This window comes from Eublepharis macularius, chromosome 4 (genome assembly GCF_028583425.1).
Source record: "Eublepharis macularius isolate TG4126 chromosome 4, MPM_Emac_v1.0, whole genome shotgun sequence".
Lineage (NCBI taxonomy): Eukaryota > Metazoa > Chordata > Lepidosauria > Squamata > Eublepharidae > Eublepharis > Eublepharis macularius.
Genome location: NC_072793.1, coordinates 134,697,335 through 134,769,423, shown reverse-complemented (window position 1 = coordinate 134,769,423; position 72,089 = coordinate 134,697,335).

Sequence of the window (72,089 nt, the reverse complement as noted above, 5' to 3'; positions counted from 1 at the left end):
AAATTTTAATAAGAACAGAAATGCACATGGAGTTGGATCCCACCAGCTTTTCTTCTGGGCCCTATGTTGCATTCTTTAATTTTAGGAGTTGGAAATGGGGCTTCCTCCATCTTTTGTCAGTGTAAGGCTGGTAGGATCCAACTAATCAAAAACATGGGTCTGACTCCAAAAATGGTGGCATTTTCCATTCTCTTACATATATAATATATAGTACAATTTAATTCATGTCCCAACATCAGAGGTGTCGCTGGGTTGCCAGTCATAAAAAGAAGTTCAGAGTCAAGAAAGTTCCAACAACCCCTTTTTAGTCTCAGATTAGTTCAAAATAAAATTCGCCCAAGTGCTGGCTAGGAAGGGGGTCTCAGATGCTTTGCTAATGAGTTAAGGACCATAAACTTCACCACTATGTTGCCTTACATATTATCTGTTGCTTTAAATATGTACTCCAACCTGTGCTTCATGTTGTCTAATGTCAGTCCTAGAATTGATTATGTTCTGTTTCAGCGATTCTTCAACTCTGTATTGGATCCCTGCTAATGCTATGTCTAATCTCACACGATGTAATCCGCCTTGAGTCTCAGTGAGAAAGGCGGTCTATGGCTGATTCCGTACATGTTGGATAATGCACTTTCAATGCACTTTATCAATTGTTTGAGGTGGCTTTTTTGTTCTGCACAAAAAAAAATCCGTTCCAAATGATCTATAAAGAGGATTGGAAGTGCATTATCCAACGTGTGCAGAATCACTCTAAAAATGACATAAATGAAATAAAATCAACTATGCTAAAGTGGGAGGGAGGACCTGCTATGAGGCTGCCAGTTTTGGTGACAGCTTCATGTTTCTTGTAGTGTGTGTATTTCTGCCTTAAATAGTCTTCTGTAGAACAGATGAGACATTTCACATAGGTTTATGACACAGAGAGCAGCTGTCCAAATTTAGTTTGAAAAATACAAGAAAGAAATGCGATAATGGCTACCTGCTGATGTCAAACAGAATTGCATGAAGGAGCATGTAAAGGTACCTTCCTGTCCTAGTCTTTTCTTATTGCTGAATATCAAAAACTTGCTGTGAGCTATGGGAACTTTTGAGTTTCTTTTGAAAAGATGGAAGAATATTATTTTACCATGGCAAGCAACAGACAGTATAAATATAGTTATTACTGCTATGTCTCTCTGATAATGTATCTATGTGATAATTTATTTCCATGAGTTCCTGCTGGGAGAATCTGGCTTTTGTGCTTTAAAAGGACTGGGAATGATTTTTTTTTTAATTCTTTGGTGGATAAGTTCAGAAATATAGGGTTCATTGCTTACTTTTCTTGCAAGCTGAAACCCTGAAGAGTGACAACCATTCACCTATCTCTTCTCATCTACATATTTTACCGTGCCATCTTAAGCACAGTTATACCCATCTAAGCCAATTGACTTCAATGGACTTCAATGGAGAGTGTAACTCTCCTTAAGATGACACTAGTAGAGAGTAATATCCTTAGATTAAATCACATATTTATTTCCTTAAAAGAATCAGTCTACTTTGCAGAATCTAATAGTGTAAGAATTCTATCAGTAACCATTAAATTGGAAATCTATGGTGTGTGAGCATGAGTGATTGACTATTAAAGCCCACACTTAGCTCATGGATATATCTGCATAATTCTTAGGTTAGTAAAGGATTAATTTGTGCTTCTGAAGTACAGATACCCATCCAACCACCCTGATAACTCCTAAAGAACAGCTGCAGACCTGCTAATTCCATCCACATTATGCTGTTTCTAAAAACTATTGATTAGTTTCTATACTATTTGGTGTGGTACAGTGGTTAGAATTCTGTACTAACCAGGAAGATTTAAACCCTTGCTCGCCCTACAGTTCACTGGGTGACCATGACCAGTCATTCTCTCTCAGTCTAACTTACCTTGCAAAGTTGGTGTCAGGCTAAAATGTAAGAGGGAAAACCAGGTACATCACCATGACCTCCTTGAAAGTAGGCTGCGATAAAAATGTAATAAAATATCCACACTTACAGAGCTGCATAGTGCCACTAGTTTCTACAGTGTTCACAATAATAATTTTGGCATAATAGTGCTATGTATAGATATTATAGATTTTTTTAAAAAAAAATTACACTTTAACATATCTTGTAATACTTTCAGTTTGACACCCACAATGTAAGTATTTACAGCAAACACTATTGTAATTCTCATCACTTGATGTTATCAATTGGTATATTGTGGAAGCCATTCTACAACCCTTTCCCAAAACAATCCACCAGAACAATGTATGCCTTGCCTTGCATGCAGAACTACCATCCTCAACGGTATTATTTCAACCAAGCTTCTCCTGCGGACTCATGCAATAACAAGACAGCCTTGTTACTTCAAGAAGCAGTATGTCAGTACCAAGAGCCTTCCCTGCAACGCACAGCTGCTCTCATAGGGTCATTCACATGGAAGGTTTTCCCACAGTTTGGGTGCTGACCTGCACTGTTTTTTCCTGAGCTTCCTCATATCCCTGTGTTCTGTTATTTGTTGTCTTCTGTGCTTCTCTTTGCTTTGTCAAATCAGATAGAAGGTGGTTTGAGAAGTGTCTAGAGAAAATATGAGGAAAACACCGAAAAACAACAACAACAAAAAGGACATGAGGAAACTCAAAGAAAAACGTTGCAGGTTGGCACCCAAAGCACAGGAAAACATTTGTGTGAAAAGACCCACTTTCCGCTGACACTTTGTCCTTACTAGGGACAAAAAATTCAGGCCAAACAGTAGACTGATGTTTATTAACAAAAGCTGAACAAGCGTATCCAGGATTCACTAACCTGTGCCACAATGAGGCAGTATTCAGTTGGTTCCTCAGGAGATGCTTAAGAGGGGCTGTGACTGCAATCCCCAGAAATGGCACAAAGGGATCAACCTCCTGGAAAAAATATATCAAGGAGACCTCCACATACAACACAATTTTGTGTGTGTTTATCATAGTGAAGCACAATGCATAGGATTATGCTTCACTATGATAAGCTTGTTTAATTGAAGGGATGTCATCCCCAACTATCCCATTTATGGTTGCCACACTTCAGGTGAAGCCTAGAAATCTTCTAGAATTACAACTGATTTCCAGACTACAGAGATCAATCCCCCTGGAGAAAATTGCTGCTTTGGAAGGTGGATTCTATTGCATCATATCCCACTGAGATTCTGCCCCTCCCTCCCCAGGATCCACCCCCAAATCTCCAGAAATTTCCCAACTCACAGGATGTGGCATTCCACTTATAGTGGTTTATGAATAAAACCAGTGGGTATACAGTAACTGCTGTAAGTGTCTTGTATAAATTGCTTGGGAGAGTGTTTGGTGTAGTCAGCTGTGGGAGTGGATTGGTTGGTTGGTTAGAAATCAGCTTCAGGACAATTTTTCTGTTTTTTTATGAGGAAAAGATCCCCCCCCCAATCTCCTTAAAAGGGAGGCTGAACATGTCTAAGCAAGTTCTTGTTGTTCTGAGAGCAGTCAAAGATTTCCAAGTATTCCTTCCCTACCCTCAGATAATTAATGGTTGATGGTGAAGGAGCTGGTAAAACAGAAAGGCTTTGCTTATGAACTAATAAAGGGATTCTAGCCTTGTCTACCATATAAGAGTTGGGGGAAAGAGTAATGAAGCTGAAAACAGAAACTGGAGAGAGAAGCCAGGATCCAATAATAATTTACAAGCCCATTCCTATTATCACAAAATAATTAAAATACATGATTATGTCTGTTATGTATTGGGCTAGTTTCAGGTAAAGCTAGGCTCCTTAGGTCTGAAATCCTATTAGGTAGTAAATAGCAGCAGCCAATCGATTCTCCGGGATGCGGGCCAATTGCTGTTTGGTAAACAAGTTGTGTTGTATTCAGGACATGCAAATGAAGGATCCTAGTTGCATGTGTTCCTATTGGTGGGTCACTGAAAAGGGGCGTAGTTTGGGTGAATCTATCTGGCTCTTTCGGGAGCATGGTTGTTCATCGAATTTGCAATAAAGACATTCTCATGAGCTGATATCACTGCCTGGCTGAAATCACTATGGGCCGAAATCACGAACTTAATACTGGTGACAAAGGTGGGATCTAAGATGGGTATGCAGCCCTGCAGCCTGAGTGCTAAGAGCAGAAACACTTCAGGTAGTTAGGCAGCCCCGCGCCACAGAGCTGAAGCACGCACCGGGGAGGAATTGTCGCCTCACCCAGGTCAGCACTCACTCCCTCCTCCATCCAGAGCACGTGCGCTATGGCTGCCATGGGCCACTTTGAGCCATTTGACAGCCTCAGAGGACTGGGAGTCCTAAATAATAAGGTTCGAGTTCTGCCTCGAGGCAAACAAGCTAGTGGATGCAGAGTTGCAGAGAGCTACGTTCTTCAGCGTCTGTGGACGGTCCATGTTTGATATTGCCTGGGCACTGGTGGCACCCGCACAGCTCCAGGCAATGGCATTCAGCATGATTAAAGACTAGCTCTGAGATCACTTCTCACCACAACCGTCTGAAATCACCAGCCAGCATGTATTCTACAAGAGAGACCAAGCCCAAGGTGAGTTGGTGAATAACTTCGTCACAGCCCTCCAGAAAGTGGCGTGACAATGCAACTTCACAGACCTCAAGACGGGGCTCCGGGACTGGTTGGAATGTGGCCTGCGAGATGAGAAGCAACAGTGGTGGCTGTTCGCGAAGAAGAAACTCACGTTTAAAGATGCTTTTGAGGAAGCGCTAGCGACGGAAGCGGCCAACCTGTCCACAAAGGAAGTGTGACAATCGTGGAGCCCAGCCCTTCTCCAAAAGGCTGAACAAGTGCACCATGAGAGCCTCGAGAGTGACATCAATGAGGAAGAGGAGATCCACCAAATGCAAGCCACGCGGCCAAAATGCCCTGAACAACAGCTGTATAGGGGTCCCCCATGTGCCAGTTGTGGGGGATCCCACAAGAGAAGATACTGCACATTCCGAGATGCAGACTACCGGGCGTGCAGAAACAGGGGCCACATCACTGGAGCCTGTATGGCATCCAAGAAGGGAGGCTCCCCACCACACACACCCCACCCACCAGTGACCAGCGGAGAAGGATCCGCACCGGCCCGACGAATGCTATACCACGAATGAGTGTTCCAGCAGGACTATCGTACTGAACACCAAGGTGGCTGTCAAGCAAAAGAGCCACATCACGGTGCACATCGAGGGGACACCATGCAAAATGGAAGTAGACTCTGGGTCAGTGCTCTCCATCATCTCCATGGACACCTTCAACCGGGTGTGCCCCAGCAGGGGGAGCCGGTATTCAGGGCATGCAAATGAAGGATCCTAGTTGCATGTGTTCTTATTGGTGGGTCACTGAAAAGGGGCGTAGGTTGGATGCATATATCTGGCTTTTTCGGGAGCGTAGTTGTTAATTGAATTTGCAATAAAGATGTTCTCATGAGCTGAAATCACTGCCTGGCTATGGGCTGAAATCACGAACTTAATAATATCTGAACAGAGCCTATGTTGGTTTGCCTTTAAAACTATTTGGAAAATCAACAGGTTCAGAACACAGTGCTCACATCATTACTTGCCAATAATTATAATCAAAAATACTGGTGTTAAAAAAATTAATTGGCTTCTAGTTTGTTTCTGGGCACAATTCAAAGAACCAGTTTTGACCTAAGAAGTTCTAAACAGCTTGGAACCTGAGCTTCTGACACACTAGCTCCCATATGAATCTGCACATCCTTTAAGTATTGCATCTGAAGATCTGCTCCAGTAATTCCTGCTTTCAAGATTAGTCAAATACCTACTGGAGACAAAGCCATTTCTGGGGAATACTCTCCCCAGAGATGCTCATGTAGTGTCCAGTTTATTAGTCTTCAGGTGCCAGGTAGACTTTATTATTCTGCAGTTCTTTTAATGACCATTAGTCTGGCCCCATTTGCTATGCTTTTAGTGTATCTACTGTTTATTTATTTATTAACTATGATATTTTTATCCTACTTTTATTCTGTACAGAATCCCAGGAAGGCTCACAGCAAAGATTAAAAACAATACAATAACAACAAAATTGATGTTTTGTTTCCTAAAATTCCTTTCCACTAAGTGTGGAATCTTGCTCTGGAGGAAAAGTCTCTAGGAAGACTCTTTCAACAGAAGGAAGTCCCATGATCCAACCCAATAAAAATAAAGAAAACCAATTAGAGGGGAAACCAGAAATATTACAATGCAAAAAAATCCCCAAACCCTGCAGCATCAAAATCAATAAGAGATTAATAGGAAATGAACTGTAATGACTCCCCCTACTGCACCCCACCAAATGTTTATGTGTTTTGTTTTGGTTCTTATCAGGCAGAGGCTGTGCAGGCAGGTCAGGCACTGGGGGGAGCATCCAGAAGTATCTTGTTTTCCTTAATGGCAAGTCTGTCTGCATTCATCAATGATGCAACCAATTGGATCCAAAGAGCAGAAACAGAGCATTTAGCATTAACTCTGTTGACAGGAAGGGGATGTGCATGGTGTGTATGAGTGCATTTTTTCTTCAGCAATTCCTGGCATTGGCATTGGCATTAAGTGACTTGAAGGGATCAAATCACAAAAAGTTTGCTTTGCATCAGGCAGCAACAGATGGCCTGGTACCATTGGCGCCAGGATCACCATTGCCTTTTCTGTGCATGTATATGTACAATGCAAGGAAAGGCTGGCAACATCCACACAGGTGTGCTCATGTGGGTTTGAGGAGGGATTCATTTATTTATTTATTGAGTGTATAGTCTGTTCTCCCCACAGGCAGGCTTTGAGCGAATTACTTCAGCCTCCAAGTCCCCAGCTGCTGCAAAGGCTCATGTTATGCAGATCAGAGTGAAAATTGGAAAGAAAAAACAATTATTAAAGGAGAGTCACACTGAGGAGGTCCCAGGCACGTGGAGTTGGTTCATGCCCATTCAGTGGCCTTTTGCTGCTGCTGTTCTTTGCTTAGGTGACTTAGTGCTAATGCCACTACTGTGACTAAAGAAGTCCTCTAAAGACAGCGGGTCAAGGAGTACCAGGAGGAATTTCATCAGCCCCAGAAAGCCCCAGAAAGCCTTCTGGCAGGTTTTTGGGGCTTTTTTGATTAAAAATGCATTGCACACTTGCCCACACACACACACCCAAGTCTTTCCAGATCAGAATTCCACATGGAAGGACCACTCTGGTCAGATTTTTTTTCTTTCTGCTTTTCTACATGTGATTTTCTCCTTTTTTCTTTTTATTCAACTGTGGGTTAACAGTTTTAACAACAACAACAACAACATTCAATTTATACAGTGCCCTTCAGGACAACTTAAGACCCACTCAGAGCAGTTTACCAAGTATGTTATTATTGTATTGTCGAAGGCTTTCACGGACGGTGAACGATGGTTGTTGTGGATTTTCTGGGCTGTATAGCTGTGGTCTTGGCATTGTAGTTCCTGACGTTTCACCAGCAGCTGTGACTGGCATCTTCAGAGGTGTAGCACCAAAAGACAGAGATCTCTCAGTGTCACAGTCTGAAGATGCCAGTCACAGCTGCTGGCAAAACGTCAGGAACTACAATGCCAAGACCACGGCCATACAGCCTGGAAAATCCACAACAACCATATGTTATTATTATCCTCACAACAATCACTCTCTGAAGTGGGTGTTACTGAGAGAACTCTAGAGAGCTATGACTGACCCAAGGTCACCCAGCTGGCTTCAAGTGGAGGAATGGTGAATCAAACCCAGTTCTCCAGATTAGAGTCCCACCACTCTTAACCACTATATCACTGCACCAAACTGGCTCTCTAGTTGGAAAGGGAGACTGGCAGCCAGCAACCTGTTCAGTCTCTCACTTTTAATGGTAAAAACTTGAAACAAGGAGGTCCATCTTCCCTCTACTTCCCTTCCCAAAAAGGAAAAACCAACATCTAGCCATTCCTTTCTGTGAGCTTTTACGCACAGTGGAAGGACGGGATGGCAGCTGGTGGGTTTAAACAGGGAGTCCTGGGCTGTTGCAAAGGAAGGGGATTCACCCCTCACTGTGAAAACAAAACTACAAGGCACAGGGGAACAAGGAATAACAGCAGGACTCAAAGGTAAAAATTTATTGGCTTTGTCACTAAAGCAGGATTTTTTTTTAAATTTCACTGTGCTGTGCTGGTTAGCAATGGAATACTCTCCTGCTTGCAGGCTATGTTGACACACCGTGCTTGCACTGCTTTGCCAATAAGTTTTCCACCATTGTGTGCCCGCCAACACTCAGCTTCTTTGGGTCCATTGTTGTTTGAGTTTTAATGAGCTTGAGGAGAAAAACATTGGATTGATGGATTTTTGGATGATGCAGTTTTTGGTTAAGTGTGAATACAGCTTTGTTTCCCCACCTCCCCCTGGAAAGAACAGAGTATGTGTGGGGTGGGTGGGTGGGTGGGTAGGTGCGTGTGCACACACACACACACACACAGAGAGAGAGAGAGAGAGAGAGAGAGAGAGAGAGAGAGAGAGAGAGAGAGAGAGCAACTGCCCAACACTTGCCTTAACAAGTGCCATTCTCAAGCATTCCTCAGGATCCATAAATACAGAACCCTATTTTTGTGTACTTTCAAACTTGGTAGGCCAATGGTTATGGGGTAAGACTGTGTTCTTGTGGTTTTGATGCTGTTAACTGAATAAACAGCTGCCTCAGAGTCTCATTTCCGCACCCCACCTCTGAAAAGAATAGCATGCATCTGTGCATGTGAGGCCAAAGAGTGTGCAGCAGGCTGAAACTCATGAAAATGGAGAGGGGGAATCAGTTCTGAGTTGGCACTGGCCCATCCATAACAAACAGTAAGGGAATGGAATTATTCCAGAATCCCCAGAACTGAATCTGAAACAGAAAATTTCTCGGTGCACACCCTTAGTAATAGCCAACATTAAAATACAATTGTTCCTCTAATAATCAAAAGTATGCCAAAATAACAAAAGTCTGTCAAGGAAGTACAACTGTGACGCCACTTACAAAAAGGCCTTTTCTTGTATGACCACATACCATTATCTGTGAATGTTAACACAAGAGAGAAGGATTTGTAACCGGTGATCTCAGTATCTGGGCAGGCCTATATGGGAAGTTAGGCCTTCAAAGATTTATAAGGTTTTATTGTGATGTGACTGTTTTATTATGATGGAAGATGTAAGCTAACTTAGAGGTTTTAATAGAAAGTAGAGATGTAAATGTTTAAAATAAAATAAAGGATTTTTCAAAAAAATTCCTAGTTGTATGTATTCACAAAAAAAGTAATTCAAATATAATAAGCTTCATAAGGATTCAGGATTGTATAGTATCTCTCTCATAATACCAACATTCTAAAATTACCTCAGAAGGTTAAACTTCTGCACAAAAATGAATCTCTGAAGAATTACAAGACTGTATTGGAGGAGTTTGCCTTTAGTTTGAAGCAATTATGTCTTGCCAAAGGTGAAGTAAATAAAAAACTATCTTGTTTTAAAGTTTTGTTAGGTACTAGTATGGCCCTGACATAGATAGTCAAGGTAGCCTGATCTTGTCAAATCTCATCTGATAAGCATGGTTGGCGATCAGTATTTGGATGAGAGACCACCAAGGAAGCCTAGGGTTGCTGTACAGAGGCAGGCAATGGCAAACTGCCTCTGAATGTCTCTTGCCTTGAAAACCCTATGGGGTTACCATAAGTCAGGTACAATTTGATGGCACACACACAAAAAAGTGTAGCATAATGTTGAGCTATGAACCTAGAAATCTTTGGTTAGAATCCATAGAAGGTAGTTTACTTATTCTGCACATGCAGGTGGGAGGGCCTTTTGGCAGCAGGACCTCCTGTCTTATAGGGTGCTTCTCTGGAGGACATGATACTTCAACTCTGGCTGGGTTCTGGGGCAACTAGAGGAAAGGAGAACATGAAAAGTCATGTGGGCCTGAAAGACTTTTGGCCCCAGCCCAGCATGCACTCAGTAGTAGAGATGGGCACGAACAGCAATACGAACAAAAAAAAAGCCATGAACAGCCCAATCTGCTGTTCAAGAACAAGCTGTTCGTGGGGCCCCATTCTAAATGAACAGGTGGTCATTGCAAGCCTCGTTCGTTTATTTATTTATTTAAAATTTGTATTCCGCCCTCCCCGCAAGCGGGCTCAGGGCAGATAACAACACATTAAAATACAATTAAAATACAGTTAAAAATTCATATTAATTAAAAACAGCACATTTAAAACAAGATGGTGGACAGCCTTCGCAGGGAGGGTTTTATACACCCCTTTTTCCCAGGCCGGTGGAGGCCCAGCCTCCACCATATGCCTGGCGGAACAACTCTGTCTTGCAGGCCTGGCGAAAAGATAGTAAGTCCTGCCGGGCCCTGATTTCAGCAGACAGAGCATTCCACCAGGTGGGAGCCAGGACCGAAAAGGCCCTGGCTCTAGTCGAGGCTAGGCGGGCATCCTTGGGGCCAGGGGCCACCAACAGCTGTTTGTCCCCTGATCGGAGTGTCCTCTGGGGAATATATGGGGAGAGACAGTCCCATAGATACGCTGGTCCCAGTCCGCACAGGGCCTTATAGGTTAATACCAGAACCTTGCATCTGATCCGGTACTCCTCTGGCAACCAATGAAGCTCGCGTAAGAACGGTGTTATATGTGCCTCATTGCTGTTCATCAAGCCAGACAGTCTGGCACCTGCAATCAATTCCCTTGGCAACGTACACAGGGATTGTCTGAACTCTGTCTGAACTTCTGCTGTTGCCCTGGAAACCCCAATCTAAGCCCAATTTAGCTTGATAGGCAGGTCTTCCTTCCAAGTGTGGCTCTCCAAATTTGTTACAAGGGAGCAAAGACCATGGAGGGGGGGGTGTCCCAGCTATGGCTAGTCTTTGCAGACAGTGGAGAGGGAGAGATAGCTGCTGTTGGCATTTTGATATACAGGGAGAGTGCATTGGAGCTTGAATTTCCTTTGTGTGTGGTGGGATATGGATCTACCCCTTCAGGTTCCAGGGCTGCTGCCAGGCTCTGGGGCCAAGCTATTATTTATTATTGGTACCTTTCCTGGTGCCTGCTCAGGTCAGGTTTCTGGGAGTGGTACAGTAGGGATCTTGACCAAACTTGGATGATGGCTGGAGGAGAGCCCGCTGGCCCCTATGCAGAGCCAACCATGAACATGTTCATGAACAGGGTCATGTTCGTGGTTGTTCATGAATCCCTGTTCATGGATGGCAACGAACAACGAACATCATGTTAATTTTTTTTCTGTTCATGCCCATCTCTACTCAGTAGACAGCATTAGGTAAGCCACTATTTTTTCAAGCTCAGATAATGAAGGTATTTGAGCATACTGAAGCACTGTGTGAATGCTAGAGGAGCAACTCAGTCCATCCCCTCCCACCTCAGTGTGCCCTACTTAATACGAATGAATCCCTTATCACCTCCCTGTTGACAATTCTCTCATGTATAGAAAGTTGTATTTGAAGGAGGATGTTGTAGCTGTTGGTCTTAATTTTAACCATGAATATCATATGAGGTATGTGGGAGTAACTTGTAATGTAACATATTGTAGGTTAGGACACATAGAAAACTCAGTGCTAGAATAGTCAGATAGAGGAGTAAGAAAGTCTTGCTCAAGACTTATATTTTTAGAAAAGAAACTTTTAGGATAGTAAGAAGCCTGCATGAAAATTCCATGGGGGCTTCCATAGTCATGCATTGCTTAACCCACATGCAGCACAAGGTGATTTCAAAGCTTTCAAATGAGATCTTCCTCATAGAGGAGAAAGAAACACTTACACATATGTGCCATGAAACAACTTCAATAAGGTGGTTACCAATCTACATCTTCTATAGCTAAAAATACCACACAGGAGGCGAGACAATGACAAAACATTCTGCACAGCTACACCGATCGCACAGCGGTGCTGATGCTGCAGCTGCTAAACATTCAGACAAGAGCTCCCAATAGGTAAATAATCGTACAGCCAAGAATTGCATTATCATCTTCATAAACTGCTCTTCATTTGCGTCTACTCGTGTGACTTAGTTTTTGCAGTATTTTTTTTATATGCAGCACATAGTGTTGGACCCAGCCAGCTGTTCAGCTGGTGAAAAAGGAATGAGCCACACACAAGAATAAATGCTATGCTAGAGATCATGGGACTGACATGGACAAAAGTGGTTTGGTAAGGAGGAAATCTGCCTTCAATGGATGACTGGATTGTAAAAATGATGGAGTTAGCGGAGATGGCTAAACTTACAGCTCTGATCAGAGATAAAACATTGTCTACTTTTATAGTAAATTGGAAAGCCCTTATTGACTTTCTGCTTGATATGAGAAAAAATAAACTGATGATTTGTGGATTTAATTTCTAATAAGATAAATTTGGGGAAACTAAATAAAAGGGGGTTGTTATTTTTCTTTGTTCTTTAATTTCTGTTCTTTTCTCTCTCTTAATTATTTCTTTTTCTTTTCTTTCTCTTTTCTCTTCCCTTTTTGGGATTTTAAACTTATGAATAAAATAAAAAGTATTTTTAAAAAGGAGGGGGTCTGGGCATGATTGAATGAAAAACTTGGCTGGATCCAACACATAGACCTGGGGGGAAATACACAATAAAATGGAAAGCATATATTCCAGGACGAATAAGGGCAATATAGACTTATGCCACATTTTCAGCTAGCTAGCTTGATGCTAATCCTGGATATTTTAAGCAAGATAACTTGCACAAGTTTTGCAGCAAACACACTGACAGCACCATCTGAAGCAAAATCCCACCCTTCTACGTCCGTTGAAGCCAGTGGTCTTAAAAAGGGTATAACTCTTTGTCTGGGATCTGAGGCTCAGCCCCCGGACTTACCAAGAGGAGGGGACAGGAGGCAGTTGGGGGACAGCCACCCAGTCACCCCAACGGGCACCCAGGACCAGAACAGACTAACAACTGAAGCGGGGAAGGAGGCATCCCAGCCACAGGAGGGCAGAGAAGCACCCAAGCCTCAGAGAGTCAGGCAAGGCAGGTGGAAGCCAGCTAGCCTCACCCTCTGGTGGGAGACCAGGGGGGCAGGCAGGGTGAGGACTCCCAGAAGGAGAGTAGACCTGAGGGAGGAGGCTCAGGAAACAAGGGCAGTCAGCCAGCAGCCTTACTAGCCAGGGAGGAGAGGCAGCCAAAGCAGCACAGAGCCACACCCCAGCCTGCAGGCCAGATAAAAGGCAATAGCATGGTGCAGGTGAAGCTGGGAGCAAAACAACCCCAGGTGGGGCTGCCTGAGGCACTCTACAGGAAATGCTTGGCAGCCAGCCAAGGAGGCACAGGTATGCCTGCCCCAAGCAGCCAGCTCAGTAGAGAAAGTTTGGCAGCCAGCCAAGGAGGCACTGGTGTGGTTGCCCAGGGCAGCCAACAGAGCAAACCTAGGGGTGGCTGCCTGAGTCAGCCAGTGCCGTGGCTAGAGTGCGGGAGGGGTGTGTGGCTGACAGGTGGAGCAGAGAATGGGTGAAGGGATAAAAGGGAAGTCTACCCACAGAGTGGGGTGCATTGTGGAGGAGTGTGCAGGAGTTTAGGCGGGAGGGAGAGGGGGGACAGAGAGAAAAACTGAGTGGAAGGAAGATGAAGGGGAGAAGGAAGAGTAAGTCTGGAGGAGGAAGGGGCCAGCTGTCCTGGAAGGCAGCCAGGACTCTGTCAGGTTGAGCGGGCCAGCAAGCGGATTGAGAGGGGCGAGGGTGAGATATAACCCCCTCCTTCCACAGAGTGGGAGCCTGCATAATCCCTGATGGTACCCCTTGTCCAAAGTCAGGCCTGCCTGTACCTCACAAGGCAATACCCACAGCAGAACCTGACACTACATACGATGGCACTGTAATTGAATGGTATAGCTGAATAAAGTGTTGTGTCAAATCCTGATTATTTCTTTTTTTATTTACAATACAAAAATTGCAGTTTCTAAGAGTGTAAAAAGGTCTCCAAGAACCCCCCAAATCTTACTTTTCTGCAAATTGTTTCACACCTGTTTGCAGATGTTGTCATGGTCTGCTGCTGCCTCAGTGCCTTTTTTAAAAAATTACATTTTCCCCACTTTTTTCAAGTCCTGTTTTTATGAGCTAATATGCAGCTACACACATTTAAAAACTTGTTTAAAACCCACTTGGCATGCACTAACACACACCTGACAAAATCAGTTGCAGAATTAAAATACTATTTGTAAAGCGTGTTGCTGTATTTCTAATGCATCTCAAGACTATCTTCAATATAGAAATTATCTTACAGGGTTCCACAAATCACAATCTTATACACCATGATATTCAAACTCTATGTAAGGTCTTTAGGAGAAATAATCTGTAGGTTTGCAATTGGATGTCATCGATATGCAGATTATATTCAACTCTATTTCTCACTATCCAAACCCCTGGTGATGCAGCAGAGGTCTTGAGTCACTGCCTGACTGCTGCGGTCAAACACCTGAAAGTGAACAAATTGAAACTGAACCCAGACAAGATCGAAGTGATGCTGGTTCAGAAGACACAAATCCTGAGGGAAATTGTGCTCCTTAATATTGATGGGTATCAATTGACACTTGCAGACTTGGGTAAGAGCTGAGTGTACAGCTTTGGGAAAGTAAGCTGTTGGTAGGGTTGCCAGGTCCCCCTACCCCCCAGGCCGGAAGGAGGAGGGATGGCACTTACCATTGTGGTCTCTGCACACAAAGCATGAGTGTGTGCTCCTGGCCTCTGTGATGATGTCATTTCCAGGAAGTGATATCATCACTCAGGGCACATGCCACCCTGGAAGCATTCCCGTGCTCTGCAGGGGGCCAATCTGGGCCTTGATTGGGCCACTGCAGAGCATGGAAGTGCTGCTGCGCTCTGTAGCAGCCCTATTTGGGCCGATTCAGCCCTGATTTGGGACTGATCCAAGCCAATTTGGCTCCAATATGTGCCAATTCAGCCCAGATCAGTCTGCTGTGGAGCATGGGAGCACTGCTGCACTCTGCAGTGGCCCAATTTGGCCTTGATCAGACCCTATTTGCACCAAATCAGCCCAGATCAGGGTGCTGCAGAGTGTGGAAGTGCTGCTGTGGTGCACGGGAGAGCGCTCAGCTGCCCAGGGTCGCACCTTGCCAACTTCTGGGAGCTTGCCACCTCCTGCCAACCACTGGCAGGACGGCGGACAAGGTGGCAAACCTCCGGGAGGGGGAGATCTGCCAAGTAGCTTTCCAAAAGACTCCACTGGGTTAATAGAGCTTTATTGAAAGGTTGCTAGTATCAGGATCTTACAAGGTTCATTGTCAGGAATGAAGCACAACCAAATAGCAAGAACACGTATCATTCACAGACTAACATCCCCCCCCTTCCTAGAGGCTGGCTAATTCTGTTGGGAACTATCTGCAAAGGAGAAAACAAAGGGTTCAAGGCTATGTGGGCTCCTTTCCCAGTGGCTAGGAGCAAGCATAGTTTATGAGAGAAGAATTCACATCCTGGGAGAGTGAAGAAACATAGCTGCAACCGATAATCATAACCTCCAGCCCCAACCCCCGACCCCAGTATGGGTATGGCAGATGCTGCCAGCATCTTGACAATTTGCCCGTCATCAGCGGGCACCTGGGAACCCTAGCTGTTGGGTGGAACAAAATAACTACTTAACTTGCATGATGGTAGGAGTGTATGGATGAAAATACTTTTTAATATTTTAAAATTAGATTTATATTCTGCTCTCCCCGCAACTTTAACTGCAACTCCTTTGCAACTGTGGTGGGTTGCTGAGCATGAGGGCTGTTTCTTTTGAAGTGGGAAAGGAGAGCTTGGGAAGCTCTTGTGCTTGCTGTCAAGCAACTGCGATATTACTGGGGGTAGTCCTTGTGCTTGTGCTCTCAAGCAACTGTGATACTGCTGGAAATGCCTCAGCTGAGGAAGCTACAGGCAGGACCTATGACAAGAGCAAGTTCTACTGGACTGTTCTTCAGGGCTTTGCTGTTGAACTCACTTATTGTGGTGCAGGCCTTTTCTCCAGGTCTGTCTTTGCTGAATTCAGTTCCTAGATAGGCGGTTGAATTCCAGACTATCTTTTTGGATTAGATCTGATTGAGTCTGCTGTTGGTCCTTCTAGTCTGAATTTGCTCTCTGGGAAGAAACTGGCCCTGCAGTGCACTTCAGATTCTGCAAGGAGACTTGCACTCTTAGAGTAAGGTCATGGTTTGATAGACCTTTCATCCTGGAACTCTGGGCCTTTGGTGGGGAGAGGAGTTTCATATCCAGCATTATATGATCTGTTTATCTCTGCCAGAACAAATATGGTTGTACTTATACAAGGTGTGAGAGCACAAAGCAGAGTATTTTAAGAAATGAGACTCTAGACCTTGAATGCACCCTTGATAACAGCAACTGGGTTCCTTTAGAGGTTATACTGGATCCAGTATTGCTGCTAGAGAAGCAAGGTAATACAGCTGCAAAAAATGCCTTCTTCCACCTCAGTCTAGCCAGGAAGATGACTGCTTTCCTTGACTTGATCAATGTGGCCCCCAGGAATCATGCCAGGGTAATACTGAGACTAGATGACTTTAATCTCTCCTCAAAGTCAACTTGGAGACTCCAGTTGGTGCAGAATGCTGCAGCTTGATTATTATCAAGAGCTAAGCAGAGCATGCATAATAATCTCATTTTGCAGCCACTCCATCAGCTGTCCATCAGTTACCAAGATCAATTCACAGTTTTGGCTATCACATGAAAAGCCCTTCATGGCCTTGTTACTTCATATCTCCAGGACTGCCTCTCCCCCTATGCTCCATCATGGCAACTTTACTTATCTGAGTAGGACTTTCTGAAGGTGAAATCAGTAGCTGCCCCTACATACACATTCTCTGTGGAGGCCCCAACATTGTGGAATGGACTGCCTGAGAAAGTCAGGAAAGCTCCCATTCTCCTGGCTTTCTCTAAACTGTGCAAAACCAAATTATTCAGGAGGTCTTTTTTTACACAGATAATAAGGCTGTACTATAAGGAAACAGCCCCTTCACTATTCAGTTACCCACATACATGGCAAGTTTTTTAAAAAAAGAAGGAACTCTGGAAATAGTCTCATGAAAAATTTCACACCTCTTTGTCCTTTAAAAAGTAATAACCAAAAATGGGAGGCCATTTTCAATTACTATAAAAACATTTTAAAAACCTGCCCAATTTGTCTCAAATCTATCTTACTAGCAATTGAAAGAGTTAAATTTGGTCTATGATACTATGGTCCTGCATTTTCAAAAATACTGTTCTGGATCAGGATGGATATATTGATAAAATGTCTTCAGGCAGCAACCCACAAATTGTCCATGAGGGACCAAGTGACAAGAAATTCTCTTGGGTGGAGAGGATTATTAGGCCGAGAAATCTGAGTTGCTTTGTTTCCCATGTCTCTTTTGCAGACATATATCAAGCTGAAGAAAATGATTTTACTGTGTATTGTTTATCTTATAGTTGGTGAATGTGCACCATGGGGATGCTGCCATAAATATCCTCTCCATGTGAAATGATCCATGTCTTGGTCATAACACCTAGAATGAAAATTACCACCATGACGTTGTGCTTCTGCACACCCCTACCAGATGTTCCTGGCAGGTGCTTGGAGACATGGAGATTCCTCAGCATAAAGATAATGAGATGTCAATCTGTGTCAGCAGATTTTCTGAACATGTGGTTGAATTTCCCCCAAATTCAAATATTTGGATTAAAAATCTTAAAAGAAAGTAAATGGATAAATAATTAGCTTACTTTTTAAAATTTAACATTCTACTGTTGTGATGTTTTATTTGTTTTAAATCTAATTCATTGTCTGATATTCATTGTCTGATATCAGATGCATTGATGGCAGCAGAAATAATAATAGCAAAGATTAGCATAGCTCTAGAATTCCCACTATTAATGACTAGATAAACAAAGTTTGGGTATATTATCTAATGTGTGAGATTTTATGGTAGACACAATAGCTTGCTAAGCTGGAGTTCATTTACTGAATATTAGAAACAAAAAACCCAATACGTTTTATTATTATTATTGCTAATAGAAATTCATATTATTAGGCTAGTTTGTATAGCATTATTTGCATTTTTCACATTACATAAGGAAAAAGTATTTTAAAAGGAGAAATTCTTTATGTATCTCAGGATTTTTGATGCAGAGGACTATGATCTTATGAATTCATTGGAGAGATCCACAGCAGTGGATGATGACCTTGAATTCCCCATGGAAGATGAGCAACATCAATTTGAGCATCCCATAATGACTACCTTTAACAATAGCAGTAGAATAGTGTCTTCTGACTTCATTCAGCACAGGATGCCAATGAATACCTATTCACAAAAGCTCCTGGCTTTCAGTGCCAATGAACTGAGAAACTCTTTCATATCTTTCAAGGAGTACACTAGAGGCAGAGTCTCCTTTCCTTCAGCTGCATAGTACAGGCTCATAAGTCCTGGAACAACGTATTTTCTGCCCTAATGTCTGATCCTTGCCCATGCCTGGATTGTTGCTGTCTTTACCTGGTCTCTGGCTCAAAGTTCATCTGACATTTTGGCGGTAATGTTAGATCCTGGCTTGTATCTGTGTTCTTTTGGTGCAGACAGTTTTGGGTAGTGTTTAGAATGTTAAACTGGGATCTAGAAGACTAGGCTTCAACATCTCCACACTGTCATGAATTTCATTGACTGACCAGTCAGACTATCTCAGCCTAATCTTCCTCAAAGGGCTGGTGTGAGGATATAAAGGGGAGTCATAGCAGTGCTCTCAGCTCATTGGCACAGAAGGGCAGGATAAAAATGTACTAAATAGATAACACTTACATTGTTACAAGTTACGGAGAAGCTTCCCCATGTTCAGTTTGAAACTGCTCACACTTATATAAGCATCCTTGCTGAAGACTCAAAAATTATTTATGGACTTGTACAAATGTTCAATAGTACAGTCACAAATTTGCACAATCATGTGTGTGTGTGTGTGTGTGTGTGTGTGTACTCACATATTCAGTGAACATCCTTTCCTATCCTGTCACTTCTCCCTGTCCAATCTACAGCACTTACTTGTCCAAAGCTTCCTGGACTTATCCACAGTGGTTTCTTGCTGAGATTGACAGGAACTGTAGTTTCTGCAATCTCCCAAATTGAATTGCAGAGTCATTAAAACTACAGTTCCCATCCATCCCTTCAATCCAGCTCGCTGACTGTGGGAAAATGATTGGCATTAACCTCAATAATCAAATACAAATACTGTTTCTTTCACATTGCAAACATATCAAGAATTCAAGAATATGCGATTCTCAGTCCAAGAACAAATGGACACTGAAGTGGCTAAGTTCAGTTTTTGAACATGTCATTTGCAAGGTTTGCAGCATCCCTGGCAACCTACTACTCCACTCAATGAAGTCTGAAGATGTCCTCCAGCCCAAGGCAACTTCCTCTGAGTTAAGTAACTCTTCCTCTAGCAGACAGATCAGTTAAGACTGAGAGATGCTTCTTAGGCTGGAGGAAGACTTTAAATGTCGCTGAGCACAGTATAGTATTTATGCCGGAATGTGCCATCAGCACTTAATGAGTTGATACATTTTATTTAGTTACTCCTTTTATATCCCACATTTCCCTTCAATGGGACCCCAAAGCAAATATATTTATATATGCAGGTGTATCATATACACCACTTTATCTTTTAGAGGACTACATCACTTTATTTTTTAGAGGACTAAATTCAATCTGAGCTATTTACTATGTTAATCGACTATTGTTCTTTGTATTTAAGTTTGTCTTAACTTCATTCTCTGATTTGATAAAAATATGTCACCTACATTTAACTCTTTTTAACATGCATCATCTTAATTTATAGGAGTAAAGTGTGTGTGTATGTGCTTAAATTGCCTTCATTTATTTACTATATTTATAGACTTGCTTTTCAGACATAAACAGGTCTCAAAGTGATTTACAACAACAACAACAAAAAACAATGCAATTCACAATTTCTAATACTTAAGATAATAAAAAATGCATCCATTGAGTTAGCAGAAGAAGTTGCTGGTTGGACCTCTCCTTAGCTTGATGTTCCAGTGCTGCTGTTTTATTGCTTCATGCGCTCCATAATAAGTCTAGGAGAAATAGTTTCCCTTCCCCCAAAATAATATGCGCTGCATAGAAAAGAATGAAGCAGCAATTGATCCTACAAGAGGCAGGGGGCTTTTCTCACCCATTTCCAATGGGTTTGTTAAAAGTTTGTTAAAAGAGTTTGTTAAAAGCTATTCTTGCTGTTGATCTGTGGCTGGAACCTAGAACAGCAATTATAAAAAGAAACTATTTGCATACCAATAAGAATGGATGGTTTGCTAACTAAAAGACAGTACTGATTGTATTTCTGAATACAGGGTTGGATTCTTCTGTTGTGTGATTGGAAGAAACTTGCGACAAAGTACGTTTCTCACCTTCCCTCATCAGCCTCTTGCAAATGCTAAAAATTCTCTCCTGAGCGGCAAGAGGTCCTCAGAAAGCAGACTGCCAGAGAAGCTGCAGTGAGGAGGCAAAACTGTGCCATCTTCACTCTCCCACTGTGAGCTAAAGGAAACGAATTACACAAAGCTACTCACATGAAGGGAGTTGCAATGTTAGCTGGGAAGCTGAGTTTTAAAAGACAGGTCAGAAGGCTTTGTCAATTTCCCCTCTCTACAGAGCCAGCAAAGATCACTTCTCAGAGGGTTTGTTTATTTCCTCTTCACATCCAGAAGGCCCTGTCAGTTTCACCTCCCCTTCTAGGACAAACCCTCTGAGGAGCAATCTTTGCTGCTCTGTAGAGAGAGGAAATTGACAGAGCCTTCCAATCTGTCTTTTAAAACTCGGCATCCAGGTAACATTGTGACTCCCTTCACATAAACGTCCTCATGCAATTCGTCTCTTGTAGTTTAGCTCTGAGAGAGACCATTGGCAGAACAGGGAGCAATTTTGTCTGATTTTTTTTTCTCATGGCAGCCTGTGCCACAGTGTAATTTGCTTACAAGACTGTTTCAGCTCTCCACAGAGGATTTTCAAGGTATATAGGGGGCTCTTGGGGAAGAGGGAGACAGGAAAGATTGATGACTATGATCTCCTATGACTATGGTTATGTAGGATCGACTTCACAATATTTGAATAGACCTGGAGTTTATGATACAGTACCTATATGGTTCTATGTTTCTTCAGGATCTACCAAAGTAATTAGAATTATACTCTGCCCCCAGCTGGTTCTTATTTTTGTCAAAATCGCTTTCACGTAGCAAAGCTGTGCAGCACTAAGGAAGGAAGAATTCCTTTATAGCTTCTACACTTTAAACACCTTCCCTTTCAGTGAGCTAAATTTGTACCTGTTCTTTCTTCACAAAGTATTTCCTTTACAACCTCCCAGCTGTATGTTTCTTCTCTTCTCCTTTATAAGAATAAAATATCATCTGGTTCATACACTGATTCAATGAGCACCATAAACCTGGTGGATTGCAGAGGACTAGAGTGCAGTGCCTTCTTTGTTTAGACATCAACAAAATTAAAAACACTGCTCCTTCCAAGTGCTGCAAGAAGACTTTAATACTTGTTTTTGGACACCAAGTATCTTTAAATCCTTTAGATTGTTAAGGGAAAACCTCTCTGCTAAAGAATCCATCCTTGCTTACATAAACTACTAGAGGAGGGTAATCTTGGGGAACATCTCTGTCAGCTATTAACATCTATTTTCAGAGCCAGTTTGGGGGTGTGGTTAAGAGGGGCAGGACACTAATCTGGAGAACTGAGTTTGATTCCCCTCCAATTGAAGCCAGCTGGGCAACCTTGGGTCGCTCACAGCTCTTTCAGAGCTCTCTCAGCCCCACCCACCTTACAGGGTGATTGTTGTGAGGGTAATAATAACACTTTGTAAAGCATTCTGAGTGGGCATTAAGTTGTCCTGAAGAGTGGTATAAAATGAACTTTGTTGTTGTTATATTCACAAAGGACACAAATGGGGTTTGGTGTCTCCACCCTGCATAAATCAGATGTGAGGTGTGGGTTCTCATCAGTTCCCAAGTGCACAGGGCTCAATTGGCATTGGGACTATAACTTATATGAAGGAGCTTCAGTTGCCTCCCACAACCACCACCATTTTTCTGATCTGAAATGGTCCTGAAGGCTGCTATTTGGCCCATTCTAGTTTGCCAGTGGTCTCGTTGTAAATACAAGTTAGTATCCTATAACAACAACACATAGCTGATGTTTGATTGCTGCTATAATATAGTGGTTAACTGGTTGGGTTGCAAATCAGCACTCTGCCGGTTCAAATCTCACTACTGCCATGAGCTTAGTAGGTGGCCTTGGATAAGCCACTAATCTCAGACCCGGTTCCCCAACTGTATTGTGGGGATAACTTGTTCACACTAACTTGTTCACTGCTCTGGGTAGGGCACTAATCTGTCTAGAAGAGAGGAATATAAATGCAGTTGTTGTTGTTATTTGGATCCAGGTTGCTCTAGCATTAAGCTTAACTGTAATGTTTTGCCATATAAATAGTTTGTGTTTTGTTTCCGTTGGTGAATGTGGAAGTTTTGAATATTGTTTACTGTAGTTAAAAATGCAGGCCTCTGAAGTAAGGAGAGAGGCTGGATGAGTGAATGAAGCAAGCTGTTGAATGGATGGTAGCTATACCCTAGGGGGCAGAGTAAACTGCAGTTTTTAGGATGAATGCAGAAGTAAAGTTGAGAGTTGAGTTCAGTCTGTCAGAGAGTCTAGTTCAAAGAGTCTGTCAGGTTCAGTGAGTCAGTGTGGAAAAACCCTGTGTAAAGTTGCATCTGTCTGGTTCAGCTAGTGTTATTATGTTTGTGAAGAACTGAGGCAAATAAGTTGTTGTAACTGAGCCTGCTTATTGTTTCTAGCCTAAGTGATAACTGAGTTGAAAATTAGTCTTTGTGACTGGCCTGTAAATAAACATTTAAAGACTTGTACCAGATCTCACACCACCAAGTTTATGAACCTATTCTGAAACCAATATGCTTATAAATACTCTGCTGCAACCATTATGCAAATGTACCTATAAATTCTATTTCTAGTTAATCAAAGCACCTGGCATATAAGCAAAACATATAGAATATAGGATCCCCTTTTTTACCTCACAGCTACTCCCACACACATTGACTGTTCTGTCATTCTACCATCTATAACTAAGCTTTCCTATAATACAAGACAAACTTAGAGAGACCTAAGACAAAAGCCTTTGGTGACAGCAAAAACCAATCTGAAATACTAAGAAATACAGGGAGGCAGCCTAAAACAGGCCATTTCAGAGCCTTATAGCGATGGACCATTATAGACGTTACAGCATACAGGTCACACAAAGGGAGCAAAATGCCACATTAACTATCAGAAAAATTATGTTGCATAAAATACAAATGGCAATCATGTGGTAAGAAGATTTAGCCATCGTTTTATAAACATTCTTTACCACTTGCCATTGCTCAACCCCAGTCTTAACATACAGGTTTAGTTCAATTATCACAATACCATCAGTCTGGGGCTGACAATGCCAGTTGTGCCTCTGTTTGCCTTCTATCTTTTTCATTTAACTCGCTGCAGCATGTCATAGATACTATCTCTTGGTGTAGATTTCTACAGGATATAGCAAAAACAGGGTTTAATGATGACACAAGCAGTAATTTTCCTTTTCCTTTTCATCATTGTTCAGATAAAACAGCTCCAGAAAAGCACATATATGATGTTTCCAAACTTATTTTAATTTTACTTGTATTTATGTGCCAAGTAATACTTCAAAGATAGTAGACTCTCTCCTTATTTTAACTAGGGAAAGGGAATGGTGAACAAATAGAATGTGAAAGGTGTGTGTGTATTTGTATATATATATGTATCATAAAATGAAGCTAATGCATTCTAGAATAGTAAACCCTGAGACAGTGTACTAAATTGATTTTTATTGACATATAATAATTGTTAATAACTTGGTTTATAATCTTGGGAAAGAATTATATCTCTGAGTTTCCTTTTTGAGCAGCAAATGGATATCTTTAACTTTAATACTGAGAGGCCTTCAACTGTAACCTATCATTACCTGAACACAGTTTATCTCTTACTCATATGCTGCAAAGGGATATTTTCACCAACTCCTTTAAGGTTATATTGTCGAATCCTTTAAAGTTGTCATTTTCTTTCTCCTATCCTTATTGCAACGGCTTCTTAGAAACAGAATGTTCTTTCTTTGCACATTTTTGTTATCTTTTCCAATTGAAAATATATATTGTTCTTTGTTTTAGAGAGAGTTAATTTAATTTTTTGTTTTTGAAATAATATCTGATATTCAATCATCTGTGCACAGAACACAGTTTGTTTGTCTATATTCCTCTGCATCCTAATCCCTGGAAAGATCCCCAGGATTTTTGGATTCTACTTCTCCCTGTTACACAAACATAGTTCTGCTGAAGGGGAGCACAGATATTATTCCCCTGTCCCATTTTATTCCAGCAAGCTAGAAATGGTCAGGGTCTTCAGAAATAAAGAGAAAGATAAGAAAACTGTGTGCCCTCTGTTCACTGATAGCTAGGTATAAACCAGTGACATGGCTGTGAGACATTCGCGGGAGAGTGGGACAAGGTGGTCAAAGGAATATTTTGTATTTCTCAGAGCTGTAATTTGTTGATGATAGTAGGTAAAAGGCATAACATCATCTCTCTTTACAAACACTTGTCATAAGTGTTTGCATAGACAAACCTTGGAGTAGTTATTCTGTTGCTCATAAAATATCAGTTACATGACAAAAAGTGATCATACACACTAAAGAGCCAGTTTGGTGTAGTGGTTAAGAGCAGCAGGACTCTAATCTGGAGAGCTGGGTTTGATTCCCCACTCCTCTGCTTGAAGCCAGCTGGGTGGCCTTGGGTCAGACACAGCTCTTTCAGCCCCATCCACCTCAACGGTGATTATCGTGAGGATAATAACATACTTCGTAAACTGGTCTGAGTTGGTGTTAACTTGTCCTGAAGGGCAATAAATAAATTGAATTTTATTGTTACTAAAACTAAAAGAATCCCAACAACTAGCAAGTTACAGAATAACTACTATTGTCTCATAAGTGGTATAATATTATGTATTGGGAAACTGTATGAGAAAAAGTAAGGGTCAGTAGAGGGGGGATTGGAAACACAAAAAAGAAGGGGGTATCATGAAGAGTAGCAGGAAAGAAAAAATCAGAAGAGTGAAGAGGAATACAAGTGAACACAAATGATATAAATGATACAAGAGATATAGTCTCTGGCCTACCGGGCACATGAAGGTTCCTTTTTTGTACTCCATCCTTTTCAACATCTATGTAAAACCACTGGGAGATTTGGGCTGAGCTGTCACCAATATGTGGATGACAATCAGCTCTATCATGCATTGCCAACAGATCCCAGGGAGGCTGTGGAAACTGTGAGCTGGTGCTTGGAGGCAATTTTGGAGTGGATGAGAGGTAACAAGCTGAAACTTAATCTCAACGAGATGGAAGTACTATTGGTGGGAGAATGTCCTTATTCAGGAAATGGATTATCTCCTGAACTAGATGGGGTTGCAACACCCCTAAAGAAGCAGATTCATAGCTTCAGATATTTTGTTGGATAAACAGATGGCAGCAATTGCCAGGGGTCCCTTTCACCAGCTTTAGCTGGCAAGCCAGCTGCAGCCCTTCCTGGGAAGGAAAGATCTTGCCACTGTACTGTATGCCATGGTAACATCTAGATTAGACTGCTGTGATGCTCTTTACGTGGGCTGCCCTTGAAGACTGCCTGGAAGCTTCAGTTGGTACAGAACATTGCACCCAGAATGCTGACTGGAGTGCATCATAGAGACCATACCACTCCAGTCTTGTTTCATCTGCAATGGTTCCCAATTTGCTTCCGGGCCCAATTTAAGGTGCTGATATTAACCTTTAAAGCCCTATATGGCTTGGGACCAGCATAGTTTAAGGACCACCTTCTCCAATATGAACCTACCAGTTCACTTAAGTTATCTTCAGAGCTCCTGCTTCAGGTGCTTCTACCCTCTGAGGCTAGATGACTAGCAACCTAAGAAAGGGCCTTCCCAGTTATGGGACCAAACTTTGGAATACCCTCCTTAGAGAGATTTGTCTACCCCCCCCATTGCTGTCTTCTACCAGCAGGTGAAGACTTTTTTTAGTATAGCATACCTCTAGTAACTATTATTGGTGTTCTTCCCCGGGTTTTTTGTGTTTATGAAATTGTTTTATACTATGCGTATTAAACAATATGCTGAGAGATGCATGATTGGATGCCCCCAGCATTTTTAAAATCAGTATCCACATAGGTGCCCCAAGTTTAAAGAGAAATTGTTAAATAGTGATATGTACCTCATCTTGCTAAAATAAGTATACGGAACAGTTATTTTTTAAGCAATCGTTTTGACAGGGCTGAAAATTTCTTGGCAAACATGCTTGGTAGGTGAACATTGCCGCAGTTGTGAGCCTCAGATTGTCTTCCTTTACTGCCATCTGAGCTGCTGCCAAATAGCTTGGTGGCTGTGAAATAGTTGTGGTGGTGCAGTTTCATTTCTTTCTGCCATGGCCACTTTTACATCTACATAGGTGAAACAGATTCTCCCTCGGGGTGATGGTGATTAGGGGAAATAATTAAATTATGTGCACAGGAGTTGGGAGGATTACTACTCTCATAAGGCTGTGCAAAAACACACATATCCAAAATATCATTGACAACACAGACTTAGAAGAACACTATACATTAAGACTGAAAAAAAACCATTAGTGTTTATTTATAAATGACTCATTTGCTTGTTCTTTATTTGAACAATTTTTAGTGGAGAGGTCACAGTGATGACAATCGCATTGTGCCATACTGTTTGAATACATGGAAAATAACCTGTGAAACAGGTCTGAACTGTTCAAAAAATTTCCAATGAAAAACTGGCTTCCTTCTTGTGACGGACGAGCAGAATATGAGCCGAACCGGCAGGAGCTATAGCTTTCATACTCATTTATTGCTTAGAGGTACATTGATCAGTCTATACAAACAAGCAATCATAATACATGGACTGTTTCTTTTAGAAACCAGAAGCATAATAGACAGCCATTCTTGTGTTTTACTTTTTAAAGGATTTATAGGAAACAAGTTCCCCTTCGGTATTATGTTCTATATTTATTAGTCAACAGTTAATAGGCCTTATTTTGAAATCACTGTCACTTTTTCTCATGCTAATCACATGACATTTATAAATGTCAATACATTATCAGGCCAATACAGCCCTGAGTTTTTGTTGCTTCCTGGAACCATATTTATATATTTTTTTTCTTAAGAGCCTGGGAAAAAAATCTTTATTTGGTTTATTAACAAGAAGTTCAATGACATTTAGAGTTCAACACAAAAAGGGAAGGTTTTTTCAATTTAATAATGAACTGAATGTGAAAAAAAATAATCTCAAACATTCATAATAAAAAGTTATGTTTTAACATGGTACTTCAAATACTAGAACACTGAGGAAGATGTCTCTTTGGAATCTTAATCATTTCCGAAAATAATTTACAGCCATTGAACTATAGAACTTCAGGCCTTTCCTGTGCTCTTTTTTAACATTAATTTTTTTCTTTAGCTTTCTAACCCAAGGTGTTAATTTACAATTATAATTATAAGAGCGCCATTTGTGAATTACCTCATTATTTCCATTTTAAACCCTCCTAATTTCAGAGTTTGGTAACTCAGTAATGTTAAAAAATGCTGTAGGCTCAAACATTATGTTGAGGGCTTAACCCCCAAGCATTTTTTCCTCCAAGGAGGGGAGGAGTTCAGCTGCCTTTAGCATATGAGCTAAAAACAAATTACTTGTTTAAGATGCCATTTCACACTTTTCAGAACGTGCAAAAGAAAATTTAGTTCTTAACCTTTAGTTCATGGTCAAATCTTACAGTCTTTAATTCCGGCAGATCTCCTGCTGATTTCAACCACAGTTGTGCTAAGATAATGAACAGAGGCTCACAGGAATGCTCACAGAGCACTTGGGGGCAATATCATTTGGCCAAATTCCCACCTAGAGTAAATGGGTGAAAATATTCTGATTTCCATAGAAATATATAGAGTCAACCAGATACGATCAACAACATGGACTGCTTTTCAGGCCAAAACCTATTGACCTACTTAATAGGACTGTTGCTGTACAGACAAATTAAGATAAGAGCTCGAATCCTATACAGCAAGACCAGAGGTGCACACAGCATAAATGGCAATTTTCCTGTTTCTGCTGTGGACTTTGGTGCCCCATCCAAGTTGCAATCCCATGGATCATTGAAACCTGAGGACATAATGGAAGCTGAAGTGGGAGGAATGCTACACCGAGAGAATGAAAAGTTGTGCTTTCAAACATTTTCCTGCAAATCTTTTCCTAGTGCTTTCTTCAAGTGGAAAAGGAAATTCGGATACAAATCACTCCTTGTAATGCAATTTGAATATTAATCGTATCACGGATCAACATACTTCCTTTCTCTGATTCAAATCTTAGTTCAGCCATGAAGCATGCAGTGCAAGCCTGAGCACATTTACTCAGAAGTAAGTCACACAAATTCCATGGGATTTGCTCCTGTTAGTGTACATTGGATTACAAACTTTGTGGATTAATCTGGGCAAGTTGAAAGCTCTGTCAAAAATTTCTTACTCAGTTACCACCTTTTTGTAGAAAAATGAGGGACACCTCCATTCTGTGTGATGAGCGTAGAATAGGGAAGCAATAAATTATTTTAGTTTCCTGCAGCAAAAATAGCATATTTGCAGAAGTAGATAAGTGTTCCAATACAGCAGCAACTAGTTTTCTGGATAAAGAGCGTAATAAAGCATGTTTCAAAGAACTAGAAATGATTCAAGGTTTTGGCTATAACATGGCCTTAGTCCCTCATATCTGCTAGATTGTCTCTTTTGTCATAGCAGCTTCACTCATCTGAACAGATCCTTCTGCAGGCACCACCTAGGCTTGCCATTCTCCCGCCTGGAGAGGGGATCCCCTGCTCTCACCTCCAACTCCCCCCCCTGTGCCCACTTACCAGGCTAGTGGGGGATGCGCCCCCCAGGGTGCCCTCCAGCAGCACAGCCACCCTTGGCGGCACGGCCCACTCCCACACCCTGCAGTGGCATGCTCCCATGTCCTGTAGCAGGTCCATTTTGGGCCAAATCGGACCCTGCGGAGGGGGGCGATTCAGTCCTTTGGTGAGCGTGGGAGTGCTCCTGGGCTGCCCTTTGACCTGCATGATGATGTCACTTCCCAGAAGTATCATCATCACACCAGCCAGGAGTGTGCGCACTGTGTGTACACAAGATGAACATGAGGAGAAACAGCAGAGGTAAGAGCCAGTGTCCCAATCTCCCGCCAGGAGAATGAAGGGACCTGGCAACCCTCGTACCACCCTACAAATGGCCAAAATGAAAAACGGCCCATATATGTGCATTCTCTGTTGTGACCTGGAATGGCCTGCCTGATGAACTTAGGAGGACTCCCACTCTCCTGGGTTTTTCTGCAAACTACAAAACTAAATTATTCAGGATGGCTTTTTTTTACACAGGTCTCAAATTTCTGCAAATTTGCATTTGCTTACCCTATTGCATTGTTTATTGCGTATCCCAGCTATTGACATACACTGTAATTCATCTTGAGTCTCAGTGAGAAAAGCAGACTATAAATAATGTAAATAAAATCAAGTAAAAATAGAAAGGTCCATTTATCCCAGCTCCATTTCTTACAGTGGTAAACCCAGTGCCTCTTGAAAACCCACCAGCAAGATACAAAGATATGCTTTTGTCCTTTCTAGAGCCTGCAGTATTCAAAAGTATTCTATGTACAAACATGGAGGTTTCATTCAGTTACTTGGGTGCATCACTCCTCCTCTCTTATAAGGGTAGGTGAGGAATAATGATTTGGAAATGTGACTTAACCATCCTGGCAACAGAGGTATGATTCTCACATTTTCTTTACTGTATAGCAGGACTCGTGTACTTTTAACTGCTGCAGGTCTGGCAAAAATTCAACACCTGTAGCTTTCTTCACCAAAGGCACTTCTGATTAAACACTGCAAGGCACAGTAGCTGACAAGAGGGTAAAAGAGCAGCCTTAAATAGAGTACACAGGAAACTCCTTGCTGCATTATGATGGGAAAAGAAGGAGAAATTGATTTCTTCTCTTTCTTTTCTTTTTCTTTTTACTGTGTTGATTCTTTTCCAGGGCCCAGTTTGAGGTTGCTCACTTTACCACTTGGGTCTTGCTGCAGCTTCAAATCTCCAGCTGGATCAAAATTATATTAGAACCTTATAATAAAATTATATGAGTGAAAAAGAAGCAAAGGTAAGCGCTGATAGCTGAAGACATATGTAAGCAAAGTGGAATGTGAAGATTATAGCAAGAGCATGAGCTGTGGAGTTTTTTTGGAAGGGAATGAAAACTATCAATTTCTTTCAGTTTATACCCTATACAGTCTACAGTGACCATTTAACATATTAAACCATGTAAAGCACCTTCTGAGGATGGCCTAAGGGTCGAGAGTATCATCTAGAGGAGCCTTTACTGTAAGGTTAGATTCTCCACTCCTAAATCAACTCTTCTGTAGACTACAAAGAAGCAAGGGGAAACATGATGCTAATAGGTAGGATCTGCTGATGAAAAAGCCAACTCCAGAGGAAAAAACTCTGAAAACAGCTGCTGTAGCTTATTCATGCACTGTAAATATTATCTTTCTCAAGGCACTGTTTTCAAAATACTACAATAATCACTTTTTATGTAATTTTTGCAAATAATGAATTAAAGGCTAAGATTTATTTGAGACAGGCTTCTATCCATTTAGCCTTTTAAGTAAAATAATACCACAAGATGTATATGACAGCTAACTATACATATTTTGTTTGGTCATATGCTGTCTTTCCACTTAGAAAAATCTCCCAAGTGGCATCACACAACAAAATGCAGTAAGAAGGATTAGGGTAACACCCTCCCCCCCAAATAAACAGCTGAGATTAAACAAGGAATGTTATCCATCAGCTATTACTGACCAGCAATTTGAACTCTATGAAAAATAATGGTATAGATTTGTCTAAGTTTTGCTTCCAAGCTGTAAAGCTCTCAGGATTTCCCACCCTCATCTGGAGCATGCTGAATGTCTGGGACACCTAACCTATCAACATATTCATCTTCTTGTTCTAAACTGCATTTATTTGCTGTCAACCAGGCTGTAATTTATTTCAGACATCCCTTCAGAGCATCAACGACCACACCTGGACAAGATGAAAAGGCAAAATCAGAATTGGGTTTAATCAGTAAACTTATGAACTCTTAATTCTCCGGATGACCTCATGCAGTAGAGCATGGGAGAAAAGATGGAAATTCATGGAGTGGTCCTACCACCACCACTTCCTCCTCCACCAAGAACCATCCTTCCTTGTCCCTTTCTCATATAGAGGCATTCACCACTGTCATCACACTTCAGGCCAGTCCTCCCACTGTTGCTTTAATTAATTAATTAATTAATTAAGATTTCTATTCCGCCCTCCCCACAAAGGGCTCAGGGAGGATCACAGCATATTAAAACACATTAAAGTTAATTTATACAGTTAAAACCATAATAGATTGATAAAAATATAATATAATATAATATAATATAATATAATATAATATAATATAATATAATATAATATAATATAATATAATATAATATTCAGATGGCGGCAATCAATAGCAGCACACACAGCTTGATCAGATATAGAAAAGAGTCTGTAGAAAAGAGGGGACGGGTAACATCTCTAAGCACTCAGTCCACATGAGGTTTTTTTACCTCAGTTGGTAAAAAAACTAGATAATGTCACCTCTTTGTACTAAACAGTATATTTTGTACTAATTTTATTAATGATGATTATGTCAACAATAAGTAATTTTGCTGTTAGTTTTCTGAATTTCGTTATTTAAATAAGTAATTGAGGTGATTTAAAGCTCCAGTCGAAAGGGAAGCTATGTAACTACAATGTTTATATGAAACTGTTTAAAATAATTGTAACTTGATTTCTTAGTTGTGATTTTTTTTTTTAGCTCAGTAGTTATCTAGAACTTAAACTCATACAGTGCTGATCCATAAGGATCAAAATAGCAGGGATGAAAATATCCAAATCCCTCTTCATAGAAAGCATAAATACATACACATAGCCTTAATTTTTAAACAATCCCCCAAGGGATCAGCAAATAACCTTCTCCTAGTAAAGATGGTTTTGGTATTTAATAAAAGGTCAAACAAAATTGTACTAAATACCCTGGGGATAATTTAGCTTAGTAACTTAAGACAGGGTCACCTAATGAAGATTTCATTGTATTTGTAGTTGAAAAGTGGCTTAAGTTTATTCCATGAGTCCAGCACAGATATAAGGAAGATCTGAAAGAAAAGTTAATGGCATTGTGGGAATGGCTGTATCTAACACTTGTATTTGGACCACCCTAGAACAGGAACAAATAGTTCCAGCTGTTATACCTGGTGCTCTTGAATAGACCTTACAAGGCTCCAGTGGTGAGCCAAAAAGAAAAGTGCTATTGTTTCCTATTATGTAACTTCACATGTCGGGTAGGGGCATGGGGACATAATACCATGCTGGCCATACTGCATTTTGCAGCCATAGAAAGCCATGGAAATTGGAGCAAAATGTGCTGTTATTTGGACTAACACTGATAGTAAAAATTTTGGTCTATTATAGCATAGCACACAAATTGTGGTGGTGGAAAATGCCATCAAGTCATAACTGACTATGGCAACCCCTGCTGGGGTATTCAGTGCAAGAGACTAACATAGGTGGTTTGCCATTGGCTGCCTCTGCAACCCTGGTCTTTCTTGGGGGGTCTCTCATCCAATTACTAACCAAGGCTGGCCCTTTTTAGTTTCTGAGATCTGGTGAGATTAGGCTTGCATGGACTATCTAGGTCATGATGCAAAAATTAAAAGCAGACAAAAACTTTTTGAAAGAGGTCATCTCTATTCATTAGCTTTATGAACTTATTTTCCTTGGACTGATTGCAACTGTTCTTCTCTGTAGTTCTAATTATAACCATTTTATATTGTAACAACAATAATATATACCACTAGCAACAAAGCCTGTTATGGGGAAAAAATACAATGGACTCTAGAAAGGGGAGGGTGGGCAGTGGGCATCCCCTCTTTCTCCATCACTGATAACAGCCGGATGAAGGCAGGGGGTTGGCATTGCCACTTCTTCTGCGCCTGATCACGGCCGGGTGAAGGGGCGTGCATTGCTGTCTGCTCTGTGCCTGATCCCAGTCGAGTAAAGGGGGGTGGGCGGGCATTACCACCTGCTCTGTGTCTGGTGAAGTGGGGTGGGACATTGCCGTCTGCTCCGCGCCTGATTCTGGCAGGTTGAACAGGGGTGGGCACTGCCTCCTCCTCCGTGCCTGATCCCAGCCGGGTGAAGGGGAGTGGGCATTACCTCCTGCTCTGTGCATAATCCAGGCTGGGTGAAGGGCGGCAGACATTGCTTCATGCTCCACTTCTGATCCCAGCCAGGTGAAGGGACGGGAATTGTCACCTGCTTCTCGCCTGATGCTGCCCGGGTTAAGGGGTTAGGCATTACATCCTACTCCACGCCTGATCCCAGCTGGATGAAGGTGAGGGGGCAGGCATTGCCACATGCTCCCCTCCTGATCCCAGCTGGGTGAAGGTGGGGAATGGGCATTGCCACCTGCTTCGCTTGTCATCCCAGCTGGATGAAGGCGGAGGGTGGGCATTGCCACCTGCTCTGCTCCTGATCCCAGCTGTGTGAGGGCAGGGGGTGGGCATCACCTCCTCTCTGCTCCTGATCCCAGGTGGGTGAAAGTGGGGGGGGGCAGGCATTGCCACCTGCTCCGCGCCTGATGAAACAAGCCTAATCAGCTGGCCACTTGTCAGGTTCTTCACAGGACTTATTTCTGATATTTTTGGATCCTTATTCCTGGTATTTTTGGATCCGCCTACATGAAAGAAAAACAAAAGAACATGCATTATTGAGTGATGCCTTAAAGTGGTCCTATACTTACCTGCTGGATTCATATATTCCTCTGGGAGCACCTTGTCCACACACCTTCAAGAGAACAGAAACAAGTATTTATTTAGGGTGTGGATGGATTATTTCGTTTGGACTTCCTGGCCGCTGGTTGCACTAAAGAAGATTCTTAGATAGAAATATATTTTTGAATTGGGATATTCCCTATTTATTGTTGTAAATTACTATTTATTATTACTATCTATTATTGTATTTTGCACTTGAACACTTTACACTTATATTATATAAATATTATATAAAAATTATTTATAGACAATAGTTGCTATACTATACCTGGACCTTGGATTTCCATTTTGGTTATAGGTTTTTGTTCAGGGTGGCTTTGTTGTGTTAGGCCATGCCTGATCCCAGCTAGGTAAAGGTGGGGACTGGGCATTGCTACCTGCTTTGCTCATGATCCCAGCTCGATGAAGCAGAGGGTGGGCATTTCCACCTGCTTTGCTCCTGATTCCTGCTGTGTGAAGGCAAGGTGAGGGCATTGCCACCAGCTCTGCTCCTGATCCCAGCTGGGTGAAGTTGGAGGGTGGGCATTAACGCCTGCTCTGCTCCTGATCCCAGCTGGGTGAAGGCGAAGGGCGGGCATTGCCACCTGCTCCGCTTCTGATCCTAGCTGGGTGAAGGCAGGGGATGAGCATTGCCACCAGCTCTGTTCCTGATCCCAGCTGGGTGAAGGCGGGGGGCAGGCATTGCCACCTGCTGTGCGCCTGATCCTGGCCTGGGCTTCCCACTGTGGTGCGCTCTCTGGAGGTCTGGCTGCCTCATCTGGGCTTCCCTTCACAGCAGCACCCTCTGGAGGCACACAAGCATAGCTAGTGAGTTGTCTTGAATACACTTAGTCTTTTATCTAGTAGGATTGTAATATACCCTATAGTGAATTACAGGCCTGAGTAACCCAAATAGGAAGTGTCCTTAATTGGTTGGGGGGGAATTAGTATTAAAGGAGACTAGTGAGACGGAGTAACTGGGATTCTCCACCTATGTACACAGGGATTATTCCTGTATACATTTATTCAAATTTATTTATTCAAATAAATCAGACAAAGGTTCAGCAGAAAAGGCTTTTTTAATTAAAGGAAAATAAAATGCAAATTTACAGAAAATCAAACACAACACGCATACAAAGCCAACTAGGAAAAACAGGGAGGAAATGGGAAAATAGGAAGTGTCCTTAATTGGTTGGGGGGGGGATTAGTATTAAAGGAGACTAGTGAGAGGGAGTAAGTGGGATTCTCCACCTATGTATACAGGGATTATTCCTGTATACATTTATTCAAATTTATTTATTCAAATAAATCAGACAGAGGTTCAGCAGAAAAGGCTTTTTAATTAAAGGAAAATAAAATGCAAATTTACAGAAAATCACACACAACACGCATACAAAGCTAACTAGGAAAAACAGGGAGGAAATGGGAAAAATAATTTATGATAGGGTGATAATTACCAGTGAGGAAGTGGGAGGGGTCTGTGGGAACAGCAGCAAAAAGACTAGTGTTTCACGAGAAGGCTCAAGCAAACTTGACAGTGGGTGTATGGAACCAAAACACACACACACACACACACACTGAGCACATGACTGAGGAACCGAATTATAGGGCAAAGCTGACATCTTACTCACCAAAACAATGGCTTAATGGCTGTCTCCAGTGGTGGACATTAAGTTGGGAAAGATTTGATATATCTGTAATGGACTATAGGTCAAAATATTGCTTGATGACCTGGTAAGTACTGGATGGGGAAGCTACCAGGCTTGCTGAATAGCTTTTATTAGGTTAAGCAGGAGAGAGGAGGTAGAGGAAGCTGTTGATGAGATTAGTCAGGGAATTTTCTCAGGAAGCCTCGTTATCTCTGCTTCTCTCTAGGGCATGGAGGGCAGTCACTCAATCACCCTCCTATGACTCATGGCTTGATAACTTTCCAGTCTCCAAGCTGGCTGGCATCCACTCTGCCCGGGGCCAGACAGTGTCTAGGGCTTATGGTAAAGGGTTTATGATAGTCTATATCTATAAACTGCCCTTTTAGTGTGAGGTGTGTCTATTGCATTTGTTTAGGCTGTTCTTCTTCCAAGGAGCTCAAGGGCTACTTTGCCTTGAAGTTTGGTGAGTGACTATGGGCTAGTTCATCTCACTCTCAGTCTGTCCCACACAGCATACAGCTGTTGTTAGGATAAAAGGATGTGCAGGCCTTCATCACAACCAGTCCTACTTGCAAGAGGGCCCACTAGGCCTCAGTGTCTTTTCTTTCTTCACTGATTTCTACTACCCCAGCTCTCTGAGCAAGATGAGTGACAGCATCCCTAGCCTGCTTCTGAGCTCTCTTTAAACCACCACTGGCCACTCCACCCATGTGATCTGGAGGAAAGCTCACATTGGTCTAGACAGAATCTTCCCACTCCCCATTTTTCTGGAGAATGCCAAATGTCTTTCCACACCACCTGTCTGCACAGCTGCCTCTTGCTTATGCCGTACCCCTGATAAAGCCTGCTAGATTGCTTCTTTTCTTATGAACCCACCTGCTGCCCTATCTCCCATATGCCCACCCTGGTTGTTTCATAGCTGGGGGCGGGGGAAACATCAGGCCAGCCTCACACACAGCCCAAAGAGCACTTACTGGTCATTAGCATGGGGTGTGTGTGTCCTGGTTGCCAACATTGTGTAGGAGCAAAGGGAACTTGCTTCACTTCCAGAGCCGAGCTTTCCAGCTGGCAAGTTTGAGTCACCTGTCACGGGAGGAAGGGAGACTTAGGTGTGCTGCCTCGAGCTCCTTGAAGGAAAGACAGGATAAAAATGTACTGAATAAGTAAAGATGGCACACAGGATTCTTTTCACCTCCACTGTGGCCTCACCACAGTGCCCTGAAGGAGGTAGACTGAGAGTTTGACTGATGCAAGGCCATCTAGCGAGTTATATGGGGAGTAAGCATTTGTTCTTTGGGTTGTAGCCCGGCACCACACTGGCATTCAGATAAACAGTTGTACATGTACTTCCATAACAAGAATTCCAAAACTAGGCTGCTTAGCAAGTCTCTGCAACATCCTCATAATATATAGTCTTCATATTTACTGTGCTTGTTTTTTTGCTAGATTTTACAACCTATAGGACAACTTAACAGTATCGGTGAATATAATTAATGTTCTTATACAAGGTAATACCAGTATATTTTCTTAAAGCGGATATCTCAGTTGTCAGCATGTAGTACAATTACATAGAACACACACATTTGAAGGTCAGTATGTAGGTAGACCTTGTCCAAAGTGTCAGCTTTATTATTACAGCTGATCTTAAAACAGTCTGCAAGACAATTTTGGAGCTGGATTTATCATTCTGACTGTGAATTATTTTAAGTTCTATCCTGCCCCCCTCCATGGGCCAGTGCCAATTTATTTTTATCTGGAAACCTTGATTTCTGTCTTTTTCTTGCCTTGCTTTTTGATGGAACTACCAATGGGTATATTTAGAACAAAAGAAGGTGGGCTTGTTGAATGGGGAAAAAAATCCTGCACGCATGTTATATTGTTCATTGGGTGATGGACTATGGAATGAGATACACTGTCGAAAGTAATACAGCTCAAGCCCTAGCCTGAAAAATTTCTTTCATGGAAATTCTCATGGAGAGGTGTCCTTGTCTTTTTGCCTCGCAAATCCACTCAGTGCTCTTGATTGGTTTCTGAGACCTTTACCCATTCATGTTATAGTTGCTAGGATTCCTTAGGAGCAGCCACTCTAACCTATAATCTAAAGCACTGTGAATACTGCCTATGAATTTTGCATTGAACATACCTCTCAGTTCACACAATGATTTCCTAGTTTTGAACACAGTTTCTCTTGTTACAGAAATAGGAATTGTTGTAGTATAAACTGAAACTTGGCCACTTCTCAAAAATTCTCAACATTGCAATCCTTAGATATGGAACAGCTATATAGGAAAAAATGGCAGAAATCACATTTTTCTTCAAAAGGTTTTGCATTGTAGACACAGGAAACTCAGCACCCTATTTCTGAAGAAGTGCATGTTAAAACAGGATTCCAGCAAACGTTCCTTTTTTTATTACTGGTGGCATGGCACAGAATACTAATTGGTTTCCAGGCACTTGGGACACACGTTGAGAAACAGCTAACTCCACTGTAGGAGGTGGCTTGGCACGCAACTTCATGGTGGACGTTTTGTGACAGGCCCCAGCTCCCTCTGCAGACCGTTTGTGCTGGTGCCACTTCCCAAAGCTCCCAGGTTTCCACAGATTTAACAAGAATGGGAAGCCCTTTTCTAATTAATCTATTCTTGCTCTTTTATGCATGTAGATCTAAAGTTGTGGAAACAACTGCCCCTTTCTCCTGCATGTTTTTTCTTTGTGCTTACTATAAGCAACAATGATAGACATTCACATTATATATAAGCCTGCTATTTCTGTTTCTATTTTGCCATGATCAGAACAGAAACCTTAGGCTAGTTCTCTGCCTCCCCTTCCATTCTCCTGACCGATCAGGTTTAATCAGGTAGACAGCCTTTTTTAGTGTTTTTCTTCTATAAGACCTGTCTGCTGCATTAAGCTGTCTTTTTTCCACTGAGCTTGTGTCTCAGTTCTATGGCATCCCTCCAATCCTAACCAGCATTCATCATTTAATTGCCACCATCTGGAATACAGCTTGCCTCAAGTCAGATGGTTAGGCTAGCACTTATGCAACAGTCCTCTTGACGTTGTTGGAGAAGATCTCTTCCACAGATTCATTTCCCATGAGCCTATCAGAGATAGTTGTCAGTCTTCTAACATACTTGGTTATAAGCACAATCTGAGGGAACGTTCTAGTTGGAAGTAAAATCTCTGTGTTGATGTCAAGTAGGTATTTATGGCTGTCACCTCAATAAGCACTGGATTAGGGCCGAATGTACATTATTCTGGGTTTACCAGTTTAATGATCCCCCCGCCCAATTGGGATGCTGAGAATTTGATCAGAGACCCTTAGCTCACCGCTTAAACCTTCAATTCTCCAGGCTTCCTAGGAAAAGGAAATAAATCAGTTTGAATCTGTGGAATCTATAATGAATATAAACAGGATTAGAATTGGGAACTGGGATGTCTTTCAAAGGTACGGGCAGGGATTCAGACGTTCAGAACTTCTTGTGCCACAGTTACCAATGACCTATTTCGAAGAGTATTTCTCAAGTCCATGCACATTAGCTTCATATGGATGGTGATATCTTCAATAATCAAGTTAACTGAACAATCACCATCCTAGTATGAATATCATGAAAAATCCAAGTATTGAAAAATGTAATAAGAAACTAATTACCACACACGATTCCTGTTTCACACAATAAACCCCTCCACATATCCCAGTGCTCCTCCTACAAGAGTTTCATTGGTGAATCCTTCAGAGATCCAGTCGCCATTCAAGGGTGTGTGTGATTTAAACTTTGCCCTTTTAATTCTCCTTGGAAAGCTATATAGTGTGTTTTTCTCCCTCCGAAGAGACTACACTGTTGTCAGGATGCATTATCTTTTTTATTTGCTGTTTGGGGAAAAGGCATTGATTTGTTCCTAACGCCAGGAGCTGCTCTAATAAGGAGGTGCTGATATGTGAAATGAAACCATAGAGTGCAAGCACGTGGAGTGCAAACCTGTGAGTCACATTAAATGCGAACTCAACCTGCACTAATGTTAATTGTCATTCAGTTTATATCAACATGAAGCTTATTAAACCATAAAGAGCTGCATCTAGCACCAAGAGCAGCACTAGAAACAATTAAGAGAAATAAGTGTTTCTCTTAATCCCTCCAAACCCAGGAGATACACAAGTTACAGATGAACATCCTGTTTGCATTAAAGGCAATGCTTGCATGGCTACTGAGCACACACACTGAGCTGAGAGATCTCTACTCAGATATAAAGGCAATTCTTCCCTGAAGCTTGAAATCCAAATTCCTTTCCCTGTGTAAGTGTGGCTTATTCAGTCACCCTTCCTTTCCTTGTTCAGAACTTTAATTTTTTAAGGCAGCTGTTACTAACCACTATTTGTTATTTATTTGGATTAGTGCTGACTTTTCAAGATTGAGATCCCTGATTCCCATGGTGTGGCAAAATGAAGGACCCATGGGGAAGGTAAAACTTATTATAGCTACCTAGCTTCCTGGCCTTTCCATACTGCTATGAACATGAAAATATGCATTGGAATTCAGAATGATGGAAGGACTGGAATAGATTAATGTGGGCAGCAAAGTGCAGTGATAGCTGTTTCTGACACATTTTTGTGGATTGTGCTGGAGACAGCCATCCTGGAGACGAGTTGCACGACCCTCTGAATATATATATTTATTTTATATATATATATAAAAAATCTCCAAACCATATATTTCTCTCAGGCAGAAATTCATATTTTGCACTTAGGTATCATGACAACACCACGACGAGTGCTGACAGCTGTCAACTTGAAGATCTTGAATGTCCCTCCAAAAGCTCTGATGCGCTGAGAGATGATGCAGCTGGTGCATTTCCCTTCTGCTCCTTCTCCAAGCTTTCTCCTCCATCTGCAACTGCAAGTAGGACTTTAGTAAGTGGACAGGAGAGAAGGGTGGGCAGAGGAATTTCTTGAAGAACATGGCAAGAAGTGCAACAACTGAATCCTTTTTTGCTGCTTCAGTGCTCCCAAAGGAACAGGTGGGATCTCTGGGTTGGCAACTGTCAACCTGAGCCACAAAACATCTCATTTCTCAATATTAAAACATTCAGCGTCAAAACTGGCCACATCACGGCAAAGCTGTGAAATCTGGTTCCTACACAAGTCAAACAGTATTTTGTAGTACTGTGCCACTCAAAATGAGTAAATTTGACAGGTTATTCTTCATGTAGGTACAAATGCAGGATACAATAGCAATCTGTACGTATCTGTAAAAACGTGCTGGCTTTTTGTGTGCGCGCGCACGCGCGCGCACACACACACACACACACACAGGACATTTTATTTATTCTAAAGCTAGTAGGCTAAATGTGAAGGAAGAAGGCCACAAGTAAACCATGCACCACCACCAGCCCGCTGCTGTAGTATAGTGGTTAAGTGGATAGTACACAAATCAGCACTCTGCTTGTTTGAATCCTACTACTACCATGAACCTTTGTTGAGCCACTCTTTTCACCTCCAACTCCCCAGTTGTATTATGGGGATAATAATAACATCGTTGACTTTGTTTGGGGCACTAATGTTTCTAGAAGAGCAGTATATGTGCCCTGCTCGGGCAGGGCAGGGCTGCAGCAGGTGGGGCAGCCTCCTCTTCCCTAGGCTGGAAACTGATAGAAAGGCAGCCCCCGGTTGGAAAAGGGGAGGACAGACTGCAAAGAAGGCTGCCAAAGGCAGGGAAAGGGAAGACTACCTTGCAGGTAGCTTGCTCCAGGGGAATACAACGAAATGCAAAAGGTGACTAGGAGCCCTTCTGCACTGAGGACATAACTGCTCACTTTCTCTGTAGACTGAAAGGCATGGAATCGGCCATTTACGCCTCTCATAGGAGCAGCGCTGGCAAAGCTCCATTCCTGCTTCTTTCGGTGTTACCCCCAAACATCTGTTTCCATGGGATAAAAAGAATCTAAAACTCGATTATTTCCCAGATATTTAGGTCCTTATACAATATTCCCACCAGTGTCAAAGCAAAAAGAATAAAAAGAGAACTTCCCCTTGCCTGCTTCAAATCAGGGATTCATTAATCTTGCACTGGACTTAAAATTGTTTTTTAAAAAGTGGGGAGGGGGAAAGAATGAAAAGGAGGGGAGAGGGAATGGCTGACTATATGAGAGTAGCCAGTCGCAATGCAGTGGGTTGGCAGGGGACAGGGGGGAGGAGAGGGTGGAACACCAAAAATGGTATAAAGAGAGTGCACAGGGCAAAGCAGATTTTTAAGCACTCCCAGGAAAGCCGGGGAAAAGCCACATAGTGGTTGGAGTAACTAATTGGTGGCAGCAAACCTGGGGCAGATGATCATGAAAGAAACACTGCAGTATGGGAATTGAACTGTTGAAATAGACCTGTGAAGACGTGGTTAATGATTCAGGAAAGGAAGCATTCTTTAGTGGCAGAACAGACCTTTTGCAATGTATGGTGTCTCAGGTCATGCTGGCATTACCTAGACTATGAAACACCTCCACCTGAGACCAGAAAAGTATTACTTATTTAGGCTAGGTAACACTGGGCCACATGAACCACTGATCTAACTTTATATCAGTGTAATACAGTTACTCCAAGAAGTAACCAAAACGTTCTGTGACTGGTTGCTAATAGGGAAGTTGTTCTTTGACAACTCCAAATAAAGAAAAGAAACCTGCAGCCTCCAGCTGTTTGCTTACTCAGAATTAAAATTAACTTCAATGAAGCTTTTTCCCAAGCAACTATACACAGGATTGCTGTTTCAGGGCAGGTGCCATATCATATTACTGTTGTAATAGTCCTGTTGGTGCACGAAATACTCTGGTCACTTTCCTTATCACTTACCAAGTTTGCAATAGCAAAGTGAGTGATTTCCAGGCAAATGTCAGCGATGGCTCCTTTTGAAACTGCACTGGTTGCCACAGGTCTTAGTGAAATGTCTGCACTCTGGCCTCACCAGGGTTTAGCTTCAGACACTCGCATTCAATGCAAGAGTCCTGCAAACAGGTGAAATAATAATGTATGTAAGTTCCCTTGAGAACGCGCAGTGTGCTTTTCTCTCATCACTGGCTACTTACTACCTCTGCAAAGCAGTTAGGAGTACAGGGCTACTAAGGCAAACGGCTCCGCTTCCCAGCAAGCCTTTTCCGTGCTGGTCATCCCACAGAACCGAACTTCCTCAGTCAACCGTCCATCACAGGCAGCAACCGGCGTCCTAAAACAAGCGAGCGCCTGCCGGCCTCTTCCTTGCCTAACAGACTCCCGGCGTGGCCACAAACCTGAGGGGAAATCGATGGTCCCCTCTGTGCCGAGGCCGGCCTTTCCCCCAAATGGCACCCGAGGGCCGCAGCCGGGCGCTCGCACGTGCCTAGGCACACTCCAGGCCCCGCCCCGAGGCATCCCTCCGGGCTAAAAAGAACCTGTGCGGCTTTCCCCCTCTCCCTTCGCCCAAATCCTTATTGCAGGGCTGGTGGAGGAGAAAAAGAGAGGAGGCGGAGGAAGGCTTCACACACCGAAGCAGCGTAGCTAGCGACGCTTCTCCTTCCCCATTCTTTTAATTGACTCTTTGCCTCTCCGCCCCACCGGCAGCCGAGACGTCGATTTGAGAGGGTGGGGTTTGCTCGGCGACCACCGCGCCGTCCCCAAATCTCTCAGACGCTCGGCTTCGCGCACACAGCCCTCAAGGCTAACAACACACGCCGCGAAGGCAGGACTCGCGATCGGGTGGGCTTTTCTTTTGGGAGGGGGGTTAAAGAAGAGCAGCTGAGGCGCCTCAGCAAAGGCAAAGCTGCGGCTGCCTGCCTACCTCGCCTGGTTCCCGGGAATCTGCCTGAACCAGCTCGGAGGAAGGAGCCTCTCTCCCTCGCTGGCGTCTCCTGCCACGGTAAGGCTCGGCTTTACTTGCAAGTCCCGGGGGGGGGGGGGTTGTTAAAAGAAAAGAGCGGGAAAAATAAAGGCGGCTTGTGTGTGTGTGAGGGGCTTACGGGGGTCGCTGCTGCCCTTGCAAGGAGAAGGAGCAATGTTCTCTGGAATGAGAGGGCAGGGAGAAGCTGCCTGCGAGGCAATTGAAAGCAGCCCCTGCTCCAACTCGATCCCATCCAGCTGTACAGCTCGGCATCTCTATCTAGCAGTCCCCCTTTTTGTATGCCTCTCGAATTGTGGATTCCGTCGCCTGAGTCGGTAGGTGGCAAGACGACGCGGGCGGTTCTTCGGTTGGGCTCTCGGTGTTTGCAAACTCTCCAGTGTCGTGCAATTCTGCTGCCTGCGGCGCTTTTGCTGTAGTCCCTCGCGTTCCCTAGTCCGAATGGTTTCGGGGATTCATCTTCTGCGGAAAGGTGCAAACTTCCCACGTGCTTACTCCGGATTAACTACTTTTCTTTGCCAAACCGTAGTTTTGGAGGGAGCTTTAGAGCACACTTGCTGGGGCATTAGCCCCACTGAACTCAAGGGGACTTACTTTGGAGTCAAACGTGTAGGATCACATGGAGGGTGGGATGGTGGAATTAGCAGAGAGTGAGGACGCTTTGATAAGGTGCATAGAGCTAGTCCCAAACAGGTTTTTTTGCGTGGAGGGGGCTGTGATGTGTAAAATTGCTGTCTCTTTCCCCCGCCCCATAAAAATGGAAGAGGCTGTGAACAATCTGAGACTTCTGACTCGGTGCTTCTTCCTATGCTACTCTATCTTCTCTACAATTCCCACTCAAGCTATACCCAGAGGAGTACAGATTTCGAGATTAATTTAGTGAGATAGCAGTTATCTTTTCCAGTCACCTTTGCAATAAAGCCAAGACGGCAGGAGAAAGGCGATATGTATCAACCTTTCTCATCTTTTCTTATAACGAATGGGATGAGAGGAAAGGAGAGGCTAGACAGCCCTATGGTGGATATATGATATAAACAGACGTTTGGTTGATAAACCCCGAAGGAGTATTGCATGATCTCTTATTAATACTTCAGGGCTTGGTCCACAGATGTTCGTCTCTGTACCTTGAAGCAAAAATGCTCACTGACATTTGCAGCACTGTTAAAGGAAAACTGTGCTGTAAGGGGTGTGTGTGTGTGTGTGTGTGTGGTTTTTTTTTTAAATCCTTAATGGCAGGGGCAAGGAGTTTGCATCCTTTCCCTTTAACTTTGTCATTTTTATTTGTGAAGCTAAGTCATACCACTGTTTTACACTGGTTCTTGTTGAAGCTAGCCAGGAAGAAGGGGAAGAAAACCAGTCATACAGATTGCTTGATGTCTCTGTGTAGGGGAGAGAGAAGGAAGCTTTTTGGTTATCTAGTACAAATATCTGGACAACTTTTGTTGTATGCAAACAAGTGTGCATGTGTTTTTCTTTTGTTATTAAAAATAGTGTTTTCCAGAGGAGGTGGTGTTTAGATGTGTTGCAAACAACATAATGCAGCATATTGTGTCACTTATCCCAGACAGGAATGGCTTGCTCACTAAACTACAAATGAAATGGTGCTGCTTGCATAACAAGTGGGCATAGTTAGCATCTTACATACTGATTTTCATGTATGCCAAATGAAAGCAGGCTTGCGGTTACTGCAGTTCATTAGATAAAGGAGGCAAGGATATATTACAGTCATCATGATGCTTCCTTCTACAATGATATGAAAGAGTATTTCCTTTGGAGTGGCACCTTATTTTTTAAAAGGATCATAAAACTAAACGTGTTTTGAGAGCATATTATGTGCAAGTTATGTAAAAACTACTGCAATACTTAGTGAAATTAGTACTTTTTGTAATACAAACTCTGTTTTCCTATCTGGAGTGTGCAGGATTCTTAACCTAAACACGCCTGCTGGTCCCATTGCTATTAAAGAGACATACTTTCAAGTAGGAGTGAGAATCAATATACATTCTAAAAAAGTGATAAAAGAGGTTCTGATATTGCACTGTGTGGCATTTGTTGTTTCCACCACAGTTAAAATGTGTGTCTTCATCCTGAGTTTATTTAGCATCTCAATATTAATTTGGGGAGTAACATTGATTGGACCTGCATACCTAGGATCTCTCTGCTCTTGTAAATGTAAATGTTTTGGTCAAGGGTTGAATAGTTCCTGCCATGCTACCACTGATTATTAACTATTGTCACGAGAGTTTACATGATCAACCATTGCCTTGGGGTTTAGAAAAACATGTTTGTGCTTCAGTAACAACTACTATGGTGCATTAAAAGGCATTTCAATGACTGAAGCTGGTTGCTCACAGGTTCTGATAAGCACCCCATGGACAATGTACTTAGCAGAAGAATTGTTGCTCTGAAACAGGCTGCCATACTAAGTGCTGATGCTACTTCAAATGACTCTGTTTCCCCTTGCTGTTCCTTATGCTTCTGTCTCCTTCAAACCCATTCTCAAAACATTACCGTGAAGCTTCGATGCAACCCTGGAGTCTACTTCCTATGCTGAAACGATTCCCAAGAATTTGCATTGTAATGAAGTTATATCTTTCCTGTTACTTGTCCTAATTCCACCTTTTCCTCTCTTTGTGTCTCATGCCAGTTATTAGATTGTAAGCTCCTTGAGGCAGGGATCTATCTTGCTTATACCCTGTAAAGCACTATGCACATTGATACTATATAAATGTGTGTGGTGCCCTCAAGCCAGAGTTACAGCATATTAGTTACAGCCACTTGTGGAAGCAGAAAATAACTTCAGTATAGCTGTGTTTCACCAAGACATAGGGGATGGAATTAATTCAGGTGTAAACTGAAACTGTGTGGTTGCAGGGCTAGGATATAAGCTGTTAAAACAGTTTAAATGATTAAGAAATAAAGTTGCCAGGAGCATGGGTAGCAGACAAATGGGCCATGTAGCGTGCTGTCAGAACTGTGCCATCAAACTTCTGCATTAGGCATATGTTCACTTCTTATTAAAAACAGCAGTACTTGGTAATGTCTCTCATCTAGAATCTGGTCTCTTGACTTTGTCCACATTAAGGAGCTTCTCTGAAGGTGGCATTAACATCACAGGTCATTAGTAGAGTACTGGTGCAATCCAGTACACACTTACCTAGGATTAAACCTCACTGAGTACAGTGGAACTTGCTTTTGGCCAAGTCTTCATAGGAATGCACTATAATTGGCTGTCTTACAGTTTCTCAATGCAGACATTTTAAACATTAATCAGAATGGCTGGAACCATCTTACTCCCCCCCTCCCCAATTTTTCCTTACTTGTATAACGTTATAATATATTGCCCTGGAGAAAAGTGTATTCCTTATTTATCAGCATTTTTCTTCTCAGTACAGGTTGTTTCAGTTGTTCATAATATACATAGCATCCTGCAGTCCTCGGTTACAGCAGTTTCCTTCAGGAGACAATAATCCTGTTCTTTCCTTATGTGGCGTCTGTCTGTGAATGTGCTAATATTCTACCTGTGCTCTTTAAGCATTTTATAGGGTAATGGAAGGCCTGATCCTAAGCCAATTAAAAGGCTCCCATTGACTCTGCAGTGGCCTGAGTACTGAAGAACTATTCACATGAAGCCCTCTTGTACAACTTTTGCAAGATGGACAGAATTATGTTCTAGTTAGCTTGATGTTGGTAAATAATGCATTGCTGATGCCTTAAAATAGTCTAAATGGAAGAAGTGCTTGCTCTAGTGCTCGCCAGCCTTTTCAGGCTTGTGGCCAACTATATTGAACATGGCCCTTTAGACCCTTTGGCAAGGATATTGAGCAGAATTCCCTGGCAGCAGCAGTAGTCTGTTAGTTTGTTTACAAGATCAGTCAAACCGTTTTATTTCTGGAAGGCAAAGAAAAGTGAAGTCACCAAAAGAAAATGTAAGTTCCAAAGGCTTTTTTTTCCCCCTCACAAGCCCAGATGGTAAAAAAACAAAACAAACCAAAGCAAAAAAAAAATTACTTTCTGCAAGGGATTGGGTACTCTTTGCTTAATTCAACTTTTTGAATTCAAATTTTAATTCAAAATAACTATTGCTGGTACATCATGATGCTACCCGCAGTTTACTGTTGTATCTGTGCAGGGTTTTACATTAGGAAGTTTCATTCTGTTGGCTAGCTTGCATTTCCTCTATAGGAGTCAAATGTATTTTGGGGGTTGAGTCCAGTGACTTTAAACCCCTCATTCATCATCCCTGGTGTTAGACTTAATTTACTAGTTCATCCTAAGACATTACATCCTGCAATTATTGAATACTCTTATCTTCTAAGAGCAAATTGATTCTAGCACATCAGTCTGAGTTTTAAATCTGTTTTCAGTGAGTGAAAACACCCAATAGTATATAAGAAGTGGGTAACTATGAAGTTAAAAGTGCATCAGGAACAGAGCTAGCACTCTTCTGATGACTACAGTTGTTACATTTATGAATGTTATTTTGTGAATGTTATTTATAAATTAACATAACATGATAACATTCAATTTATATACCACCCTTCACTCAGAACGGTTTACAATGTATGTTATTATCCCCACAACAATCCTGTGAGGTGGGTGGGGCTGAGAGAGCTCTGGATGAGCTATAACTGAACCAAGGTCACCCAAGGTCTGTAGCAGTAGAAAAGAGCAAGCGTCTAGTAGTACCTATAAGACTAACAAAATTGATGGTGGGGTATGAGCTTTCGTAAGTCACAGCTCACTTCTTCAGATACATGTAGAATGTGAGTCATCTGTCCTTATATCTTGGAGAGTAGAGTGATTTTAGATATAAGGCAGATGGCTTGAAACATACCCCCTCTTTCGTTCCCCACTGTTTGTTTTGTATTTGGGCTTGCAAGCCTGGTTAAGAACTTGAGGAGGGAGGCAGTGGGGAGGTTTCTCACTAGAGGCAGCGTGGGTGATCCCAGTAAGAAGGTGGAGTATATTAGGAATATGCCCTTAAAAAAAAACACTATTTTTTAGAATCCGGTATTGGGAAGGCCATAAATATCAGTATCCCTAAATATTCAGATCCAAAAATATTCACTTAGTGTTTGGATCTGGGTTTTCTTTGGGGGGGGGGGCAGGCGGGATCTGAATATATTTGGCACCTTTCTTTCCTTTGAGGGAATCTTGCTGGGGGGGGGGTGTTGCATTTTTCAAGCAAACTACACCAAAATTGAAGTGAGGACTGGCTGTCCTGATGAACCACAAGTTTAAGGAAAATGGGGTCAAGTGATCCAATTCTATGGGTCTGCCTACAACAGCTCTCCATTGTATCCCATCGGAGAATCCTATACTTTCTCCTAGACAAAGAAGCCTTAGCTAAACATACAAGAGTAACCACAGACCTAAAGCCCTCCCAGATACAGCTAACAAAGCACAACAGGACCAGAAAATCCCAGCAGAACCAACCTGGCCGTAGAAGACGGGCACTCCTGAAGCTGGCAGCCATTTGCAGCAGCTTTTCTCCCTCATGGCTTTTTATGGTTTGGGGAAAAGGAGGGATTGGGAGGGAGAGAAGGTGACTCTCAACTCCAGGAGGTGACTCTGACTGTCCAGTCACAATGATCCTCTCAGAGACCATGGTCTATAAGAGGACTTCCTTGATTGGACAAGAGCTCTCCCTAGCTTGCTGCCTTAAAGTCGCCTCCCTCTCCCTTTTCCTTGGGAAAGGAAACATCCAAAAGCCAAGGCAAAAAACTTAGTTATGTAAATACTATATTTATCACATTAGGGAGGCTTTCCCTAAATGGACAAGCCAGCCAGCAAAAAGAACACTTTCATTCCACTGTTGATGTAGAATGATCATTCCTGCCATATTGGTTCTTTCCACTGGTCCTCATGGACGATTCACATATTACACAGCTCGTTTCTTGGAGGCTGTCCAAGATTTTTAACCACACCTCTTGCTTTTGGTGAGTCTTACAATTCCCTCATCCAAAAGCAACTGAGGTGCCAAATAAGCACCTGCTTACACTTTTGTTGTTGTTTTGGGTGAAAACTAACCTTTCTGCTAGAGTTAATTTGAATACATATTTATTTGTATTCCCTTTCTAGGTTGTAAAAATTAGCAGGGTAATGTTGTTAACTTACTTAAAATATGTTTTGATTTAGATCTACGGTCATCATTTCCTGGGAAGGTGTTAGTGTCTTTCGTACATTATTAGTGAAGCTTTCTTTGGTGAGGAAAATCTCTTATCTAATTTTGTTGGATGCAAAATGACATGGAAACAAGATAGTGATAAACGGAGCACATTCACAACACTTGAGAAATTGATGAATTGAGGTCATTTAACAGGGACAAGATATTTGGCTCACGTTAGACCCTAGTTTGAACATAGATGTCTGTAAGTTTTACAGTGTTTGCTATATTTGCAGAGTAGAGGAGTATATTCGTTGTACAGAAAGCAGTTTGTCTTTGATCCTTGATAAGAGTAGTACCAGTGTGATGTAGAAACTTCTGCTGAGTTTGCAGTAGTACAATAAGCTACCAGGAGGGAAGAAACTTCTGGGATGCAGGAGGCAAGTTGAACCGTAGGGCTGGAAGGAACACCAGTGTTATCTATTCCAACCCTCTGCACAGTGCAGGAATATCACAGCTATCTCTCGCCCCACCTCCCCCAATTACCCTTGCTCTGTCCAGAGGAAGGCAGAAATCCTCCAAGATCTTTGGCCAAACTGGCCTGGGGGAAAATTCCTTCCTGACTCCAAAGTGGTAGTCGGCATTACCCTGGCCATGTAAGAAAGAGCCACAAGTGTTTAGTAGTTGCTCATCCCTTCATACTCTCCCTCTCCCAATCTATGTACATTCATATTAATTTATAGAATAGAAGTTCTCCATGGGAAGGAATTAAAGTTCTGGAAGACAGTAAGTTCACCCTTTTAGTTAGGTTTTTGAATTAGGTTACATTCTTACTCAAGTCAGGAACAGATTGTAGAAAGTTGTTGGCCTCACCCTTCTTCCTTCGAAGAGCAAGTTTGCATGTTTTGTGAGTAATATGTTCTATAGTCTGCATAGTATGGAAGTTGGCTTCTTTTTTAAATTTATTAATGCATCTTTGATCTATGTCAGACTACAGTAACATTAACATGCTCTGCACAGGATGCCTTGGAAGATCATTAGGGCAGATCACAACAGCATCTCCCATCTTTTTGATGGGTGCAGGGCTCAGCTTGCTATTTCTGAAACAACTCAATTGTTGTCTTGTTTGTTTCCGAATTCAGTTCAAGGTACTGGTTCTTACCTATAAAGCCTTCATGATCTGGGGCCCACATGTCTGAAGGACCAGCAAACGTACTAGCTGACCAGCTTCAACTGGCCTCCCACAAGCTTCTGTTGACATCTTAAATCTGCTTGGCAAGTTCTGTGCTCCTCAGTTGTTCCTTTTCGGAAGTGGTGCTTTCACTTTGGGGAAACCTTCTGCTTCTTGAAAATCTTATAAAATGGTGCTGTTTTGGAGGGCATTTGAGGGTTCAACTGGGGACATTGGAAGTTATGTTAATTTGCTGATGTTCTAATTAGACTTTTTTTGCCCATTAATTGATATGTTAGGTTTTAATTTGTTAGCGACTTTAAGTATTGGGAAACAGAGATAAAACTTTACATAATTGTGTGTCCTGAGGTGTAAGGGTTGTAAGAAGATATGTTAGCAATATGCTCTTATTTTTATTTATTGTGTGTGTAAAGTGCTGTCAAGTTGCAACTGACTTGCAGTGACCTCATAGAGTTTTCAAGGGAAGAGATGTTCAGAAATAGTTTGCTATTGCTTGCCTCTGTATAGCAACCATGGAGTTGCTTGTGGTCTCCCATCCAAGTACTAACCAAGGCTGCCCTGGCTTAGCTTCCGCTAGCCTGGGCAGATCCAGGCCAAAGCCATGTTTGTTAGTAGCAGTTTATGCAAAGTACCCTTTTCCAGAATTTTGTGGTTGCCACCTGACTGGAGGAGAAAAGGTCTTGTCTCCTTAATAGTGGCTTAATGGGATGTTCTGTTTGTTTCAGCATTGTTTTTTCAGCCCTGTATCAGATTTCTGCTTGCTTTCTGATTTCTTCTATCCTTACACTGTTGCATTGTTTATTGACTGTTCCAGCTGTTGATCATATTGATTTATTCTATGTAATCCGCCTTGAGCCTCAGGTGGACTATAACGTGAGTGAATAAAATGTTATTTACCTCCATGCCGCAAAAACCTTCAGCTGCCCATTTCCAAACATTAAATCTCTGTTAAAAGGGACAGTACATTTCCCTCGAAGCCTCTCGTCAGCCGTCCAGAATCCCCATCACCAAGTTTTCTACCTGTGTATTTTAAGTTTGCTCAACAGGAATACAGAATGGTAGATTCCCCACTCACAGCCCGTACCCTGGAAGCCACAGTTCTGGCTTCTCTGCATCATGTTGATATAGTATTTACACGTGTAACACTAGGGTTGCAACAGGCCTGGTGAAAACCATCCTGTCCTTTTCGCATTAACTTAGCATGAAAATGGGAAGCTGAAGGTTTTTTTATGGCTTGGAGATAAATAATATCATCTGTTAAATAACATCCCATTAAAGGAACTGGGCCCTTTTTCTCCAGGCAGCTGGCAGCCATATCCAAAATGGGCAAAGCTTCAAGATACAATGCAACAAGGGACTTTTTCAGAAACCTGTGATTCTCCAGCTGGCATTATTAGAGCACAGGATTGCACAGGGAATTTATTGAAGAAGCTGTATTTGGTAACTTATTTTTGCCTGTTCTAATCTTTCGGCCCAATCCTAAACAAAGTAACTTTCTTCTAAGGCCACTGAAGTTAGTGGGATCAAGGAACGGGTTTGGACCTGGTAATCCAATTTTAGATTACAATTTTGGCTGTAGAAATGTCATGGCATTCCTACACTAACTTTTACTAAATAAATAGCCCTTTCTTTTTCAGTATACACATTTCTTTCTGTTAAGAGTTCTGCAATATTCAGCAGGGTTTTTTGTCACAAAACAGTGTATATTATAGGAGTAGTCAAGACTCAAGAGCACTTCTATACCCCAAGAGCACTTGTTTTCTATTTCTAGAAATCTTAATTGGTTGCAATACCTTGTATGCTATTCTATATATAATAAATTGCCTTGACAGTGTTCTTTTTAAATAGTATTTTTGAATGTGGACTTCAGTGACCTTCTAATGTATGCTACCGTATTCCTATGAGAGTCAACAATGTTGTCATAGAGTAAGCAAACTATGATTTACAGCCTTGGTCTTGGTGGAGCAGGAAATTTATTGGTGTATGTTTGATTATATGACTTTACAAAACTAACAGTAATCCTAGAAGCACTTGAAAACTTCTGCAAGTACCATTTTACTGTCTTTGGTAGGCATCCCTCATGCAACAGACATCTCTATAATAATCATCATCAACATGTAGCAGGAAGCATATAACATTCACCAGTGTCAAGTTTTGATTGTAATTGAGGTAAATTGCAAGGAATATGCACTTTGGGCATTATTACTGTTACCTGCTGTGTTAAATAAGAATGTAAACATAAATATCTTGCCACTCTTGGCTCATTGATTTGTTTATTATCTCAGCGACTCCAAGCTATATGTGTAACTCACCTAAATGTGTAATGTGCTGATATTATCATCACCTACATACATTTCATGTTACATTTCCTTAGTGACTGCATAGAGAACCTTCTGGAGTTAATTGGTAGGCCATTGTATACATGTTGCTGGAAAGAACTGCCTGAGGCAAGAGTGGGCTATACTTCTAGTCCACAAAGCTGATGCTGCTGTAACTAAAAATTCTACCTTCTAGTGCCCATTTCCTGCAATTGGCAGTCTTAACTCCACCGCTGATTGGTTAAAAAGGCACACTTCTAGCCAGTCAAAATATGGGGCTTTAGTCAAACTGAAACATGAACATCTGGCTCTCTGGTTAGTCCAGAGTAAACTAAGAGAAGGAGTAGAACTCAGTACTAAGCTGGTTGCTAGGAATTATTTTAGAGCTGTTAGTTACTGTGGAAGTACTTGATGTTTTCTGTGGAGGCCATTGGTGTGGCTGAGCCCTTAGTCCTTATCCAAGTTGGAGAAAGCTTGGTTTAAGCCAAGGACTATGAATGAAGAACTATGAGTGTGAAGTCTAACCCACAGGACACCTCAGGAATGGCAGCATGTATTAGGGACAGAGCCTGGGGTTTGCCAAGCCTGGGGACAGGAACAGCTCAGTGGAGAGAGAATGGGCATGTTAACCTTGAGGACCTGGTATGGGTACCTGCTCCTTAAAAGAGCATGTTAGGAGCCAGTGGGGGCTGGAGAGTAAGGCGGCTGAACAAAAGGGGGTATGGTGACACAGGCTTCAGGATGGGAATGATTAACAAAGATGGAGAAAAGTGATGAGAAGGAAGGGGTTCAGGAGGTAGCTGTGGACTGCATATCCAACAGTGCAATTCTAAACCAGAGGAATATCAGGAACAGTTCCATAAACAGTATCATAGGGTAAATAGATACTAGTTCACAAAGACCTAGCATTAGTAGGTATCTAATACAACATAGCAGTGAGGTCTGTGGTTCCTAACTCATTCCACAGAGTAAGGGCCACCACAGAGAAAGCCCATGTGCCGGCTGCTGTCGATTTTGCTGATGTGCAGGGTGGCACCTGCAGGAGACCCTGTTCAGAAGACTTCAGTGGATTTTAAGATCTCCATTACTACACCTGTGCTGACTCTCCTCTGTCCTCTTGGGCTGTAGTCATTACTATAGGAAATGTATCCTCTGTTTTTACCCTGTTCTGCCATCTATTGGTTTTGATTTTAAGGCTTTGTGGGAGGGGGGGGGGCTTACTTTCTCTGTAGGCAGGGTAGAGGACTTGTTAGGACTGTAGTTCAGTTGTTGACAGCAGAAATCTGGATTGCAGCTAGTGATTGCTGTGTAGGTAAAGCAGTCATTCTAAAAAGTATTATGTTTCACGACCACACTGCAGCATCAGTTTAAAGGCTAAAGGGATGTTATTCAGACCAGAGTGTCAGAACTTCTGTGGGTGTAGGGATTGTGATAGGAAAATCTTGGAGCAGTCACAAACCTTGCCCCAAAGACCTCATGGCTAGAAGGCATTTGGCATGGATCGCCTTCAAACATCTGCTAGTGTTTGGAAAGGAGGAGTCTGAATGTTCTTGAAGACTGTTCAGAATGGACTTGCCTGTATGTTCACAGAGTTTTATTTAGAGGATATCCAACTATTCTTGTCTCCCACTTAATTGTATGGTTAATTATTTTGCATGATGTCAATCTCTTGTATTCAGTAAAGTTGTGGCCTGATTATTATCCAAGAATTTGTGTCAGTTCTTTATATTCTATATCTATTTGCAGTGTACACATCAGCAGGCATAAACTAAATTCCAATTAGGGATGATTAAAAGTCACATGATCCTTTGGGATCACAGCAGGCTGACCCGTTTAAGCTTGGTTAAATCTGCATATTCAGAACTTTTTCTGCTTCCGTCTCTGGGGATTACGGCTGTTTTACTGCTTAGTTAAATCTGCACTTGTATCCATTTTGCTTTAGAGCTGTGGATTCTAGCTTTACACTTTTTGAAGTTTAGCTTAAGTCACACTGACTGCAGTTATACCAGATATACTGTGTTGCAGAGATATGAAGCTTTAGTAATAGTAATAATAATAACAATAACAACAACATTTGATTTATATACCACCCTTCAGGACAATTTAATGCCCACTCAGAGCGGTTTACACAGCATGCCATTATTGAATTGCCTCCTGAGGATTCAACTCTTAACACATTTCAATGATTGCTGGACAGCTTTTAACAAATAATGAATTGTTCTCTACAAACTTTGCTGTCAAATGATCTGCAAGTTAAAAAGAATTTTTTTCAGTAGCTGAAGCACTCACATTCTAGCCTTTCAGGTACTTTTTTGATCAACAGTCAGCTGCTGGTTTTGAAAACCAGTGAATTGTTTAACAGAAAAGCATCAGTTTCAAATAGATGTGTTAGATTTTAGTAGTTAAGCATGACTTCCTACCTTGTATGAATAGTGTTGTTTAATTGTGCAGCTACATAATGCCCTCTGCTGCACACGTAAGCAATGAAAGAAGTAAGAATCTCTTAGTAGGAAAGAAAACACATTAGTATCTGTCCCTATTTTTAAAGAAATAAGGTTTCAAACCAAATCTTGATGTATGCATGCAAATAACATTTTTATAGCTGCAGCAGAGTGACAATTTGAGCATGCAGATTGCTTTGGATTTCAATATTTTCATTATTTTTAGCATATTTGAATGAGTACTTTCATTATATAGCTATCCTTCTAAACTAGGAGAATTTTGTTCTGTCTTGTAATTAATGAGACAGCTATTCATGTTCTTTAAAAACAATTTTTGGCTTTTGATTTTAATTTGGAATACACACAGCCACTTTTTTGTGATCATAATTAATATCGGAGCTTGTGTGCATATGACTACAATTCCAGTTCCACTAGAGGGAAGTATTATACTAGAGGGCTCGTGCATCTTGTTTTCCCCACCATTTTCTGCCTTCCAAGTCTAACTGCATGTTACACATGAGATCCATTAAGATGTTTTTTCTTTAGAAAAGGAAATATTAAAGGGCGTGGTTGCATTCTCTTCTGTCACTTCTCATGTGTGTAACCTTCAATACTGTACTGGGCCTCCTTATACACTCAGACTTCTTTCTGTGGCAGTTGCATTATGTTGAAGTGGTTAGAGTGTTGGACTAATGCTAATAGAACCATATTTGAATTCCCATTCAGTGCTGAAGCTCATTGGGTGGCCTTAGGCCACTTACATATACTCAGTCTAGCCTATTTCACAGAGTTATCATGAGAGAGAAATGAGTGAGAGGAGAACCATATTGAGAAAGGATCAGATTGGCTTGTGGCCTCCTCAGTAGACCAAAGTTGAACAATTGTTTCTTTCTACTATCAATAGCCTAATACTTTTACATATTTCAACATTTTCCTTTCTGGCTTGCTTTAAACATTATGGTTTACGCAGGTTGGGTCTAGAGTTCCCACCCTAAGTTTAATAATTAGGTGTGAGTTATTGTGACTGGGACACATGTGAAGAAGGGACTTTAGCCTCCATCCATCCCCACACCACTTTCCTTAACTGAAATGGTCTGCAGAAGCTAAGTATCTCCCTCCCATCTTTTCTGATCAGAGTACATTTCCTTTGCCATGCATGTCAGTCATGATCTTATTTGGGTGCCACATGTACTGGAATTGAGAGGAACCCACAACTCACGCTTGACTGTTACATAGAACACGGCATGGAGCCCTGGACCCAACCAGTGTATTCCTTAATCCGTAAATTACCCATTTGATCCTTTGCTGCTTGTATGTAGAATCTTGTCTATGTTTTTGATTGTCCAAGTGGGCTGCACAAGTTCAGTGCACTGAGCTGCCAGCCCCTTGTTTCTGAAAATTCTGTCCTCTGCCCAAACATCTGTTCATTGTCATCAATCAGCAGGATGAAGGAGAAAGGACTGAGAAAGGACTGAACTTTTTCTGTTGGTTTGTATTTGGCCGAATCCACACTTTTTGTTACCGCGCCTTTTTTGCAAGCGGTGCGCTGTTCATGCAGATACTCACACGCTTTCCCATTCTGCGTGTTCCCCGCCATCACCACGCCACAATTGCGCCTTCCTTCCAAACCACGTGATAGTGGCGGAAATCCGTTTTCTCCCCGCTTTTTTTTTTTTTTTTTGCACAGTGCAGAAAGGTCGGTATACTGGTAAACCAACTGTAGTGAGCAGCGGTTTGCGCAGGAAAAGAAACAGTCACCGGAGCATGCACGTGTCACACGGGGACCATTTCCCTACTCTGTCCCGCCATTTTTAAGAGTGCGAGGAGCCAATCCGAGCAATCCTGTATTTCCCACAATGATCGTCTCCAGTAAACGGCAGGTGCGGAAAACAAATATATTCCTGAAAGCTTAGGACGCAGGTGGGAGATTCTACCATGTGCGAAAGACAGATTGCATCATCTCGTGGTGTCACGTGGCTGTGCTGCGAAGCATGCTAACCACAATCTGAGCCATCATCACAAATATCACACTCTGAGCATCCATGTTGTTAACTACTAAAAGCAGAAAACCACTCTGAGCAGCAGAATTTCTGGGCAATGCCTTTAATGTAACAATCTAATTTCAAATTTGCCTGCCATACCAAACAGCTAATTGTTAGAAAGTGGTCTAAGACGAGCAAAAAATTAGCCAATCAAAGATGAGGGGGAGGGTACATTGCTATTTCTTAAAAGTCGGAATATCGGTATACCGGGAAAATTGACCCTTTTTTTTAAAGAAAAAGGGAAATGACGTGCGCCGTCAATTCTGACAGCGGAGGATGGAACCACCCACTGTAACGCTTTACTCAGTGGCATGTGGAGAAATGATTGCGCCATGAAGACGCACTGGAAGGGTGAATGTGATGATGCACAGCATGGTGGTGGAATGAACCCGATTGCCATGACTGTGCAAGATAAGCTGATGGTGAGTGAGTGTAGATTCGGCCTTTGTGTGTACCATCTTTCTTGTTTGGGTTGGTTGCTTTCCCCCCCGTTTACATTTAGTGAGTAAACTCCTGTACATTAGTTTGTTTTGCATTCTACTTTTGGGACTTTGTTGTCCAAGGAGAGTCTGTTACAGATAGTTCCCAACATTGAAGATATTTCAAGTACAGGATCATCAATGTACAGTAGAATCATGGAATGATTCTGTGACAGGACAGCTACCTGTATGGCTTGATGTAGAGCTATCTTGTGTGTATTGAATGTAGCTGAAATAGCAATAGTATTAGGGGTAAAAGCTAATCATTGGAATAGTCACATGACTTTCACAAATTTCAGCTGTTCAGGTATTACAGGGCTGCCTGTTGGTTTTGGGAATTAATATGACTTGAACTTGCAATGGAAAACTTAATCTGTTGGTAAACAGGAATATGAAGACTAATGTTCCTTGTTCTCTTTTACTGTGTAAACATCTTAATTTTCTCTAAGGTTCTATTGTTCAGTCTGCTTAAAATGATGTTTTGCCACAAAATCAGTCTTTGTTCTTAATCCCTTTTTCTCTTAACCACTCTTGTATTTTGCTTTTCCCCCTAGTATTATTTTTGCAGTGAAATACGTTGAGAGACCTTGGGGTTTTGCTTTCTGTGGAGTTATTATTTAAGACGTGTCCGTGATAAAAAAAATTGTACAGAAATGAAGTACAGTTTTTGAATAAGGTGTTAATGGATTGCTTACTTTTTACAAGATGCAATTTGCTAGATTTGTCCACAGTAGAAGAGCAAGATGCGAGTCCAGTAACCCCTTAAAAGACTAATGAGATTTCCAGGGTATACGCTTTCAAAAGTCAACACTTCCTTTGTTAGGCTGAAATTTTGGGGAGCCAAAACTTTTTTAAGTTATGCACCAACTTTTGACTACTGGATCACAAAGATTTGAATTGACAGTTGTGAACAGATGGATGGCAAACTATTAATGGAGGGTTCTTTATGGTTGGTTACTATTAGTAACTGGTTTATTTCCAGGTTATTTGCTACTAGGTTAAGTTGATCTTTCTTTTATACTCTGTCCCATCTTCCCTGTCATACATTCTTGTTCCCTACCGTAGTATAGTGATTCCTAACTTTGGTTCGTTGATTGTCTACGGTTTGGCTTTCTTTCACTTTCTTAAAGACTTATTATCACCCAGAATACTGTCATAGTCACTGCACTCAGCTGGATGCAACTGAAGACAACAAATTGAAAATTAAAGGGTGCATTAATGTAAATAAACTTACAGGAGTAATGGTGTTGATAAAATGATTGTTTGGGGGATGATTGCGTATATGATCAGGACAAATTCAGCGAAACAATTTCTGTTTACAATTCAGCAATGTACTACTTGTGATAAAAGAAGTAGTGAGGTGAGCTTTTTTTATGTCACTAGTAATTGTAGATGCAAGGCAAAAATCCAGTAGTCAAATGCATCTAAAAATGAGGAGTAGTGTTTTTAGACTGACTTCAATGTATTCTCAAGTCAAGTGGAAAACAAAGCGCAGGCCTGGAATCCTTCAAAGGTCAAACTAATTTTCAGTTGTATGACAATAGGTAATCTTGCTAGCATTGGTAAGATGATTGCAAAGCCTCTTTGGTTTTCTTTCTTTACTGCCAAGGTTTATTTGATGGTAATTTAGAAGCTTTCAAACAACATTTTGTTATTTAATGTAGTTTAGTAGAGTTCTCTGAGCTACAGTTACATGAAGCTTAGAAATCTCTGCTGATTATTGTCTTTTAACACAGAAAACAAAGGAAAGTTCTATCCATTGAGTTCGCTGAAATTTTGATTCTTAGTAGTTCAAGGCCGTGTTGGATAGTAAAGAAAGCATCTAGGAATTTTGGCTACTATTTTCCTCTATTGTTTAACCTCTTACCTACTGCCATTAAAGAGCATATTATTGTATCTTGCCTCGTTCTCTAAAATAATCTTACTTTTATCCACCATTTTTCACAACTGGATAATCCTAAACATCTCTTAGAACTACGAAACATAAGGGAGTGCTTCTTTTTTGACAGTGGGCAGGGTGCAGGAATTGCCTGTCATGTCCTTTAAAAAAAAAGTTTAATTTTGATTTACCCAAGCAAATTGAGAAGTTGCCTGTCTTCTTTGTTTTAGATTGAGAGAAATTGATAGTACAGTAAACTAGGGATGTGCAATTTGGGTTTATATTTGGTAAAAATTACCAAACTTTACCTGATTCAGTAAAACTTGGTGTTACTGAACTTAAATGTGTATTACCATATTTGGTAAAATTTGGGAAGCATAGCAATACTATCCCATGCTGTTCCTTTGCTAAGGAACTGCAGAGAAACACTGCTTCCTGCCTTTTTTTGCCAGATGGGAGGGTGGATAAGGGAGGGGGAATGAGGAAGGGAGGGGTGTGTGAGTGGCCAATCCTTGCAGCAGCTCTCTTTCTCTGGCCAATGGGATTCTGCAGAAGGAGAATGCCTTTTTAAAACTGCAGCAAGGAGTTTAATTAGGAGGCTTGCCTCAGTCAGCCTCTATTTTGCTCTGGCTTGGAGATTGAGGGACACTGCCTGCTTGCTGCTGCTGGCTCTCTCCTAGCCTGCTTTGGACTGCAACTGGATCCTGCTGCCCAGTGAGTGGAGTAGATTCAATTGTTGTTGGTTGTTCTTCTTGAGGGGGGAGGGTGTTTGTCGGGTGCTTGGTTCTGTATGTGAACTCAACCTAGTGGTGTTCGGGTGTACTTTTTGGGTATCCTGAGAGAGTTGTGAAGTGTGAACTTTTTAAAAGTGTTAGGCTACGTGTAGGTTTTCCCCATCAGGAATAATGGAGATTGGAGGTAGTTGTGGGCACCTACTTTGGGGGGGGGCATAAATCCCCAGTGGTTCAGTCTTCCTGAAATGGGGGGGGGTGTCATTAGAGGACCATTAGGAGTAGGTTGCCACAGATTTGGTGGATTTTGCCACCCCAAAATGCCACCCGGCCCCCTGGATAGCCCCCAGATTGTTTTCCCCATAGGGAATAATGGAGAGTAGAGGTGGCTAGGGGCACCTTCTTTGGGGCCATAAAATGGTCCCTTGAGGCCCACTCTTCATGAAACTTTCTGGGGATCATTAGTGGACAGTTAGGAATAGGCCCCCTGCAAATATGGTGAAATTTGGTCAAAAAATGACTCCATCCAGGCCACTGGAAATTTCTGAATTGTGTTTCCCGTAGGAAACTATGGCTAAATTTTACTGAAGTTACTCTCTATTACCAAACGAAACTGGAAAATGAATTCAGTATTCCTCGAATTCTGAATTTTTTCAGTTCAGTATTACCAAACCAAATCAACTAATTTTTTTCCCTGTGCATACCCCTGCAATAAACAAACCCCACTTAAGTGTTTTACTACCTATCAACACACCATTTTGATGAAAAGCTAATGATGTATATAGATGTTTTTATTGTTTTCCTAAAGTATCAATAGGAGTTAAAATCTTTCAGGTATATTCAGTTTAGATTAAGACAAACAAAGTGGAAAAAAATTTAATTTGGTCTTTTTTTCCATTTTCTGCTTTGCTGGGGTGAGTTCCAAAGTTGTTTGATGTTACTGTGTTCTGTCTTTTCACCCACAGCATTGTGAACATTTTGATGTCTATTTTAACACAGACTATTGCTATGACTGCATACCTGTCTATGTGGCTTCATGCAGTGGAGGGAGAAGTAGTGGTTCAGATGGTCACAGATGTTTTTCTGTGGAAAGTTTAAGACAGGACAACAACATGGATTCTATGCAAGAGAAGGAAATGGCATATAAGTAGGCTTCTTCTGTTTTGGAATAGATGTGAAAGGGCTTGGTCCAACATTGATATTCCTGTCTCCTTCCGTGTATGTTCAACTTTTATTTATAATAACAAGAACAACGAAGTTCTCTGGCATTTTTACTTAGGGAGAGAAAGGGCAACAAATATTTACTTTTTACATTTTTTATTTAATTCTTCCTTCAAGGAGCTCAGATGAACTTTCTTTATTCTGCCTCATCCTCATAGCGACCATGTGAGGTAGGTTAGACTGAAAGATGATGACCAGTCCAGGATCTTCCAGTGAGTTTCATTAGAACTTGACTAAGTCCAGGGCTCATTTTGAGGGGGAACGTGCCAGAAGGCCATACCGGCAGTTCCCCCAATAGGTCATGTGTCAGGTGGTCCTGCCTACCTGACTTTAGGCCATTTTGGGCCATTTTGGCCTTGATTGGGCTGAAACGGCCTGGATAGAGGCTGAAACAGCCCGGATCAAGTTGGTGCCGGGAAGGGGAAGCCACCCCAACCTGACACTGACCCAGTCCTGGCTGTTTCGGCCCTGATCCAGGCCCAAACAGGCCTGGATTGGGGCCAAAACAGCCCAAATTGGGTTGGTGCCAAGCGGGGGAACCCTCCCCTGCCTGGCACTGACCTGATCTGGGTCGGCCCTGATTTCTGCTGGGATTGGGGCTGGAAAGGGCCCGGATTGGGGTTGAAATGGCCCGAATTGCGTCAGTGCTGGGTGGGGGAACCCTTGCCTGTGCGATACTGACCTGATCTGGGCTGTTTTGGCCCTGATCCGGGCCCAAATGGGCCCCAAATAGCCATTTTTGGCCCTTTGGGCCCCTTTTCTGCCAGGATCAGGGCACAAAGTGCCAGGATTGGGTTATTGCCTAGTGGGGGACCCCTCCCCTGCCCGGCACATCCCGATTTGGTCTGTTTTGGGCCTGATCCAGGCCAAAATGTGCCCAAAATGGCCATTTTGAGACATTTTGGGCCCTGTTCGGCCTGAACTGGGGCCAAAACGGCCCTGTTCAGGCCACTGCCCGGTGGGGAAACACTCCCCCATCTGGTAGCAGCTGAATCCCGGCCATTTCAGGCCTGATCAAATCAATTATGCTGATGACAGTTCCGGTGACGTCAGTGGATGTGGCATATGCTAATGAGTTCCTGCAGCTTTTTTTCTATGAAATGACCGCTGACTAAGATTAACACTGTATAATCCTATAGTATCCAATCTTTTCACGCCTGTGAGCACCTTTGGAGGGTGCAACCAGAAACTGGCTGCCTCAGGAGGCATAGACAACTGCAAAAATGTCGAGGAGTGAGGTTATGCTTAATTCTTATAGTAACTATTTAACATTTCAGGCAAAAGTTCTGTTTAACACGGTGCCTTTTAAAATGAACAGCTAATCAGAAAATCTGCTTGGCAGAAGTGCCTCCTCTCCTTGCCTACTTTCTAAAAATATTTGGTTGGCATCAGGAAAGATGTTAGTGAGTGCCAGGGAGCCCATGGGCCACACATTGGGGGACTCCTGCTGTAGTCACAACTCTACACTGAAATACTACATGAAATATCACTCTAGTAGTAAACTAGCATTTTCAGTCAGAAAATAAGAAAGTGGTTTACTTTGGAAATGGCAAAGTGGAAATAGTGTTGCTCAAATAGTGAGGCAATGCAGAGCACAAGCTATCAGGGGCAATAATGCAAAGTCTGACTGAATCATATCAATTAGATTTCATGGAAAGCCTATCAACATAACCATCATTCAAGATTACAGCCCAACTGCAGATGCTGAAGAGGAAGAAATGGAAAGCTTTTATGCAATTTTCCAGGAAGAAATAGATCATACCCCTGACCAAGATTTGCCGATAATCATAAGTGTAATGCAAAAGTAGGAAAAAAGCAGAATCAAATATTGTTGGAAAATTTGGACTGGGATTATGAAATAGTAGAGCAACTCAGAATTTTGTGAAGCCAATAATTTGTTCATTGCAAATTTAAGCTTCAGGCAGCTGAACAAATGATTTGTATATGTGGATGCCACTGGATGGCCAATGCAGAAATCAAATAGGTTACATAATCAGAAGCAGGAGATGGAGCAGCTCTGTTCTTTTTATGAAAAAAAAGACTGGGAGCTGACTGTGGTACAAAGTACAAATTGTTAAAATTAAAAATTAGAATAAAGCTGAAGGAAAACATTGAAACAATCACAATACCAAAACATTATCTCAATAACATTCCTGAAGATTTAAAAGAATGTGGAAAAAAAGATTTGCACTACTAAGGTCCTTTTCGCCCTGGGACCCAGCGTTTCAGTACCCATTCTGCTTCCCATGTTTGCAGGAGTTTCACACTTGCGAGGTAGTCATGGGACGCAGTACTGATGTTTGTCCTTGGTATCCCCAATTTATCCCCCTGCGGACATAACACAATGTTATTTTGAACCCAATGTCGAGTTGCATCTGGCAGATTAATGTCAGTGTGAATACTATACTCCCCTTCTGCTTTTCTGCTCCCCCCTCTCCTTTTCCCCGGGATCTGATTGGTCTGTGCAGAATTATCCACTCCCACCCTCCTCAGCTCTCTGAACTCCTTTTCTTCTATTTTTATCAGTAAAGCAGGGTAAGGGTCTCCGTTGGCTTCCTTCCTCCCAGGTATGCAAACACTCACTTATTTTTTTTCCCAGAGCCAGAATGTTGCTGCTTATTCCCTGCTGGCTTTAAAAGCCAGGAAAGGGTTAAATGGCTGCTTTTCTCTTCCTCCCTTGGGGTATGCATATACTCCCCCACCCACCCAAAGGTAAGAATGGATTGTTGTAACATTCCTCCTGGCTTGAAAAGCCAGGAAAGTATTAAATGACTGCTTTCCCCTCCCTCCCAGGCAGGTTTTAAGATTTACCAAAGAGGAGAAAAAACACACTTTGGAAACAAAGTGGCAGAGGAGATGAAGCAGCAGCATTTTAACCCTTTCCTAGCTTGGCTTTAAAAAAACATAAATGAAAGTGGAACAAGCACAGAAGTACATGTTTTCCCTCAGAACTCTGCCACCAATTACCTCTTTAGTGGGCATAGGACAGCCCAATCAGCAAATATGGGGGGTGGGTGGGCTCACAGTTTTTTTTAAAAAGTGTGACATGAATTGCAAAGCCCCGAAAGCCTGAAACTGGTCTGAGGCTTTAAAGCCCGTTTAAGATGAAAAACAAGATGCCAAATTGAAACTGCCTTGGACAGTGTGGAACATGGAGGTGCCACACCAAAGCCACTGTGATCTCGGCGAATGCTCATAAATGGCAATTTAAACCATAAATGCAAAAAGGGCCTAACTGGACATGAATTGAAAAACTATGGACTGAAACCAGAGATATTATCAAGGGAGAAGACGCAAAGACTATGTAACAACAATAAAGAAAATTGATGACTTATGAAACTCTTAAAATTCCATAAACAGATGATAAGCAAAAGTAAAAAGTGACAGAAATAGAACCAGAAATCTAAATGCAGCTTTTCAGCTACTTGCATATATAGACTGTGATGGACAGGAGGCTGTTCTCTCTCTGGAAGGTAAAACCATCACTCAGCTGTTTCATCCCAGAGCTTATGGGAGTGCTGCCCCATTACCTAATCACCTTTTGGAGGTGAGTTTGTGTGGGAGGGGAGAGAATGGAATGTTGGAGGGAATGTTGGAGGGGAGAGAATAGAATGTTGGAGCAGCAGCTGGTGTGGGTGGAACTGTGTGTGTGTGTGTGTGTATGAGAGAGAGAGAGAGAGAGTTTCTAGCCTGTTTGTACTTGAAAGTATTAAAGGGAACTAAAATCAAACTCTGAAGCCATAACTTGCTCAAATTTAAGTGCCTCTGCCAGGTTTTTTCTTTAAATGTTGGGAGACCTGGGCTGCTACTCTGTTCTTTAAAAACAACCTGTACATAAATAAATCTTAAAAAAAAATAAGCTTCCTGCTTCAGTGAATTCTCCCTCTGAGGCGGAGGACATCTTGGGTGATTCCCACCATCCAATCAGGGAAGCAGGAACTAACTTTCTTCCTCTTCCTGTCTAGCCTGTGGGACCACCCTCTCTTCAGTTCTTTCCTGCCTCCGGGGAGAGCAGTTCTATGCTAGGTTAGCTCTGCTACCTACATTCCATTCTTAACTCTTAGTCTATCTATTCTGCTTAGCTTCTGCTAGATTTCTTTTACAGTGCCTTAATCTTTTCTATTGCCTAATTCTTTCTACTATTGACTGCACTTTTTTTACTGTGCCTCCTGTTCTTTATCTTCTTACTTTCACTTTCCTTTTACCCTCTCTTGAGGGGAAAAAAGGCAAAAGGAGCCTTGGCATCTAGGGAGTCTTCGGACTCAGAAGACAGCTTCTTAGAACTGACAGCAGGTTGCTCACATGGAAACATCCTGCTGACGGCGGAAATGCAACCGGCCGGCACCGGCAATCCTCCAAGGCTTGCACGGCCCCCCGGCAAGAAAAAGTCTCAGGCTGAACCGAAGCCTCCAAAACGGCCCCGTCTTGATCGCTGGGAGGCAGAAAGGGCAGCGCGCCGCATCCAGCTGGCTGAGGGCAACGCTGATCGGCAGAGCTCCATTTCGGCGGGAAACGCTGCAGCGGCAGAATCTTTCCTGCACAAACCCAAGGATGCGGTTGCCATTCTCCCGGCGGGAGAAGATCATCTGGAACAAAGAGGCACCGTACAGAGCTCCAGCCGAGATGGGCCTGAGGAAACCGTGAGTGACCCTGACAATAGCCTGTCTCCTGCAATCCTGTCTGCCATCCTGTTGCTTTGCCAGTCAGAAGCACCTTGGCCCTATAAAGATTCCAGGAATCTCCTTAACCCCTGGCACCACGTGAATGTGCCCATGCCAAACTCCTGGCTGGAGATTTTACAGCAGGCCTTTCCCCTTTGGATTTAGCCCTGCCTTTACAACAGGATTTAGCCCTGCCTTTCCCTGTCAGATGGGTAATGTATAAAGGGTGCAAATTTGCCGGTGTCTTTGGACTTTTTAACTCTTAAGACTAAACAGGAGGGAGGAAATAGTGGTGTGGTCTACCTCCTCCTCCCTCCATGAGTAAGGCTGTAGCTCTGTGGAAGAGCTTCTGCTTTGTATGCAAAGGATCCAAGTTTGTTCCCCATTAACTCCGATTTAAAAGATCAGGTAGATGAGGGGAAAAACCTCTTTCTGAGACCCTGGTGACCTGCTGCTAGTCTGAGGAGATAACACTGACCGATGGTCTGAGTCAGAATAAGGCAGTTTGTGATGTTTATCAGTCAGGGATCCCCACGGAGCAGGGGGATCGCCCTCGGATAGTGTCTGTAATGACAGGGAGAAGGATGAATTCCTTCAGATGTGGAAGAGGAGGAAATATCCCTACCAGAACAGTCAGCCCAGCTGTCTGAATCTGAGGTCTACTAGTATTTACTATCTAAGACATTCTCAGCCTTAGAGCGGTAGAAATTACCCTTGGGGGAGTAGGACCCTTAGACTGGGAATACCAAATCCAGCCCAGGGTAACAGAGTCTCTTCCTAGTGGAGGTTCCTCAGAAAAGGTCCTCCCATTTCCAGAATATTTGTGGAGAAGGTTCAAGGCTGAGTGGTCTAAACCATACACCAATCAATAATCCCCAAACTTGGTCCCAAAACAAAACAAAACAAACTATACTCACTATCTTTCTTTGCTATGAGTTGTTGCAGGTACCTGCGATGGAAGCTCCAGTGGCTACACTTCAGTCATCTGGGCTCTGGTCAGAAGATGGGTAAGGATCAGTCAGAGACCACTTAGACAAGAGGAGAGAGGCCATGCTAACAAGAGCTTACGAGGCCGTGACCATGGCTATTAAGACTGCAGTTATTGTCTCAATTGCCTGAAGAGTGTCAGGAGTATGGACCTGGAAACTGATCCAATTCCTCCTGTACAACAATAGCTGCCCCCATTGAAGGGGCAAACAGAAATGTAGGGGCCAATACCTTCAATACAGGCATCATATTGGATACATTTACCTTTTTTCTTCCAGGATTAGGGTCTGGACAGCAGTAACAAGCTGGCACGCTTGACTAAGAGCATAGCCAGCAGATTCACACTGTATAAATATCGTCCTGGCTTACCTCTTTCAGAGAGACAAGCTATTTGGGGTTTCTCTGGGAAAGATCTAGATTGAGACCCAGAAACTCTCAATCTGAGAGGCGATCCATTGGCCCTCAGCCTTTTATTCACAACACATGCTACTAAGGTCCAGACAAGATTCCAAATGGCCATCCTGGGGTTAATCTAGGCAGCCCTTTATTAAGGGGGGTCCTTTCAAGACCCCACTTGTAGTATAGTGGTTAAGTAACTGAACAGTGATGCAGTACTCTGCAGGCTCAAATCTCAATGCTGCCATGAACTTGCCACATGGCCTTGGATAAACCAGTCCTCTCCGTCCAAGCTCTCCAGCTGTATTGTGGGGATAATGCTTACCTTGTCTCAAGATCAAACAGACGTGGAAAGAGATTCAACCTTAATACCCAGATCTCTAAGACAGGACTTGCTAGCTGTCCCTGTGAGAGGCCAACTACTCTTTACCATCAAGCCTAGGTTGACAAGCAGGCAGGCCTTACAAATAGTCCGTACAATTTGAAAGCTGCCCACCAGAAAGGGGTCTACTCAATCTTCTTCTCAGTCCCTAAAAAGAATAGGGACTGGAGGGTGTTATTAGCCTCAAGTTTTTTGAACAAGTTTATCAAATTGTATCACTTCTGAATGGAGACTCTACACTCAGTCACAGTGACCAATCAGTCAGAAGAACACATAACATCTACAGATCTCACAGAAACATACCTCCGTGTACCAATTCTGACAGCCCTTCAACAATACCTAAGATTTTATGTTAAAAACAAAAACAAAACCAGTAGTTCTGAACCATCCTGTTTTGGCCTGTCCACACACCAAGAATATTCACAAAATTCATGATCAACCTCATCATAGTTTCAGGGACAGGGGGTATTCATGTTCACTTGTACCCAGATGATCTCCTGATCGGTTCAAGTTCAAGAGAAAATCTCACCATAACACTCAATTCACCATTCAGGTCCTACAAGCTTGAACACCTGGGTTAGATCACAGTCACCAAAAGAGTTTTTTCTATCCCTCACCAAAGAAAAGGTCAGGAAGACCAAACAGCTGACTGAGACTGTCATCAGAGTGTAAAATCACTTCTCACAACACTACTGAAACTGATGGGTTGGCTAGTGGCCACCTACAATGCAGTACCTTTGGGGTCATCTATAGGCAAGACCACCTCAGACCTTTCTTAGATCTCATTAACAACAGATCATGGAGAAGACAGATCTTCCCGTTCAGATACTACTTCAGATCAAAACCCATCTGAGCCAAGGTCAACAACCCAATGCAAAGCAAAAGATTCATGACCCCTCAAGAACAACAAATATTTACAGGAGTAAGAATCAGGTTAGACATGTCTTCCTATCAATGACTTAGAAAGGTGAGCAATTTGTCTGGCCCTGTTCCAGTTCAGAGATCTGTATGGACAAGGCTGCAGACAAAACATATATAAACAAGCAGGGGGGATTCAAGACCTCGAGGCGGCACAAGGTGGCAGCAAGGATACTTACCTGGGAGGATGGTCACCTAGCTTTGATCAGAACTGTACACATCAAAGGCATATCCAATGCCCAGGCAGACTGGCTGAGGGGACAACAGGGGAATAGTCCCTCAAGAAACATCTCATAACATTTCACTTCGCAACACCTCATGGACCTGTGTGCGTCCCAACACAGCCATCAACTACCGGGGTACATGAAAAGATTTGTTCTACCCACAAGCAGATGCCCTGACATTGCAGTGGCCATTAGGCCTCCTCTATGTATTACTACCCTTACCAGTAACACCATGCCTTTCCACCCTCCAACAGATGGTGATATTTCCACCTCTCATCATACTGACCTCTCCGGTCAAGTTACAGCAGGGACCGATTTGGCTCTCTCATTTAGACTTACTCTGCTTAACCGTGTGGAAATAGAAAGGAACACCTTCCTAAGATGGGGATAGTCCTGAGAGGTGGCCAACACTCTCCTAGCATTCAGAAAACACTTTATGCTCAGAATTTCAAAAAGAGTCCAGTGGCACCTTTGGGACTGGCCAGCTTTGTTGTAGCGTGGGCTTTCGGGAATCACAGTTCTCTCCGTCAGATGCTCAGAATTTACAACTCTTTTTGGGAAGCCCTCACTCAGTAGACGTTTTACACAGCCCTGACCAAACATCCATTTGAACCGGTCAAGGACGTTCCCCTGAGAAGGCTGAGAATGAAGACTATCTTCCTTATTATGTTTGCATCTATCAGAAGATTTAGTCAGACCTGAACTCTGTATCTTTCCCAATGGTAAGGTGATGCCCCGTACTGTCTTCCAAAAGCATATTCCAAACTGCATAGTTTGCAAGAGATAAGGCCACCATTTTTCTACCTGTACCCTAAATAGACTAGTGAGAGGCTCTGACACAGCCTAGATGTCAGAAGGAGGCTCAAGGCCTTTCTGCTCTGAACAGTGCAAATTAGAAAGTCAGTCTTACTGTTAAATATATCTCCCCTCAATTTGGGGAAGAAAATGTCTTCAGCAGCGGTAGGTGCCAATAGCAAAAAACAAACAAAAACCTCTCTTCATAGAGGTTCCTTGCGGAATGCCGGCTCACTCTTTGAGGAGTGCTACTACCAGTGCAGCACTACACAGGAACACTTCTGTAGAAGAAGTCTGCCAGGCAGCAACAGTCTTGACCTTATTAAGATGCTACAAATCAAATCTATATGATTCGGCGGACACTAATTGCAGGAGAAAAGTACTGCAGTGCATGATCATGGACGAAGACCACATCCCACCCAGAAACTGGAAACTGCTTTGGGAGCACCCAAGATGTCCTCCGTCTCAGAGGGAGAACGGACCTTTGGACACTTACCGTGAAGGGTCCTTCTCCTCTGAGGAAAGGAGGACATCTTGCCCTCCCCGGGTCTCCGTCCTTCTCTATCCTGCTGCCGCATTCTTCTTCCTCCTCCGGGTTATGCTTTATTTACAGTACATGTTAATGCAACAGGTGTTTTTTCTCTCAGTATTGACAGTTGCTGAATGATAAATTCAATGTTACTGCTTTGTGGAGTCACCTGAACTGAAGAGAGGGTGGTCCCACAGGCCAGACAGGAAGAGGAAGAAAGTTAGTTCCTGCCTCCCTGATTGGATGGTGGGAATCACCCAAGATGTCCTCCTTTCCTCAGAGGAGAAGGACCCTTCACGGTAAGTGTCCAAAGGTCCGTTCTTAGTTTTTCTAACTCACTATAAAACTTCATGGCAGTGAACCCAAAACCTTTATACTTACTTCCATAAGAACCTTTAGCAATTGAGGGAAAGTTTTACATTTCAAAGCAAACCTGGTTACTCAAAACTATAGGAGGTGATGTAGGTTTCTTTAGCTGGAAGAAAAGGCCTATCACAGACACAGAGAACTATCGTAATAACCAGTGCAAATAAATAGAACAAAAAAGGAAGAGTAACACAATCCAAGAAATCAAAAGGGAAATTTAAACCATAGCTAGAGTTGCTGTAGGGCTAACACAGAAATACATTATCTGATCAGGACAAAATAAAGAAAAGATGGAAACAATGCACTGAAAAACTATACAGAAGAGATGAAAGGATGACAGATTCCTTTAAAGAAAGATCTTTTGATGCAGAACCTGCAGTTTTAAAAAGTGAAGTGAAAAATATGCACAAAGCAGTTGGGAGAAACAAATCACCAGGAGTGGATATCAAGGTGTAGAAATTGAGTCCATCAAAATCTTAAGAAGTATATGCAAACAAATATGGAAACAAAACAGTGACCCACAGACTGGAAATGTTCAACCTGTGTTCCAAGTCCACCCCCCAAAAGGAGACGTCAAAGATTGCAGCAACAGCTATTGAACTGTTGCATTAATTTCCCATGCCAGTAAAGGACTCAGTGTGTATGAAATGAGAAATGTCAGATGTTCAAGTTTGCTTAAGAAAAGGAAGAGGCATTACAGATCATATTGCAAATTTATGTTGGTTGCTGGAGCATACCAGAGAATTTCAGAAGAAAAGCAGTTTGTGTTCTATAGATTACAGCAAGACTTTTAACTGCAAGTCATGCAAAGCTATGAATGGTGTTAAAAGACATAGGTGTGCCACAACATCTAATTGTTTTGAAGTTCAACTGTATTGGGGACTGGAGGTTA